The 72,089-nt window shown below is 31.3% G+C and overlaps 5 protein-coding genes across 8 annotated transcripts; 2 read left to right on the forward strand and 3 right to left on the reverse strand.

Annotated features, from left to right (window-relative positions):
* Window positions 1-1,956: 1,956 nt before the first annotated feature.
* LOC127251232 (uncharacterized) lies at window positions 1,957-12,016 on the reverse strand. Its single transcript, XM_051274843.1, has 5 exons — window positions 11,909-12,016; window positions 3,293-3,499; window positions 3,080-3,193; window positions 2,536-3,004; window positions 1,957-2,411 (listed from the first exon to the last, which is right to left on the reverse strand). Exons 1-5 carry the CDS (start codon window positions 12,014-12,016, stop codon window positions 1,957-1,959), a joined length of 1,353 nt encoding a protein of 450 aa, XP_051130800.1.
* A 20-nt stretch (window positions 12,017-12,036) lies between these two features.
* LOC127251314 (GRF1-interacting factor 1) lies at window positions 12,037-15,543 on the forward strand. The gene is made up of 4 exons (XM_051274976.1): window positions 12,037-12,795; window positions 13,626-13,702; window positions 13,851-13,935; window positions 14,943-15,543. The coding sequence occupies exons 1-4, from the start codon at window positions 12,688-12,690 to the stop codon at window positions 15,333-15,335; spliced, it is 663 nt and encodes a 220-aa protein (XP_051130933.1). The 5' UTR covers window positions 12,037-12,687; the 3' UTR covers window positions 15,336-15,543.
* A 10,166-nt stretch (window positions 15,544-25,709) lies between these two features.
* On the forward strand, window positions 25,710-29,954 carry LOC127251198 (uncharacterized). Of its 4 annotated transcripts, none has more exons than XM_051274789.1 (6): window positions 25,710-25,788; window positions 25,904-26,013; window positions 27,493-27,811; window positions 27,883-27,961; window positions 28,849-29,011; window positions 29,518-29,954. In XM_051274789.1, exons 3-6 carry the CDS (start codon window positions 27,646-27,648, stop codon window positions 29,647-29,649), a joined length of 540 nt encoding a protein of 179 aa, XP_051130746.1. In that variant the 5' UTR covers window positions 25,710-25,788; window positions 25,904-26,013; window positions 27,493-27,645; the 3' UTR covers window positions 29,650-29,954. The 4 variants fall into 4 exon arrangements, with proteins under 4 accessions (XP_051130746.1, XP_051130747.1, XP_051130745.1 ...); XM_051274790.1 differs by having other exon boundaries at window positions 25,770-25,788; window positions 25,918-26,013; XM_051274788.1 differs by lacking the exon at window positions 25,710-25,788 and having other exon boundaries at window positions 25,828-26,013.
* Window positions 29,955-35,739: 5,785 nt separating this feature from the next.
* LOC127251233 (uncharacterized) lies at window positions 35,740-36,663 on the reverse strand. Its single transcript, XM_051274844.1, has 2 exons — window positions 36,619-36,663; window positions 35,740-36,561 (listed from the first exon to the last, which is right to left on the reverse strand). Exons 1-2 carry the CDS (start codon window positions 36,661-36,663, stop codon window positions 35,740-35,742), a joined length of 867 nt encoding a protein of 288 aa, XP_051130801.1.
* Window positions 36,664-48,968: 12,305 nt separating this feature from the next.
* Window positions 48,969-58,934, reverse strand: LOC127251292 (homeobox-DDT domain protein RLT3). Its single transcript, XM_051274933.1, has 16 exons — window positions 58,490-58,934; window positions 57,120-57,179; window positions 56,729-57,030; window positions 56,539-56,598; window positions 56,239-56,452; window positions 55,975-56,075; window positions 55,160-55,246; window positions 54,893-55,024; window positions 52,973-53,113; window positions 52,662-52,784; window positions 52,089-52,535; window positions 51,562-51,969; window positions 50,858-51,475; window positions 50,274-50,378; window positions 49,955-50,175; window positions 48,969-49,330 (listed from the first exon to the last, which is right to left on the reverse strand). The coding sequence occupies exons 1-15, from the start codon at window positions 58,743-58,745 to the stop codon at window positions 49,993-49,995; spliced, it is 3,237 nt and encodes a 1,078-aa protein (XP_051130890.1). The 5' UTR covers window positions 58,746-58,934; the 3' UTR covers window positions 48,969-49,330; window positions 49,955-49,992.
* Window positions 58,935-72,089: the final 13,155 nt, after the last annotated feature.

Consider the following 72,089-nt stretch of genomic DNA (forward strand, 5'->3'; position numbering starts at 1 on the left):
CCCTCAACGTCTTCCCTTAGCCAATAGTCGCCAGTTTCTATGGCGTTGCCTCCGTCATCTAAAGCGAACCTAGTACTGAATCTATGATTGATTGTACTATACACATCATATGTGTCCCGCCGAGTCACCGGAACAACAACACTCCAGTCCTCCTGAACCGGGTCTGCAATGTACCAAACTTGATTGGCTTGGGTTGCCAGGACAAATGGCTCATCAGTGGGCAAGTTCTTCGGGTACATCAGATGATTGAAGTTCACAAGCTTGTACTTGAACTCATCTTCTTTAACACTTCTCTCAGGATCCACCCAATCACATTTTAAAAGAAGGTACTTCTGTAGATTGTCATAGTACACCTCTACAATGTTTGTAATAATCTCGTAATATGCCACGGAACCTTCTCGTGGGTTATGGCCCCTAGTGGAGGCTTAACTTACTGTATCTGCCGTAACCATAACACCTGCACATTGTGTCCTCTTTCCCGCATCCCGATCTTTAATCCGATAACGTATTCAATAAATAATGCACGAAGAGTACCGTGTTGCACTACACGATGGTCCATGAGCCAATGCACGTATCCAATCCGAGATTGGGCAGACATCGTTATGCGTTGGATCATCTACCTACATTTGACATAAAATAGTTTATGAACACTCATGGTTTCGATATTGTTTTTGGGGCATTCCCGTGTAGGGTTACTGGTAAAGGATACTCACGTATGATTGAAACCATGACGCAAAATGTTCGTTGTGTTAGCGTTGCACCTCACGTAGGTGCGCGACCTCGACTGGACCTAATACTATCCACGTGAATCCTAGACTGCAAAAACAAAATTGGAATATATTGAACATCAATAAAGAATGCATACAAGTATTGTGAAGTTAAGGTGAAATAACCTTCGTATCGGACTTATTGCATCTACATTTCCTAGGATGTAACTATGAATCTGACGCATCGTATTGTAATCAAGGTTAAACCTAGAACCAAATAATCCTTTATCGTGTTGTGTCCCTTCTTCACACCTTGAACACCCCAGTTCTCTTTGGTCTCTATGTCCCCAAGATATCTTGAGCAAAAGATCACACACTCTTCCATAAGGTATCCACGTGCAATAGAACCCTCAACTTGGGCCCGATTCCGTACGTACCTCTTCAGAGTACATGAGATACATCCACCAGTACTGCACCAAACCGTTGACCATTGCCTCCTCAGCCAAGTGGATTGGAATATGCTCCATCACATTGAAGAATGAAGGTGGGAATAGCTTTTCAAGGTGGCATAATGTCAACGAAACTCTTTCTTGTATTTGCTCCAGCTCACAAACTGTGTTGCTAGTTGAGCACACATAATTGAAGAAGTTACAAAGTTCAATCAACACGAGCACAACATTCTTGGGAAGATACCTGTAAAAAGTGATGAAGTGGCACCTTTAATTATGTTAAGAGGAAGCGTGACTTGGGTTAAGTAATATAATTGTGTTACAAGGGTATACCATCGGGCTGCAATAGGAAGAAGTCGTTGCATAAGAATGTGGCAGTCGTGGCTCTTAAGACCCTATAGTTGTTGTTGTTGTACCCTAACACGATGCGATAAGTTCGAATTGAATCCATAAGGTGGTCGTAGATCCTTTAACACAGATAGGAAGATTCATTTTTCTGGGTTACTCATAGTGTACATAGCAGCAGGCAAGTATATAGAACCCCTCGGACCGGAGACCGGATGCAAAGAATTGCGTATTTGTAGTAACTGCAAGTATTTCCTTGTGTTGAGATTATCCTTTGTTTTTCCTTTAGTCCCCAACAATGTATACAATACAATCTCACACACATTCTTTTTAATGTACATCAAGTCGAGGTTGTGACGTACTTCGTTCTCGGCCCAATAAGGGAGCTCGAACAGAATGCTCATTTTTTTCTATGTACGTTGGTTCACATCTACATCGTGGATACGCTTTTGGAATCACTGTGCAACAACCTTCTGAATAAGATCAACCTTACAGTACTCAGTTCGCACATCCTGAAACTGCTGGTGCAGTTCATTGGAAGTCAAGCGAGACGGCTTTGTCTCAAAGTCCATCATACCGTCAAATGCATGCTTATGATAACGCATTCTATGCCCACTCGGTAGGAACCTTCGATGCCCACAGTAGCTATATTTGTGGCCAACTTTTAGATACCTGGAATGAGTTTTCACACCACAAACAGGACATGCATTCGCCTCACGAGTTGGCCACCCTGACAACATACCATAACCTGGAAAATCACTGATGGTCCACAGCAACGTAGCTCGCATTTGGAAGTCCTCTTTGCTTCTCGCATCGTATGTCCGAACACCGTCATACCAAAGCTCCTTCAACTCATCCATCAAAGGTTGAAGGAAGACGTCGATCCGATCCCCCGGGCCTTGCGGACCATCTATAATTGTTAGATAGGATGAACGATGGTTGCTTCATGCATAGCCATGGTGATAGATTATATATCACAAGTACTACGGGCCAAATGCTGTAGCTGACGCTCATATTTTCAAAGGGGTTGAAACCGTCGGTGGCCAACCCAAGGCGTACGTTGTGAATATCCTCAGCAAACGTGGGGTACCGATGATCAAACCCCTTCCACGCAGGACTATCTGCTAGGTGACGCATCTTGCCATCATCGACACGCCCTTTGGCATGCCATCGTATAGAAGATGCAGTTTTGGAAGATAAGAACCATCTCTGCAATCGGGGAATCAACGGAAAGTACCTCAACTGCTTCACGGGAGATCTATCTTTACCCTGTGTGAATCTTTTCTCCCCATACACAACACAAGCATCACGGTGAACATCTTCCCCGATAAACAACATGCAATTGTTGATGCATGCATGGATAGTCTTGCATGTGAACCCCAAGTCCTTCGTGATCTTGTTAGCCTCGTAGAAGTTCTTCGGGAGGACAACATCGTCTGGAAGTGCATCCCTTAACAACTCTAACAACAAGTCAATAGATTTATTAGACCAGTGGCACAAAACCTTCAAGTGTAAAAGGCGAGTGATAAACGAGAGTCTGCTCATTTTTTTGCACCCTGGTATAAGCTATTTCTCTACATCTTCTAACATTTTTCTGTACCCCTTACTGTCATGATGTATATGCTCATCCTCCTTATCATTAAGAGGTTCGGCGTTACTGGGCCCCGGCCCGGTGTCCTCTGCTGTTGCGCACTATTGCAACAGAAGATCTAGTTCATCCTCCCAACGGATTGGAACAATGTCTTCTACAACCGCATAGTTCACCTCTCCTTCCCCATGACAAGTCCAGACCTTGTAGGATTGGTCTAATCCATAGCGAATACAATGGAGCAAGATATCCCTACGAGATTTTGTTATGCGATTTTCACATGACGTACAGGGACAATAGATGGAAGCATCAGAGTTCCTATCTTTGAACGCAAAATCTAAGAAAGCCCTGACCCCATCCAAATATTGAGTGGAGATATGGTTCGCATCGCCTATCCAACTCCTATCCATCTAAAAAGGCAATATGCATGTGATTCCATTAACATAACATGCATTCAAACTCGTAATGTTCAAGTCTTGATACGGGCGTGCACCCTCAATTTAAAAGAACAAAGTTATAGCATCGGATTTAAGAAACTGCATTCTGGTACCTATAAGTCCATGTACTGCACTTATAAGTAAAACATAACATTCATCACAACATTAAGGCTCATGGTTTAAAATCAGCCATTTTCTCCACTTAAGAACCTTTTATGGATGCAATTTAATGAGAACTGAATGATTTCTACGCTCCGCAAAAAATTCTGATCCGTTATCTCTAGATACTAGAGTAGCAAGAATTATCCATACCCTACTTGTGTCAAGAAAAATTTCTAAATATTCTAAATTTTTCCTTGCCCTTTTGTACGAATATGAAAAAATCCTCAAATCTGATGAACAAAGAATATTTCAGGTTTGTGGGAATGCACACAACACTTAACTACACCACCACCCGAGAAAACATAGACCACTTAGAAGTTTTGCACAGTGGAAATGCATTAAAAAGAAATCAGATCTTCCGTTAAAACCAAGTATGCTTATCCTGCGTTCACACTGCACGCCTTTGTCTCCACAATTTAGTATCCTATAAAAAAAACACAAGTTAAATATGCACTCATTTTCAGTAAAAATAGCACAAACTACTACAAAAGTTAAACACGCACTACGTTGCAATATCCATTATTTATTGTAGGATTGAATTGGTACATATATATATCACTTTTAGTATAACATGCTGATGAAGGGACTGAAAATGCAATATAAGCCTTTGAATTAGTTCCTTCATTAATTTATCATAAGTTACTGTTGTTTCCCCTATAAATTCTAGGATATCGACACTATGTGAAATTAAAACACATACTAAAACCATGCAGCATATTTTTTCCCCGGGTATACATTATTTCATAAGAAGAACGAGGTTATTCACATTGTTTAGAAACAAATGACATTTATGTCTATGCAAGGCACATATTGTGTATTCATAACTAACACAAAATCTTCACAATATAAAGGGAAAACCGACGTTGTATACCTCCCTAACAGGAGTAAAAAATATCAAAAACATGGCCAAATACTTTTCGGTAGTTGCAAATCTTTCTTATGAAACCAGCAAGAATGTACTATTACATAAAATGTGTGTCGGGTCTCATACCAACTGTTTATTTAAATTTGAGATCAGAATCAGCTTTGATGTATCAATTTCCACCCTGATTTTAGGTGTTTTGTATGTTTAAAATCATCATTATCATGTTCCTCATCTAAACTCTATCCTAACTAGTCGTGGCTCTATTTAAGTCTAAGATACAATGATTAAATACATTATACAATATAGTGTTAGTTTTTTCAACCATTTAGATGTTTGCAAATGAACAATGAGATACTTGAAGCCCATAATCATGCAGGATTTAGATAAGATGACCTCCAGTTTTATAAGGTATTCAGAATTTCTGCAGCTAGAAGATAAAAAAAAACTAGAGACTAGGGTAGTACACATTTAAGGAATTTAGCCAAAATTACATAACAGCAGACCTGAAAAGGAGACTATAGAAACAGTAGGTTTGAGCTGGAGAAAACTTAAAGAAAGAGAAATATGCTTTTCGTATCCTTATTTAATCGGTAAATACAGACTAAACCGCAATAAATATAACTAATTAACAAAAAAATACAGGCTTTGCACCTTAGCAATCCATTTACAACTATGCTACCTCCAACCTTTTATACATGCCGGTGTTTAAGGCCTATCCCTAATACTGAATCATAAGTTATACAATAAATTCGCAGAACAACAATATATTGTAAGATTGGAAGTGTAAACAATGCTATTTCAATCCATTCATAGAGATGAAATGGAAAACATATCCAACACTATAACATACAACATTTAAGTGGAAATCTGAACAATTATCAAGTGAGTTGTGTAAGGTATCTCCATTCCTGATCTACATTTTGGTTTAACCTATTATGCTTTATCAATCAGAATTCATTTACTAAATTCAAATCTCTTCCCCTTTTCTATTTTTCCTGTTTATTGAATCCAAATTCACAAGCACCTATTGAGCTGAACAAATTGATTCCTCAAATATACAAACTGAACATTGAACTACACCTAATGCCATCACTTGATCATTCATATCCCAAACTAACTAGGCGTACGAATCACACTAAAAACCTTACTGATTTTATGTTTTCCTCATTGAGTAGCAAATATCAAACAGTAAAACCACAACAAATCATCATCAAAACTATAATTATCCATCGTTTCCCTAACAAAAACCAAAAATGCCCATAACACATTACATCCGATATCGAAACCCAGAACGGCAAAAGTTGCACATAACCTAGGGCAGCCCGCTGTGTAGATTTCAACTACGGAATCTCGTTCTAAATTTAGTTCAACTAAATCATACCAATCCCTGGAGAAATCCTAGAGTCTTACTAGATATCATCAACAAACGATCTTTCTGCAAAAAAAATTAAAAAAATCAACCTCAAAAACTTGCTCTAGACACAGACATGAACAAAGAGAAAGCAATCATGGCATACCCAAACCCGTATGAACCTAAAGAATGACCCAAACCCGTATGAACCTAAAGAAGCCAATTTTTTGTGTTCCTCAAAATATCAGTTTGAGAATGCAACGGACGAAAAACCGTAGGTCCACACTGAATCTTATTGGACAAAACCTAAATACCTTACCTGAACGCCGGCGCCGGAGTAGCTTGTCAATCCAACCAATTTGACGATGAGGGTTGTGTCGGCGGAAGGAGGGGGGAGTACAGTGCAGTGCGAGGGAGGGAGGAGAACAACGAGAGAGAGAGAAGGTGTGCCCTAATTTCTATATTTGAGATTTTTGGGTGAAGAGTTACCAATGCGTGTTTATATATATATATATATTATTTTTTTTGAAAATTTCAAATATTAAATTTAAATGGAAAAAATAAATTAATATCATTAGTTACGAAATTTGATCGTAACTAATATTATTTCGACCAAAGTTTTCTTTCTTCTTAATTGTTACATAAAATTCTGCGTAACAACTGTGCCTGAAACGTTGACCGAACAAAAATTGTTTTGTCACGGTTTTTATTGTAACCAAAATATCTATTTGTTACGATGATATTGTTACGAACCCTCAGCCCGTGGTTAATACCCTGTTTTTTGGTAGTGCATTTTCATCCATCTTCATCCAAGTTCACTAGTATATATTATGGGGCCGATCGACGTCGGCCGAGAGCGTATAATTTTCTTTTTTTTTGTGTGTGTGTGTAAAATATCGAAATTTGGATTATGATAACCTAATAATAAAAGAATATTACATCTATATTTACATCTCCTTCATTTATGCATAGATTTATAATTGTCTTATTTATCATGTAAGCTAAATTACTTATCCACCCCTACACATAATCTTGATTGTTTATTCATTTTCAGATCCTATGACCATGATTGATTCAGGATGATCCTGAATTTATAATTCAGAACCATATGGGAACTGTCAAAAGTAATACTTATGAATCCAAATGTTGGTCAAAATATATCAAAATATGAAAATAAAATAAGATTGAGATAGTAACATATCAATATTATTGACTAAAAACCAATAATTCAATGCATCGTCTCATTTAGGACGTTGGTGCATCCTAAAATATAAACTATAATAGAAAGTCCAAAGTCAAAGCTCCCTACACATATGTGTTGATATTTCCTAGGAATTGAGTTATGCATTTTGCTTCCTCTTGATATTTCCACTTATACGGGCATGGTTGATAACCGTTTAATATTTTAATCAATTGTTGAAAATTTAATTTATAATTAAACTCATGGTTTCTCAAAATCGATTATTTGGTGAGTGACAAATATGATGGATCATGAAAAAATAACTAAATGAATTATCATTTAATTGGATTTTGTGTGAATTATCAGATGAATTAACTATAGTGAGCTAAATTGAACTTACGTAAAGTGTATAAAGTGTTTAGCAAAAATAGTCGGACACAAGTTGTGTATAGTTCAGTTAGATTAGAGTTGGACATGGCTAAAATAATTTTAAATTGTCCTTTGGCCATGGGTTCAAATGAGATTGTGGACATGATCATGAATTTGAAATTTGGATTTTGGACTTGACTTGGTGAAACCAAACATGTTCATCTCATAGCTCGGGTTAAATATGATTTTTTATCATGAAATTACGTAAAAATTCAAGTACATGATTTAATCATGAAATTAGATATAAGCCCAAATATATGAAAATCGATTTTGATTCAACGTGTTTAATATATAACACAATGTCTATTTTTGAATTTTAAAAATGACATTTATAACCATTATACCGAACATTATACCATGTGTTGACATATTGAATAGATAAAATTGTCCATAATTTTTATGTGATTTCGAAATTCAACGTAAATTTTCTTTATACTTTAAAAAATTGTATTATGTCCACTTATATCTTAAAAATTCTTGCATAAAACCCTCTTCATGCAAAAAAAAATATAGATAGAAAATCATCTTATTATCACACAAAAAATATAAAAAGAGGTTCATGCAATATTTTTTAAAAGTATAAGAAGACGTCATTCCATTTTTAAAGTACAGAATTGTACGCTGAATTTTGAAACTATATGAGAATTATTTGGTGCTTTTAATATGACATTCATGGTGTTATATGTTAAAATAAGAATGTTATGATACTTTTGTCTTTTATATGTTATATATAAATTAATTTATTTTTTATAATAATATATTTGTAAATTAAATAAATAAAAATAAAAATATTTTAATATTAATACACAATTATTTTTAATATAATAAAAAATAAATAATTTTTAAATAAGATATACAAAAATAATACTTCTCCCATCCTGTCGTAAAGTATACATATTTTTATTTTGATTGTCTCACAAAGAAATCATTTAATTAAATATCTTATTTTTTTTCACAAATATTTATATTTTTACTATCACATCATTATTTTCACACCAAAAAGTAAGAAAATAATTATTTTTATATTACTTTTAACTATCCACTATAATTAAAATACTACTCCCTCTGTCCATTTACAAAAATTACATTTACTTTTGGCTCGGTGTTTAAGAAATAATAGTCTTTTAATTATAGTGAGTAGTTAAAAGTAGTATAATGATATTTTTGCCCTTACTTTTTTGTGTAAAAGTAACGATGTGATGTAAAGTAAGGGTATTTGTGAAAAAAGTAGGGTATTTAATAAAATGTAAACTTTGTAATTGCACGTCCCAAAATAGAAACATGTAAACTTTGTAAGCGGACGGAGAGAGTATTATTTTTTTAAACTCCGCATCAAAAGTAATATATACTTATTAGTTGGAGTCCGAACTAAGGAGTACTCCCTCCGTCCCGGTAAAGATGAACCATTTGGTTATGGATACAATATTTTAGATAGTTTAAATTAGTAAATTATTAATAATAAGTTATGATATTATTTTGTTATTTTTTATATGAGTAGTGTTGTTGATATTTTAAATATTTTTGTATTATATCTCAATAAAGTCTATGCAATATGAATATCATTTTGTAGATAATAAAATTGTATATAATACAAATAAATAAAAAAAATATATTTATTTATATAAAATTAACTTAAAACTATTTTATAAAAAACAAGAAGTTTTAAATATAGATAAAAATAATTTGTTTATTAAGAAGATGAATAAAAATAAAAGAGTTTTGAATATGTCATTTTTTTTAAATAAATTTAAAATAAATAAATTTACTAAAAATATAAAAAAAATTATATTTATGGAAAAAAAAAAAAAAAAAAAAGTTATATGTAACAGTACGGAGCGAGTATAATTCAATAGTTGATTGAGTTGTGGACATTAGACTCATCAATCTCTATTGGCAACGAAATCGAGCTATCACCCATTATACACATAAACATCACAATGATTTTAGTCATCAATTACTAAGACATTTTGTACACACTAAAAATTAATTGGGCCGCACCAATACAAGTACAACCCAAGTATAAGGAGATTCGCGGTCTAACGGAAGATCTAAATCAACGAACGGATCTGCGGGGCTATCCAACCCAATGACCCAACTCGACAAAAGAGGTGGGAAGGTCAAAGAACTGGCTAGAAAAGTGATTAAATTTATTGAAAAAAAATTAGGGATAAAACTTTATTTAAACAAATTCAAAATAAACAAATAAAATTATGAACAGATTATGCAGAGATCACAAGCCAGATACCATTATTCAGCTTCTTCATTTTACTTTTCCTTTAATTTTTTGTTGGCATTTTTTATTCAAGAATACTGTATTTTTCTTTAATTTTTTTTCAAGTTTTAGCTTTCCTTTTTCAAGTTTCTTCCTTGTTTTACTAGTTTTATACTACTTTCCTGCACTTTGATTATTTGTTAATCGCGAGATAATTCGAATCATTTTTTTAAGATGTCGGGAACCCTTCGATACAAATTGATTCTGGAAGGCTTTCGATTAAGCTGCCGAAGATAATTTTTACGACAACAACTATATTTATATAAATATTTTTTAGGATTTGTTTCTTTTGCAATAAATTTCAAGTTTATATTATTTGACTCTACGTTTTTTAAAACAAAAAATATTTTTTTTTTCTTACAAAATATTTTATTATATATTATTTTAATATCAAATTCAAATCAATTTTTTCTCAAAGATATGAAAAGAAACATAAATTTATGAAAAGTATATATATATTTTTAAAAAATTATGCTTCTTTTTAATTTGATTTGAAAATATTAAATTATAATTTGACATTAAAATAATATTTAATAAAATAAGAGAAAAAAAATGGTGAATTATTTTTTTGAAAAAAAGCCCAATACATCTTTTGAACAGAATAATATTTACATGTTTCATCTTTCACTTTTTAAGTACACTTAATAAATATAAATCAATTTTTAATTTTTTATATGGCTCACTCAAAAATTTTATATTTTTATCTCTCTTATCAATAAAAAATATTTTTTTCTATATTCAAAACTTTTCATTTTTTATAAAATTAATTTTAAGTTAATTATAAATAAATAAATATATTTTTATTTATTGTATTATATAAAATTTTATTATCTACAAAATAATATTCATATTTCATATATTTTATTGAGATATAATTATAAAAATATTTAAAATACTAACGACACTGCTAATTATTAATAACTTACTAATTACACTAGATAAAATACCGCATTTTCAACCAAAGAGGTCATTCTTGTTGGGACGGGAGAGTATATTATAAATACTTATTATTTTTATATTATTTACACAATTTTATATAATTTATATAAAAAAATTCCTTTCAAATTAACACACAAAACAAACGAAGCACAATTTTTTTTTCAAAGAACATAGTCTAAATAGTAAAATTTGAGAGTTTGATGAAAGAAAACACACTTTCAATAATCTATTCTTCTAATATTATATTTCAGTTGCGATTTCAAAAAATAATAATAAACAAATTATTTTTTGTAAAATTAAAAAAAGTGAAATAAGTTTAAAATACTCATTACAAAAAGTAAAATAATTAAATATTCAAAAATAGTATATTTTATACTCTTGATACAATTATCTGTACCAATAAAAGATCGAATTATTTTAAAGTTATCAATACAATCAATTACATAAAAAATAATAAAATAATATTATAACTCACTATTATTTTTTATATCTCACTTTTTGTATTTAATTTATTATAAATATGAGAATTTAATTAAAGTATAATTAATAAGTATATTAAAATAAATAATTATTGTATAATAAAATTAATTATAAATAAAAATTAAAATAATTATACATAAAATTAATATTAAAAAATTATTATAAATTATAAAATTTAAAATATAATTAAAATAAATAATTATATTTTTAAAAAATAAATAAAATAAGGCGTACAAAAATAAAAATATTAAAAAAATAATATAAAATTATTAATTAATTAAATAACATTATTTTAAATTAAATATCGTTGCAAACAAACCATGGTGTTGGCAAAATTTGAAATGACTTTTATAGGTCTGCCTACAGAAGTGAATGTGTTAATGAGGAATTTGGGTATGGAGTTTGAAGGTAGCAGCAGGACGACAGTGTGCAGCTGCAGCTGCTGCAGTGCAGTGCAGTACGTATGCGACGACTGGTCTTCATGGGCAGGTAGAGATAGAAAGAGAAAACCCCAAAAAAACCCGGTTTGATCTCTTCTGCTTCCACACACTCGCTCTCTTCCTCCCTCTAAAAAGTTGGTCACGTGACAGATGATGACACAGACAGAAAGTAAGAGAGAGAGAGAGAGAAGCACAGTAGCAGACCAAACCCCAAAGTAAACCCCCTTTTTTTAATTAATTAATAAATAATAATAATAATGATACTGGTGCTGCAGCTGCCGCCCGCCTGCAGCTAGCAGAGCAGACTGGCCCCTCTCTGTCCTCTCCAGATTCTTTTTCTTTCTCACACATCTTCACCACTGACAGCGACATCACCGAGAAGAAGAAGAAGAACAAGACACACAACACAACCCTTGCCTTCTTATATCACACTATCTTTCTATCAAAACCCTAATTACTAACATTTACTTACTAGTATTTAAACTTCATATCATCTCCTGCAAATCAAGGCAATTAGAAAATGGTGTCTCTTTTTTATAGAGAGAGAGAGAGTGGGGCGGAACAGTAATAGTAGTAGTAGTAGTAGTGTGTTTGGAAACTCCAAGTTAAGTAGAGGAAGATAAACCCAAAACTGGGGAGGGGCCATTCCCCTTTGCTGCCTCTGCTGCAGTGCTTTTCTTGTTGACACATACCTTTCACGGTCAAACTTAGAGAGAGAGAAACCAAGCTACCTAGCTAGCTAGCTACCCTGCTACAAGTCCAAAACCGTAGGGTACATACAATATTTCAAGAGAGAGAGAGAGAGGGAGAGAGGGAGAGAGGGAGGACATAGCAATATAGCATAGGGCAAGGTAGGGTAGGGTAGTGAGGATAACATCATATTACTTACTACTACTACTACTCACAATTAGTTACAGCCGCGGTGGTGGTGGCGGTGGTGCTAGCTAAGGAATTGAATTAGGGTTTGTTGTGTTGTATTGTATCGTTTGTGTATAAATAGAGAGAGAGGAAGGGGTAGAGCGAGGGAGGGAGGGGTGGGGGGCATGCTACAGCAGCAGCACCTGATGCAGATGCAGCAGCAGCAGCAGCAACAGCAGCCCATCATGGCAGCCTACTATCCCACCAATGTCACCACTGATCACATTCAACAGGTTTCTTCCCTTCCCTTTCTCTTCCTTATCTGCTCTCCATATATATACTTTTCAATCTTGTTGTGTATATATATATATATATATGCATAGAAAGAGAGAGAGGAGAGAGAGGGAGGTGTGTTCATTCATGTTCATAGTTACTTTGTTCTTTTGGGTTCGAAGCTCTCTATGAATTTATATGTATAAATATGCATCTGTGTTCGGATGAATGATGTTATATCAATTTGGGGAAAAAAGATCTTCCTTAGCTTATTTCTGGGTTTTATTTATTTATTTATTTCTTGGATTCAAGATGCCCACTTTGGAGAGTGAATTTCTGTGTTTTATTTTTTTCAAAAAATTGCTTTTTGGTTTTAATATGAAACAGTTAATGTGGTATTCTTGAAAGCTCATTTTTCTAAAGATTCCTCCTTGCACTCTTTGCTGTTTAAAAAATGTGATCTTTAGTGGGATTTGTTTGTTGACTGCATATGAGAAATACCTCTGTAACTATAGTAGTGTGTGATGTACCTATTGTTATAGACTTGTATCTATATATCTATATTAAATACTACTCCTACTATACTATATAGCCTTGTCTGACATACAAAGGCTTCCTTTTGGTTATTCCATCCACCCCTTTACTTGATTTTCACTCATGATTTAATTCTCATGTTATTCTCTTTTTTTCTATCCCACTTTTTTCAATAATTGCAAGATCCATCTGGGATTTGGTTATAAACTGAAATTGGGGTTTCATTATTTCTCATTTTGGACAATCACCATTATTAAAACCTCTCTGCAAATCTATGTTGTTATGATGTATATACAATGAATGGGCGATTTTGTAGTATCTGGACGAGAACAAGTCTCTGATCCTCAAGATTGTGGAGAGCCAAAACTCTGGAAAGCTCAGTGAATGTGCTGAGTAAGTTTTCAGTATAATTTCCACCCTTTTCAATATTCTTACCTCTACTCACTTACAAACGTCTGTATCTATGTATGAAGAGAGAGAAAGAGAATCTATGATGATGATGACGATGATATATATATATATGTATATTATACTTTGGCAGGAACCAAGCAAGACTGCAGAGAAACCTGATGTATCTTGCTGCCATTGCTGATTCACAGCCTCAGCCGCCCAACATCCATTCTCAGGTATCCTCTCTCTCTCTCTCTATATATATATATATGTGTGTATATTCAGAATTAGTATGACATCAATTCGTACATTGTTTTTCCTTTCAAAACCCTTAAAAGAATAAAGGAAACCCTTGTTTTGACCACTTTAGATGACCAACATTAATAACCCTTGTAGATATTACACCCAATTGAATTTTTATTACAAATTATAATGCCAACTATTGCTTCTAAAATCTTCCTAATGGATATTATTGGCAGCCGTAGTTATTAGTCAATATGATGGTGACAGTACATAAAATATAATAACGTAGTATGCAAGTAAATATTATTGTCACTAAATACAATATAATTGGCTCCGTTTAGCCATGTTTTTGGAGAGCTACAAATTTGGAAAATATTTGATTTTAATATATTTGATGTAATATTTTTTTACAAATAAATAGTGTCAAATAAGTTAAAATTGTTGAGTTTATTTTGCAGCATGATATTATATTTCTTAGCATGATAAAAATGCTTAGTACAAATATTATTTTGGATAAATTGATTTTGTTCATCTAAGTAGGATTGATTACTCCTAATGAGTGTATTCAATTCCGGATTTTAATAAGCCAAAGTAAACCAGTAATTGAGTTAGATAAAACAATATAATACCTTATATAATCACCAAAGTACTTAACACATCATGCAATTGTATGTTTAGTTGAGAAATATGAGTATGAGTTTTAATAAAAATGAATAATAATAATTTCTTTTTTTATATAAAAAAAAAGGTATAATGATGTTTTACTGTAAAATATATATATTTTTATGATTAAAATATATTGAATCAACACATAGAATGTTGTAATCATTTGACCTATGTACTGAAAATTTACATTTTATGAGCTGTTATTACAATACTAATTAATTTAAATTAGCGTTCTAACCAAGTATAATTATAACTCTGGTGATCATATGATTATTTTTAAATTTGTAATTATACATGCAAAATAGTTAACAAAGCTATAATTTGGTAAAAACAGCAATATGCCGCCGGGGGGATGGTTCCTGCGGCGGCGCATTACCTGCAGCAGCAACAAGCGCAGCAGATGACGCCGCAATCCCTGGCAGCTGCCCGGTCGTCAATGCTCTACGGAGGGCAGCCATACGCGTCGCTGCAGCAGCAGCAAGCTTTGCACAGCCAGCTTGGGATGGGCGGCGGTGGCGGGAGGTCGGGGTTGATGCTGCAAGGCGAGCCTCACAGTGGACTTGGCGGAGGAGGGTTTCCTGAGTTTGTCCGGCCACTGGCGAGCGGGAGCAAGCAGCAGGAGATGGGCAGCAATACTTCCGGCGATGGCCGCAGCCGCAGTGGAAGTGACGGTGGGGGTGGAGGCGGAGAGACGCTGTACTTGAAGAGCGGAGACGATGGGAACTGATTCATCCATATCAATGGCTATATATATATATGCTCTCTTTTATATATTAGAAAGAAGACAATATAATATATATAAATATATATTATATAATGTTTGGTAGAAGTAGGACTTTAATGGTGCGTGGATTGCGATCTTGTTTTGGACGTGGATGTTGATTGGATCATCACTTGCTCTTTCTCTTATTATGTTTGCTATGCATATGTACAAATACTCAGTATGTTTTTCTTCTTTTGTTTTGTTTTGGATTTTATTTTTTATTATTATTGTTTTATGTTTATTTTGAGTTATTTAGTAATAGAAAAAAATTATTTATGTCTATATAATTAAAATTTATCAATTTTAATTTTAATATAAAAAATTATTAATTTTGATTTCAATATAATTAAAATTTATTATTTTTTGTCTCTTATATAATAAAAAATTCATCAATTTTGGTCTTACTATAAATTAATTTATAATTTTTTGTTTCAATATAATCAAAATTTATTAATTTTAGTTTGAAAACTCATTAATTTTGATTTCAATATAATCAAAATTCATATTTTTTTTTTCTCAATATAATTAAAATTTATTTTTTTTTGTTTTACCTTCAACAAATTGGCGAAAAATGCTGACGTAGACTTAACGGAGCCGAACTGGCTGATGACCCGGAATGAACACAACACTGTTAACAAATTTTGAAGTTTGATTAAAATTAATAAAAATAATCTAAACAACAGTCTTCAGATTACTTTAAGGAATAATACATACTTAAAACAAAAAATCATTATATACTAAACATAAAATACAAAAAAAAAAAAAAAAAAAAAACAAAGCTATTCGTCCTCATTTTTGCTTGGATGATCCGCAAACAAAACATCTATATCATTTGTGACATCACCGTGTCCCAGTGTAGATTCATGAAGAGGACCATCGTATGGTGAAACAAGAATGGAGAGATGCTGAAAAATACGAGAAAATGAAGATCTCATCTCCAATTCCATATTGTCCATCTGGCGATGCACCTCCATCTGCAACTCGTCCATACGGCGATGCATATCCATACGCAAGTCATCAATGGTTGACCTGTCAATGGACATAGTATCATGAACTATACGGTGCGGTTGATCACCCTCTGTGGCATCCTGATCACCGGGAAGCTGATCAACACCATCTATTGGTCCACCAACCCTATCAACCAATACATATATATCTACTATTTTCATCATCATTTTCCTAACCGTACCCATCATCTACAACGTCCGAAAACCACAAGACTGCATGACATAAATCGGATCCTCAATCTCTTCTTCTAAAAGCCCAAGGCCCTTTGCCAGTCGAGTAACATACAGACCAAGAGAGATTTTCCCAAACGGCCGTCCTCGACCTGATGTATCATAAATCGAACAAGCATAAACCCAAATTTATAGGCTGACGCTCTAGCATACTCCAAAGATAGAACAAATCAATATTCGAAACTACCCCAGTGCTCTCGCCCCAACCAGAAAGTGAGTGAGCTAGAATATAATGTATATACCGTAGTGGCGGGTACCGAAGAGTCGATGCCTTAGAAAGTGCAAAATTGTAAGCCGCTTCGGTGCTAATTTGGGACCAATACACGGCAGATTGAATAGGCATAAGAACATGCAAGGCTTGGAAGTAATCCGATTCCACAAAGTCCCATTCATGTAGACCCATTATCACTGAAAAATCGGCCAGTGAGATCGAAAACATCTAATAACTTAAACGTCAAAGTCTTAGTTTTTTCGTAATTATAGTTCACCGATCCATAATCAAGAGTTGACATAAACTCCAAAGTTAAATTTCTATAACTCGGCTCTACAATCCCCAAAAAACGAACCCACGCCCCAACCGAAACTAAAGCCTCTACCTCCCCCCCTCATTCCCAAAGTAGATAAAACATTCCAATCGATATGTTTACTCTTTAAAAATGATCTACTTCTAAATCTTTCATATCGTTCAGTGTGTTCTAATTCACCAAAACCTAAGAAATCATCTTCTGTCTCCACCCTCGCAATAGTTGCTGAAGAACTTGCATCTGTTCGAACTCTCTTGGCCTTACCATTTTCCCCGGGCATTATTATTCTACATTAAAAATAAAATGCAAAACCAAAATTTTATTTTGCTCAAAATATCCATGCAAAGCAACCAAAAAAAAAAAAATAATATATAACTTTAAGCAGAAATTATTCAAACAAAATATAGGCATAATCCAATACTTTAAATTGAACAAAAAATACAAAAATAAAAAATTATCAACTAAACTCAACACAAACAATCAACAAATAAGAAGAAAATTTATGAAAAAAATAATAATAAATATATCCACATATTACCTTAGAATCGAACAAAAAGAACAATCCCAACTTCAACTTCCCCCAAATAGATGCCGCCCGCCCTCATTCGCCAATGATCCGTCGTCGGAAAAGGTAAAAACGGGAGAAGAAATAGAAATGGGTCTCTACGTGTTCGACCAGAAAAAAAAGTTTAAAAATTTCTAATCGAATCGACCACGGCCGTGAACGTTTTTACCACGCCCATGAACCTGTCAAGAAGAATTAAAAATCACTTTACACGGTTGTGTACCAAACTGTGCACGGCCGTGTATATAAACGGGCAACCTAAACGCCTATGTGAAACCCTTATATTTCCTCGAACTACATGCATAAATACGGCCGTGTTCAATAACAACACGGTGGTGTATTTTACTGGACAACTCCGAACTACACGGCCGTGCTTAAACATAAACACGGCTATGTAACTCTTTGTAAATTGGTGTCAAATTAAACACGGCCGTGTTCTAATTCTTTACACAACCGTGTTTACTAAACACATGGTTGGGTACACCTCCGATTTTTTTCTATTCTGCACTCCCATTGCATGTCTTTACAATCTAGTATTCCAAATTTCATTTCAAAAACAAATAAAATAAAATTCAATGAAAATAATATCTAATGTTTTCAATTTTTTAATCCCATTGCAACCAATATATCATACATACTGAGCAATCTCAAAACAAGTCCAAACATTGCAATCTATCAAAACATGGCAATGTATTCTAAGAAATCTCCAAAATCAATGTGTTCTTGTCGTATTCCACGTGACGACGTTTAAATGTGATTCAAGTTTGTGTACCTCGGGTCAAAGTTCTTTTCCTCACCTATTGCATAGAAATTCATAGATTATTCATAAAGAGTTGTATATTCAAACATAATTAATGCAAAATTATACCGTTAATTTTGTTGTGGGGGCTGTACCATTTGCGGCTCCTCATGTTCACCCGATGGAAGCTCTTGTGTAGAAATATCACTTGTTTGAGATAGTAACCCTTAAGTAGCTTGCGTAATTCTCGCAGTGGAATTTGATTCATACAACTGAGCTTTTTTCTGTTGACAACTCCTAAATGTGCGACCGATAAGACCACAAAACTTATAAGTTATTCGTTTTCTTTGTTTCGGCAAACTATTGTTTTGTCTTTTTTGTCTTCTTGTGTATGCCTTCTCCATAATCTCATTAGGGTCACATTTTCTTGCTGTTTTAGGCCGGCTAGCAAAGCGTTTTACGATAGGTAGAAATGGTGGAGGCAACCCAGTTTTCGGCCACAGTTGTGCTCCATTCATAGGGCCAATAGAATATGTATAAACCCTTTTAAAGTTCTCAACACTGTATACTTCGTCAACAAAGTTCGATGGATCTAGAAATTATTATTATTATATGTGTCAGGATTTTAAACTAAGTAAAAAAATAATTTATTATGTGAATTGTATTTGTATGTATGTGTGTATATTTTTTGGTGTTCCTGTAAGCCAACAAAAAAAGAGTGGGGGTGGGGTCTGCTATATATATATATTTTCTTGATACTTCTATATTTTAAATTTTTCATCTTTTTCTTCTACTTTCACAATTCCATTATTGTGTTGTTTCTAATAATCAATGAGCATGTACGCTAGGTAACCGAATCTTTGATTTATCTTCTTCTTTATAGTCCCTATTAAGTCCTCATCTTTACGAATCTACTCTGAACATGTTGTAAAGTGCTATTACAAAGGATTGTTGAGGTAAGATGCCACCAAATATGTATTTATTATTACATTAGTTATTAAATGTGTCTTTTTGCTTCAAATTCGGTAATTAGAGTGCAAAGGACTTTTCCTTATGCAATTTACCGATCTTGCTGCTTTAGGCATAGTTGTTTGTTAGATGAAATGTGGTATTAATATTTGTATTTTTTTTTTCAGGTGTAAGTACGTGTAGTTTGATCAGATTTTGTTTATGAATTTTTGGGATCATGCATATGCATATTTGTGAGAGTGGATTGGGTCAATAGGGCAATGATAATTAAGAAAGAAAGTGGTGGTTGATTGATGCTACTAGACTGAATTGGACTGGGGTGGGATGGGATGAGATTCAATTCAAAATTTCAATGTCCCATTAAATTAGGTTTTAGAATGATCAACTTGATTTACTCTATCGTTATTTCAATTCTGGCAATGAAATGAATGAGTGAAATGTGTCAATAAATACAACAATGTGATATTAATGGAGGTATAAGGTATATGTCTGCAATGAAGTTGGTAGGGAGGGACCACACACACACAAACGTTTGTCTACAGGTTTGTTTTTCTGTTTCAATTTACGGATGCCAACTAGCTATTGAGTGTTCCGTAATAGGGGTGATCTTTTGGTCCGGTCCTTAATTGTGATGGATTACACTATTTTGTACTTGATGTTATGATCGAGTTGGTTTCCGGGCACATTCATAATTTCTCTTATTCAAATATTAAAGATCTTCTTTCTATTGTTCACGTGTGGTTTCCAAGGAGTTTGTTGTTGTCGTTGCTTCGTTTTTGTATATGGTCCCCCTTGGAACTTACATTTGGTGGATTACGTCGTCATGAATGTAAATACACAATCTTAGGTTGAGTATAATTGTTTGATTTACCAATATTATACTTTGATTTTAGGTGTTATGTCTATTTAGTATACATTACAAAAAAAAAAAAAATTGTGCTTGGGAAATTTCTTTAAGTAATTTGGAGTTTTTTATGTTGAACTTATCTGTGGTGTAGTTTGTAGGTTCCAAATAAGACATCTCTTAAATTTTGCAACATTTAAAAAGCACCTTCATCATATGAGTCATTATTGAAGTTTAAATCCATTATTATTGTTATTTGTTAATTGTTGTGTGATATTCTCTATTATTTCTCTAAACATAATATGTATTTATGATTCGTATTTATGTGATAACCCCGCAATAGTGACGGCGTTCATCACATCTGCGATGGTCACATAGACTCTTCTAATCTTTTTCACGAATGTTGGTGCACACACCCTCAGCGAGGTAGTCAATAAACTGATATAAAGTTGTACGTAATTTGTTCTTTTAATTATTTTTTGCTTAACAACTAATAAATTTATTGGGCAACGATAAAGAAAAATACAAATTCACTTTTCATTGCAATTGATTCGCTACCTCTAAGTGCCTTCCATAAAATTGTCAAAAACAACAACCATGTTTATTTTAATTCGTACTTATGTTTATTCCTATATCTTTTGGATGTTGGATAGTATGGATTGTAGATATTTTGGATGTTAGGTATTTCGGATATGTCGAGCATGGTTGTTGGGGGCAAAATAATGTATTTATATTTTTGGCGTGTCAAAAAACATTGGATCGGCATTATTATCTATAGTTTTTGTATTTGGTATAAAAAAAATAGGTCTTATACTATTTGTGAAAAAATTAATGCTGTAAGAAATACCATTATTTTTGTCATTATTGTTGGGTCCTTACGAAAAATTTTGTTACAGTCAATAGAAAATTATAACAATTTTGTTGTTGCGGAGAATTTTTGTAATAAATATTTTTTATAACGAGATTGAGGTATTTGAACATTCCTTTTGTTACAGAAATATTCGTAATAAGATGTTATTATCACAACGAAGGACAATAATATTGGTTTTTTTTTGTAACGGATAATTTCGTTACAAAAATGAATTCAACCGTTATAGATAAATTTACCACGTGTGTAATAGGGGCGTTGACCATTAATATTTTGTTACGAAAAGTTCCACTACAGAGACTTTTTGTTACTCGGTTTTTTGTAACAGTCAAAATTCGTACAAAGTCGACAAAAGAGACTTCTTGTGTCCAAAAATGAGCATTTGTATCAGTTTTTTATCCACTATTATTAATTAATTAAATATCATTATCTTAAATACCGTATCCTATGGCAGGGGAGTATTTTTTATATTACCAACTCAATTCATCATACTAAATATAAAAAATACATCCATAAAAAATATAAAGTGAACAAATCAAAATGGTCACGATATTCCAACTTTTTTATTTTTTATTATTTATCTCAACCATCACTTCAACTTTTTTTTAAGGTAAGACTTACTTATTTGTTCATCTCTTATAGATAAATTAATAAATTTACATATATATTAAAATTTTGTATTTTTTAGAAATTAATTGCTATTAATTAGATCATCTCTAAGCGGCCTTCACTGTATTATACCCCATATAAATGTAGTTGTCCGGGAAGGTGCTAAAGACGGGAGAGTGTGATTTTTATTATTCCTTTCATCCATCAAATTTAGCTCACTTTTTGTAAAAATACAAAAAATAAAGCTAAACTTTTCAGATAGAGGAAATATTTATTATTATTTTAATATTTAATAACAAAATAATTTAAATTTTATTTGTAAATTTGTGTTTTTTTTTATTTGATTTTTTCTAAATTGTCTTTTTATTATTTATAGTTTTTATTTTTCTATATTTATATTTATAGTTTTATCTAGTCAGTCACCATCGGTCAACGTGCCTCCAAAGGATTATACGGCCCGCACAACCTTAAGGAACGAACCGGAACACGGGCTAGTCGCTCCGGTTGTAGCGTCAGGTAGCAGGCATACATGTTTTACGACTATAGTTTTCCCGCATGCTGACAACCATAGCCGTATCGTATTCTTCCCGTTACAACCTATGCTTTTGCAGTGTAACAACCTCGACCTATGTGTGGAGCCGAAACTTTCCTACTCAAACAAAAAATCCTATAGTTTTCAACATTTTTTTATACAGAAATTCGACCTCTTACTTCGCATCCCACTGAAATTTACTATAAAGAGAGAGGGAAAAAAAAAAAAAATCTTATATAAGTATTGTTCAATAGTATAAATAATTTAATTTATCGGTGTAATATATAAATTATTAATATAGAATATTATTATAAAATAAGTATGTAATGTTAGAAAAAATAAATGTGAATAATAAACACAATAGAAAATTAAATCACAATTTGAGCCTTGTATTGCACGTAAACTCCTTAGGAATAGAGCGAATGGATCAAAATATCAAATTCTGCAACAAACCGAACTTAGAAAAATTGGTAATGGGGTACGACCCCGTATATCTGTAATCGTTACAATTGTCTTAAAATATTTTTTATTAGTGTCACAATATATAAATTGAAATTAATATTAATAAATAATAAATAATTATTAATAATATAGAAATTTTATAATATAATACTCTCTCGACACATTTTTCTTTTGTTTTTTTTTTTTTTGTCCTACAACAATTTAAAACTTTTTTCAGTTTAGATAGAACTTATTAAATCAAAATTTAATTAACTATTTAATATATAACATCATATATCATGTAGTACCATTCAAAACGTATTTATTGATATTTCTCTCCTAAAAAATAAATATTTTTTTTTCTGCATTTAAAATTTTCACATCTTATATAAAATTAGTTTATATTAATTATAAATAAATAAGCATAGTTTTCATTTTCTTATATTACAAAAAATGGTAATCTGATTTTTTAGTCCGGTAACTAGATTCATTTATATTTTAGTCCTATAACTGAGGTTGTCTTAAAATTGAAAATTTTTCTCAATTTAGTCCTCAATGTCTATGTGGCATTTACGTGACATGCTAATAGACACGTGTCGGCCAAATCAACGTCACGTCACTGACATGGATAATTTTTTATTTTTTTAAATATAAATATTACAAATATAAAAATAAAAATAAAAGTTAAAATTAAAAAAAAAATTAAAATTAAAATTAAAATTTAAATTAAAATTTAAATTAAATTTAAATTAAAAATTAAAAATAAGTATAATAAAAAATAAAAATTATCCATATATTCGTCAAATCAAGCCACATGACCTTTAATAATTTATATATTAGTATATTTTTTAATTATTTTTATATCTTGGTTTTTATTTTTAATATAAAAAATATAAATTATCCATGTCGCAGTCACGTGGCGCTGATCGGATTGGACATGTGGATATTTTTTTAAAAAAATTATATTTTATATTTTATATTTTTAAATTTTATTTTTTATATATTTTATATTTTAATTTTATTATTTATTTATTTTTTATTTAAAAATTAAAATTAAAAAAAATACATAAATTATCTACGTAGCCGCTACGTAGCGCTGACCTGACGGACATGTGAATAATTTTTATTTTTTATTTTAATTTTATATATTTTATATTTTAAAAAATAATAAAATTTAAAAAATAAAAATTATCAAACACTTGTCAGCCACATGGCGCTGAATAGGCCGAAACGTGTCCGACAGAATACCACATAGACATTGAGAACTAAATTAAGAAAAATTTTCACTTACAAAACTATTTTAAAACGGCATCTAGTTACGAGACTAAAATGATAAAGGGGTTTAGTTACGAGACTAAAATAATAGTTTACCATATAAAAAATTATTCTATACAAAATTATATCTATATTGAATATATTTTCTGATTTTGAGATAATTTTTAAAATATTTTAATATATATTTAAAAAAATTAATTATATATATTAAATTAATTTTAAAACTATCAATATTATTAATTGCATAAAAATAACAAAATAATATTATAACTTATTATTATTAAATAATTCAACATCGTTATCTTAAATATTGTATTACTAAGAAAAGTGGTCAATTGTTTCCGGATATATGAAGTACTGTTGTTTTTAATGTTTATATTTTAAAAATATAAATTAATCATTTTAATTAATATAATTACCTTAAATATCGTATCACTGATAAATGTTTTACTATTTAATATAATCTCATTTACTATTTCTTTTGTCTGGCTCTAAATGTTTTATTTAACTTTTGCTTCATTGTGCTTAATATTAAAAATATTTATATATTTGTATAATTTTTCATAAATGTCATTATAATATTATTATAAGACACATAGAAATATTTTTGTAATTTTCTCTTAATTTGTACTACATTTTTATATAATAATTAATATTCAAATATCAACAAGTAAAAAGTAAATGAGATTCTTAGAGCCGCACATAGGTAGTATTTTTTTAAAAGATAATATTCAAAATTTTTTGATAACGTGAGAACCTGCAGCCGATACCCGAAAGTGCGTACCGGATAAACTCTCGGTCGAACCCGATAGCCTGCAAACTAGTTCCTACAAGGCAAGTTACACTAGGCGAACATGTGTGACAAGACCTAGAGGCGTCAGATTTTAAACCTATAACCTTACTATCACGAATCTATCCTCGTACCATTATGTCATCCTTTACGGAAATCTTTTATCTAAACAAAACATGATATATTAACTCTCTCTTTTCCAACTCATATATTAAATATACAGTTTATTTTCCCGTAAGGGATAACCTGGTGATGTAGGGGTTGGACTTGTGACCGTGAGGTTATGGGTTCAAACCCTCGACGCCTCATGTCACCTGTCACACATGGTTCGCCTAGTGCGACGGGCCTGATTGCAGGGTATTAGGTTCGACCGGGGTTTACCCAGTGCGCACTTTTGGGTAGCGACTTTATTTATATCAATTTTTTCAATCTCACTCAAAATAATTTAAAGGTGTGTTATTTATCTAAATTTTTCGAATTTTACTATCTATAAAAAATTTTCCCTTCAAACATCTACTTTTCAATTTCTTTATTATAATTTTTATATTTAAAATATCACATTAATATCTATTTATATCATATCATACAATTATTTCAATTCAAAATTTTAATATTCAAATCTCAAAAAAAAAATAAAAATACAAACTTCAAAAGTTATATTTTATTTGCGTCATTTTATTTAATATTAAAAATATTTTAATTATAATTAATATGCAAAGAGAAGGGAGTTAAAGCCTATTTATTTTGTATTTTGGTTTGAAATTTCTTTTCAAAAAGGTTGATAGAAAAATAATGAATATATACAATAAATGAATTGTGTAAATTTTTTTTCAAAAGAAACAAATCTTAGAATTTAATCAATTATTTTTTTTTTTTTAATTTAATATAAATTAATGAATTTGTTTAATATATATAATAAAAATATACAATATTTTAATATGAACCCTAAATCGCCGGAGACGCCGTCCAGCCGCCTCATCAGCCATTTCTTTTCCTTTCTTCATTTTCTGCGTGATAAAGAAGGTAGCCTCCGGTGGTCATTTTGTTCTCGAGTTTTGACTGCTTTCTATGGTTTTTGAACATTATTGTATCTGCGCCTGTCTTTCATTTTTCACTAATTTCCCAAATTGTAACTCAGATCTGAGAGTGTAGGTTTCGTCATCCATGGACGAATTGAAGCTTATACAGGGGAAGGGGAAGAACAGTCATTCGGATTGAGATTGGGATTTGGTAGCATCGGCAAATTTGGTAAGCATTATTGAATCCAGAGAATTGTATAACTGTTGGATTGAACCATTTCTAGCATTTCTCATGCTTGGTATTTATTTACATTGTTGCAATTTTTTATTCTTTTTTCTTACTCGAAATTTTTTTAATTTAGGTTGGATCAGGCTGGTTATCCGATTGCTTGAAATCAACGCCAGACCTAATTTTACAATAATAATTATTGATTTTTAAATAAATTATAGGAAAAAAATTAAGTTTGATCCAATGTAATCCAATGGGAAAAAATTATTTTTAGTCCAAATATAACCAAAATTCATCAATTTTGATCCCAATATAAAAAAATTTTATCAATTTTGATCTCAATATAGCAAAACTTTATCATTTGTGGTCCTAATATAACTAAAATTTATTATTTTTTGTCCTAATATAACACAAATTCATCATTTTTTGGTCCCAATATAATCAAATTTTATTTTTTTTTGTCCAACCGTCAACAAACTGATGGAAAATATTGACGTGAAAAGAAATCAAACTTTATATTTATATTCGAAGAAATTGCACATTCTTGCAAGTCCACGTCAGCATTTTCCGTCGGTTTGTTGACAGTGAGACAAAAAAAAAAGATAGGTTTGATTATATTAAGACAAAAAATGATAAGTTCTGATTATATTGCGATTAAAATTGATAAAAATTTTATATTGAAACCAAGAATGATGAGTTTTGATTATATTGGAGAAAAAAATAATGAATTTTGGTTATATTGAGACCAAAATCGATAAAATTTTTATATTGAAAATTTTGGTTATATTGGGAACAAATATGAATTTTTCTCTAATATAAATTAATCAATTTTGATTTTAATATAAATAAATCAATTTTAGTCATAATATAACAAAATTCAATCAACTTTAGTATCAACCTTAAAAAAAACTAACGAAACTGATGTTGCATAACATGGTAGTGTACATTAGGGTGTGTTTGTTTGGGAATTGGATTGGATTTACACTGTTCATTCAATTTTTTCCCCTAAAAACATCAAATCAAATACTTATTTTTCATTTTTTATATTATACTAAAAATCAATTTTACATTCAAAATATTACATCAACATCTATTTATATCACATCATACAACTATTCAAATTCAAAATTTTTATTATTCAAATCCCAACTCAAAATTCAAACCCCCAAATAACTTAAAAATTCATTGAATTTTTTTTATATTAGGCTAAAATTGACCTGGTTTTTTTATATTAAAATTAAAATAGATTATTTTTATTTTATTGAACCAAAATTGATTTTTTTCTTAAAGTAAAATTTTGAAAGAAAAAATCTATAAACTAAAAAAAGTCTTTCTCCTGGTAATTTTGTTTCGTTAATTTATATATGTAATTTTTAATTATTCAAAATTTTGATAAAAAATATGTCTTTGTTATAAAATACAATTAATTTGATTGGGATAAAAATTTGGCAACTAAATGGGTTCTTTCTTAAAGTGTAGGCTGAATTTGAAATGGGCTTTGCAATTTAAGCTTCCATTAACCCTCGGGACTTCTTCTCTCTCTCTCTCTCTCTGGCTTGCCTCATTCTCCGGCCCCCTGCAGCGAAGCTTCAGAACCCCTTGCAAACTTCAAATGCATATATTGAGATTGAGATGGCTTCTCAAAGCTTTTTCTGGACTTTAGCTAAGCAATCTCTCACTGCAGGTCTAGTTTGCCTCACAATAACTGACCGATATGCCTGCGTTATTCCTGTTCGCGGCTCATCCATGTCTCCTACTTTGAATCCTCGTTGCAAAAACTCTTCACCATTTGTGATGGGTAAGAGATTATACGTGTCTCCTTTATAGCTCAACGCAACAGTATCTGTTTCTCATTGATTGTATTTCTAGTTGCAGACGATCGCGTGCTAGTTGAAAAATTTTGTCTTAACAAATACAAATTTTCACGGGGAGACGTTGTAGTTTTTCGGTAATGTTGTCCGCCATATCTTTCCCTTTATGATACCACTCTTTGTCAGTGCTTAATGCTCATTAATGAATTTCTTTCCTCTCAATAGGTGGATGAGTGGTCCTTGATTTTATTTATGGCTATTGCTTGTGTTTCCTTCTACAGCTGCTATGTTCTACATGCCTTCCAATGTTTATTCCAACTGTTTATGATATATTATTTATCTGAAAATTGATACATGTTAGGGCTGATCGGAGAAGAAGGTAGTTTAGCAAATTTCCAAAACCTCTACGAATTATATTAATTTGTGTGAATGTTTACATATTAGGTTGCGTTTTTATTTTGTGTGGGGCTATTTGTATGAGTTAATCTATTGCTTGTACTTCAAAACCAAACATCTTTTCATTTTCTCCTTAGGTCTATGTAGATCTTTGATGAAATCGAGCCTGAGTGTCCGTTAGAGTACAAGGAAGCATATAGTTGGGACTTGGGATGATTTGATGTGCAGTGGTATCCAAGATACATATGGTTGGTATGAAATATTAATTTATCTTAAGTGTGATACATGTTCGGGCTCATCACAAAATAGGCAGCGTAGCACATTTTTGAAACCCCTCAAAAGTATTTATATATTGTGTGAATCTTTTAAATTTAAAGAAGTTGTGTGAATCTTTACATTTAAGTTGATACATTGTTCATTGGTAAAGGAAGCAACTCATTTTAAGTGATGTTAGAACTAAGTTGGAATATGAAATTTAGATTCATTGTAGATTGTCGTTATATGGTTCTCACTCATAATGGATGAGGTTGGGTGCTTTCGGCAGCTTGCATGACATGATATTAATGTTCTATTAACTTTACTGATCCAAGGAGATATGCTGATTCAATCTAGCTAACACCCTATGCAGTTCACCAATGAATTATAAGGAGAAATACATAAAGAGGATTGCTGCTTTGCCTGGTGATTTGATCCATCTCTCTTCATGTCACACCGTGAGCGTCCCAAAAGGCCATTGTTGGGTTGTCGGAGAAGATGCATCTTGTAGCTTAGACTCAACATCATTTGGCCCTGTAAGTCGTAAATTGTTGAGGTTATAGATGCATAATTAAGAAATATTTTGCATATTGCTGAAGTTCATACTGATTTAAGCCATAGATCATTAGAGTGGGGTTCAATTAGGGACAAAACCATTGTGTGCCCCTTTTCTTTGGTAACTAATTGTTTGTTCTAGGTTTTGTGAGTTCACCTTTTCCCAAGCAATCTTGCTAGTGACTCTTGAAGATGTGCAAATGTGAAGTCAATTTTTATTATTTTGTTTCTCTCTTTACTGCATTCAATACGTTATCTAAATTGGTCTGATAAAACTGAATGTAGGAAGAGCAGGGCACTGACATCATCATTGAGTTAATGAAACTGATACATTGCTAAGCTGAGATCAGATTAACGAAACTGTTTGGTTTATATTGAAGTAGTTCAAGCTTCTTTTTTTTTTTTTTTCTCCTTTTCTGGATATAATCATATATAATAATTTGGAAACCTGGAATTGACTTGTTAAAGGGTATGAAAAAATTTGCAGATTCCTATGGGAGTGATATGCGGCCGAGTTACACATGTTGTGTGGCCACCTCAAAGAATAGGTAGAGTTGGGAATGAAGTTCCTATGTTCCCAGAAGTGGAGCAAATTGGCATTTCATCCCAAAGTGGCTGAGGCAGATGGTATCCACACCATATAAGTCGAGACTCTGATTGTTTTTTGGTTAATGTGCTCGGGCAAGAAAATTACTCAGATACGCGGGACTGGTAAATATAGGGTTGGTTCGGTTTCAATCACCGGTCTGAACATTGCTTGCCCAATGCAAGTTAGTTCTTGAATCAAGAATATGCAATTTATTTGGTTCACATCTATTTAACAAATAGCTAAGAAACATTATATATGTATAGCACAGTCCATGAGTTGCTGCACAAATATTTCTTAATGAATTTCTATTGTTGTTGAAGATATGTGATTATGGGGTGAGCATTCGGTCGGGCCTTTGAATTTTGACCGATTTTCAGTTTGTAAAAATCAAAACCGAACAAAATTTGCAAAACCAAACTGAGTCGAACCAAACTAATTTGGTTTGGTTCGATTTAAAAAATCGAACAAACCGAAGTTTTGAAATTTTTATGATGATGCTCACTTATTTGGTTAATTCATTCTTCATTATCAATATATAAAATATACAATTATTTTATTTAAAATTCAGTTTTTTCGATTTATTTGGTTTGAAAATTGAAAATCATAACCGAATCAAAATCTAAATTTATAAATCGGTTTTAGACCGAATTAATGAACCAAACAAACCAAATCGATTTGTCCGAATCGAAAAAAAATATATATATATTAAAAATATATATATATATAATTTTTCGATTTGGACCGACCAATGTTCACCCTTCTATGTGATTTACTTTCTGCCAATTAATTTTTTTCTTTTAATTTTTTTTGATTTGGTATCGGATTTTTCATATAATAAACCGAGGGCAAGGTGGACTGAAATATCAACAAGAATGAATTAGGCTGAAACATACAACCAGGCAATTGATTGGCATCGAAAAGCTATTGACTTCTTGTCTTAATTTGCTTCTAAGACCCTACTTTGTACTTGACAACATTCTCTACTTGCATTCATAAAATTCATATTTATACAATTATGCTTGAATTCTATCTATAGATTTTAGGCATTTTGGTCTAAGTTAATGCCTAAATGGTAAATTAAATATTATTAAATTAGTTTTATTTATAAATAATATTTAGAACGTTTTGTAGTGATTTTGAATTATTTTTTTTACAATAATTTATCAAATAGTTGTATATCTAGAAAGTATAAACTAATAATAAAATAATAACTTCAAAAAAGTATTAAAAATATATATATTAATAGTCAAATATATTTGATAGTAATATTCCCAACATAATTTTTTTTATATTTAATATATAAAAGATAAATATTTTTTAAAAATATAAAACTAACATCTATACTCTATAGTTTCATCGAATATACTTAATATTAATTTTATTTCATAATTATATTTTTTTATATAAAAATATATCATATATATTCAAATATTTGTTATAAAAACTTAATATTATTTATAAATAAAAAATAAATTAAATAATATATAATTTAGTATTTATATATATGTAGATTATATTTAACGTAGATAGAAAATATACATGTGACCATCTCGTTGATGCATTAATGACCATCTCGTTGATACATCAATAAACACCATAAAATATTTAAATGACCCACGTGGTGGATTCTTTCCAGAAATGATAGAGACTCAGTACCAACTTTGGTTGGTGATAGCCTAATTATCAATTTACCTTGTGAGCATGCAACATACGCAAATTCATTCGAATTCAAAATCTTTTGATCTTTCAATGAATGACCAATGGAGTTTTCGATTATTTGCTTCATTATAGAATTATCAGGATGCCCAAAACGATTGTGCCAAACCAAAAATTCGTTTAATATCGTAGACTTGAGTTCTACTTCATATGTTTCAACAACACTTATTATGATATAATACAAGCTGGGGGACAATGAAAATAATTTCAGAATTGCACACTTATTTTCCATTGGTGATTTTTGTAATCACTAAATATTAATTATTTCTCTTTCATTGTTTCAATATAATATCCGAATTTTACAAATATCAGTGAAACTCAGCAAATTTCTTCAAATTTTACTCGAGAACAGTGCATTTTGTATAGACATAGCAATCATGATGTTTACTCAATGAGGTTAAGCTTTACCATAAGTGTTATGATAAAAAAGATGGAATATTTCGTAAAGGAAAAACAATTAATCATGAGGTACAATTTTTATTGATGAAACATTATTTTGTGCTTATAACTAAATAATTAGATGAATTTTATTTAATTTTAGGGTTTATATGGTAATGATGTTCCACAATATCCGAATCAAGATTTAATTGATGCATTTGAAGGTTTCAACCAGAAATATTGTGTTCTTGGTCTTAGTTCAAGGGATAAAGTTGCAAAGGTAATTTTTTGAGGTTTATGCTCGCAACATGTTTTGAGCCATAATGCATAGAATAAGATGGAATTGAGGAACAATCGCACCGTGCTCAAGAAAAAATACATCAACAATTGCAGCAACAGTTTGAATATAAGAGACTAATAATTATTTTATATTATTTTCAATTAAAAATTATATTATTGAATATCTTCGTAAAACTATAATGTTGATGTCTCAAAGTGGAAAACATAGTTAGATACTTTCCCCACTGTGATAGATATTCCACAATTTGACAATAATTCATTTGATCCATATGTCAAATGAGGGACGCTGGTGAAGATATTGAAGAGTCTATAGTGGAGATGATGATTAAGAGAATGACAATAAAGTTTTTTCAACTGATGCAATGGTGATAAATGAATCTATTGAATGATATTATTTGTAAGAGGATGATAAGGGTAAGATTTTTCTTGTAGTTATTATCATATCTATTTAATATTTTTTAAAAGTCAATTATGTTCCACTTAATCCCTTTTTTTTCATTCAATTCATTGGCTTCATTGGCTCTGGTTCGTTTAGAAAAATTTAAACATTATTTTTTAAAACTACAGTGGCATTGAGACGACCCAAAAAGTACTTAATCTACCTAAGTCAAAGTCAAATGATTCAACGCCACTATTCTTGCACAACTTATGGGAATTCTGGATAAACTATCAAAAGAACACATAAGAGAAAAAATAAGGAGAAATTAGTCACGGATGGGCAATACGAGCTTCTAGCGACAACATGCTTAGTCCCGCTTATAGGGTCAAATCAATACGTTCTAAGAAGAAATATTTGAATATCAATCTCAACTCAATGAAGGTTGTTGCTCTTACCATTGTTCTGACTTTAATACCACTGAATGGTAACCCCAACACCACCAAAATAATAACTTCTAGCATATGCACACCGAGGTCTGATATATACCAATCATACATAACACTAGGTAAGTTCTTATGCATGAATAACTTAGCAGGTTCTTCCATGTTGAATACCATCTTCATTAAGCGGGCAACAACCTTGAAGGTATTTCCCTTCTTAGGGAATAGAGACACTTCCTCTACCTTATGTGGAAGCATATTAGGGACACATGACTGTCAGACAAGGATACATTTGGCTAGGGACACCTGATACCCTTTATTTATAAGATCCTCCCGTATTCATTGGGGACATTCTCAAATTTTACACGTGAATTGTGTATCGATTTTTTGTATTGACATGCTTTTTCTTTCCTTTTGGGTTTTTTATTTTTTATTTTTTTTAGGCAGTTGCTGCTAGCTGATTTTAAGTATTACTTTGGATTAAAGCTCCAAACTTGAAAGACAAACTTTTAATTTGTTTTGGAGATGAAGATGTTTGGAGTTGGATGGAATTTAATTTTGTTTGTCAAAACACTTTGGCTTTGTCTTTGTCTGTGCATTTGATGATGAAGTTTGTTGTTAATTACTAGTGAAATATAATTTTATCATTCTGACTTTGTCTGTGCATTTGAAGAAGAAATTTGTTGTCACACTCTAGTTAACTGTGCACTTAATATGTTAAATGCTAAAATACTTATTACCGTTAAAATAAAAAAAAATAAAATTTTGCCTAATTTTTTTTTTAAAAAAATGGATGAGACGTGTTGCTCGTGTCTATACTCTAATATTATAAATTTAATTGTTGTCTTTTTAAAATAGATGTCTTGGGGGCACTCGACACATTTGATCAATAACTTATTTTTAACATCATTTTCGGTTTTTCACTCATTTACTCTAAAGTTATTATTATTATTGTAAATATAATTATCGGAAAAAAATAGAAATTTTTAATAATCTCAACTGTTAATCACTATGTTTGAATATAATAAGTGTATAATATATATATATTAGGTATGTAAATATATATGAGATATATATATATATATGTGAGTAGGTGAAAATAGATAGTGCCGAGGGAGAAAGAATTAAGATGGGGTAGGAGATAATGAGTGAATTGAATATTATTATTATTGAATGAGTTACAATATATTTATAGGTAAAACTAAGTACAAGTTGTTGTCTATGAATGGCCACGTAGCATCTATCAACTATCGACACTATACATATGTGTTTATGATGTGGTGTACAATACTTTTTGCTTAAATACTTTATATAAAGAATGTGTTCCGTAAAAATTTTAATAGAAAAAAATCGTTTGGGAAAAAATCCTAGTGAAGGAAAAAGAGTGCATCATTCTTGTATTGATTTGCTTCCATTGATTTGGACTTTATTTGAGATCTTTAAGCCGACACATTCCAATTCATTTCACCAATTTGTTGAATGTTGTTGTTGGTAGGGTCCTGGTTAATAAATTTGCAAAATTATCAGATGAATGGATTTTTTGTACATCGATTTCACCATTTTTTTTGCAGGTCATCGGTAAAGAAAAAATTTGGTGAAATATATTTTGTCATATCTCCTTTAATATATCAACCCTTTAATTGAGCAATGCAAACTGCATTATCTTCATGTATAATTGTTGGAGGATTTTCATTTTTTGATATTAACCCACAATTCTTTTGAATATGATAGGTCATTGACCTCAACCGAATACATTCTCGACTTGCTTCATGAATAACTAATACTTCAGCACGATTTGATGATATGACAATTATTGTCTGTTTGGTGGATTTTCAAAATATCACAATATTACCACATGTAAATATATAGTCGGTTTGCGATTTTGCTCTATGCGGGTCAGATAAATACCCAGCATTGGCATAGCCTAATAAGTTGTGTCGCTCTTATTCGGATAAAATAGGCCAAGATCACTTGTTCCTTGGAGATAGCGCAAAATATACTTAATCTCATTCCAATGTCGTTTAGTAAGAGATGATATAAATCTGGCCAATAAAATTTACTTGAAAGGCAATATCTGACCTTTTTCTATTTGTTAGGTACATGAGTGCATCTATTGCATTAAAATATGGTACTTCATGACCAAATATTTTTTCATTATTTTTTTTTAGGTCTAAATGGATCCTTGTTAGGATCAAGCGACCTGACGATATTGGGGTACTCAATGAATGTGCTTTATCCATATAAAATTGTTTTAATATCTTTTGGGTATAAGCGGGTTTGTGGATGAATATTCCATTATCCATACATTCAATTTGCAAATCAAGGCAGAATTTTGTCTTTCCAAAATTTTTAATCTCAAATTGTCTTTTCAAATATTTCATGGCTGATTGGAGCTCTTCAGGAGTTTCAATAATATTAAAATCATCAACATATACTGCAACGATCACAAATTTTGACCCATTTTTCTTGAAAGGGGAAATGAAAACAAACACAATAAAAAGAGTGATGTTGACGAACTAGAGAAGGTTTATTGAAAACCACAAATGACAAAATATATATACTTATATATGTATAAATATGTAAGATAAAGAAATAAAGAGTGAAGTTAAAAGAAATGATAGTGACGTGAAGAGAGAAACAAAAGTACAAAGTGTATTATTACTACTGCGAACGCTCTCAATTGGACTCCATAACTCCAGTATTTATAGGCACTACTGGAGTCGATAACACACAATGAATACAACTGAATTAACTAAAAATAGAATACAGAAATCTTAAACTTATGCACCAAGAAATTATTCAGTCAATAAAATTAATTCAAACATGTGCAGAAAAATTAAATCAACGAGATTTAGTCTCTTGCAACTAGATTATTTTCAACAATCTCCCGCCAATCTAGATGCGACTTTAAACGAGCTCGGTGTCTACTTCAGAAAACAGCAATATAGGCTCTTGATCTTCTGTTTGAGGCAAGGTAGTTTCTTCCTCCAAGAGTGTCAAATTTGCTTCTGCCTTATCCAGCTTGCTCCTGCACTCAGATGTATACTGCCTCATTCTTCCGTACTTGTAACATTTGATGTGGCTCTTATCTCGGTCATTCCTTATGCCTGAGCCTTTCACATTGTTGTTGTTGTCGTTCCTATTGCGTCCACACCGGTCGCAATTCCTTCGACCATCTCGTTCTCTCCATTGTGCTTCGGTGAGAAGCAATTGACTCTCTCCAAGAGAAATTGGCTTCCCTATTTGTGTACATTTCTCAAATGCCTTCAGTCGCTCTACCGCTTCCTCAAATGGCATACTTCCCAAGTCGCTAAACTGCTCAATTCTTGTAATAACGGGATAATATTCACTTGGTAAAGAGTCAAATAATTTCTTTACCAAGGTTTCATCATCTAGCGTCGCCCCGAGGCTGGAATATTTCGCGGCCATCCCGCTCAACTTTCCCATGTATGCTTCTAGGGTATCTCCCCCTATATGCATTCCTTCGAACTCACTTCTTAGTGTTTGCATACGCGCCGTCTTGACACGATCTGCCCCAACGAATCTGGTTTTTAAACTCTCCCAGGCCTCTATTACAGTCTTCTTCGTTGCGACTTGCAATAATAGGTCCTCCGGGAGCATTTGGAAAATGAGCGCCATTGCCACCTTATCCTTTCTTGCATTTACCGTCTTTCCTTCTGTAGGTTCAATAGGTTCCCAGACTCCTTGGGCTTCCACGATCGCCTCAACCTTGATCGATCAAGTTGTGTAATTTTTCGATGTTAACTGGGGATAGAAAAACGTCACCCTGACGTTGTCTCTCACCCCCGCACCCCGCGGAACACTCGACATCCTTTTGAACCTAGGGTATTTGGGCATGCAATGTTTATACCAGATTACGCCAGGCTACACCAGGCTCTGGTACTATTTGTTGGCTTTGACCCAAGAAAACAAATCAACACGAACAGATCACCCAATAAGTGGGCAGGAAAAATATGTATATGTCTTTCTAAATATATATATATATATATATGAGTTATTGAAAAAGGTGAAAGATGAAATAGATATGAAAGGGAAAGTGAAAACAAACCACAAAGAACAATATTTATGTATTTATATATGTATATATGTGTAAGATAAAGAAATAAAGAGGGAAGTGAAAGGAAATGATAGTGATGTGAAGAGAGAAGCAAAAGTACAAAGTGTATTATTACTACTGTGAACGCTCTCAAATGGACTCCACAACTCCAGTATTTATAGGCACTACTGGAGTCGATAACACACGATGAATACAACTTAATTAACTAAAAATAGAAAACATAAATCCTAAACTTATGTACTAAGAAATTATTCAGTCAATAAAATTAATTCAAACATGTGCAGTAAAATTAAATCAACGAGACTTAGTCTCTCACAACTGGATTATTTCCAACAATATGAACACGGAGAATGTCTTGAATATTTTTTAACATACTATGGAGTTATTTACGATCTTTACCCGAATATGAAAATTATGTTGTTTTAGGTGTCATTGGAGGATCCAACACATGCGTGCAAAAACATCATGCTTACCATCTTGTGGATGTTAATTTTAGACATTTACTGCATACAATAGAACACTATATTATTGCACAACAAGCAAAGCAAATTTTCTATATGGATTATACAAATATAACAGGTTGAATGGTCATTTTCAAGTTGTGGCACGTACTAGACCACAAGGTATTGTAGAAGTAACATTGGGTGAAACAATTTGTCGATCAAATAATGTTTTCGGATTGCCTAGATGGTTTGATAGAAATGAAAGATTGATATTAGTAGATACATAAGCAATTTTTATATCAGATAATTCAAGATAAGATTCATTATCAAAAGATCATTTTTTTGGATTAGGAAGTAATAAATGTATTTCCAAAGTTGAATAATTAATTAATTTATCATATTTCTAGAATCACAAAGTATTAATGATCTTTTTGCTCGTTTAATTGTTGTTGGAATATTAAAAGATGATTGGAAATTCATCTTAAGAACTTTGTTGAAAATCACCGCTTGAGTTAAATATTTATTTCTTTAACCCACTTTTATTTGTTGAAAAGATTTTGCGTGCTATCTATTTTGGAAAAATTCTGCATTTTATCTGCTTTTGGCTTAAAGAAATGTGGTTTTGAATGTATTGGTAGGTTTTCAATGAGTCGTTTGTGAGTAATTCCGGTAAGATTTTGAAGCTCTTTTTTTTGGTTATTTTTCGATAGGCGTCGAGGCTTAGAGTGCCAGCCGAACCACCTTAGGACATGGTTATCATGGACTAGAATATGAATAGAGATATAGATCCGCTGCTGGATACCGGACAACCATTGTATCTTATGGTTGTGCACTGCCAGAGAAGCATTTTTTGTGTCTAGAATCGGAAGGCTAAGGAGAGTCATCGGTCAATTTCATCGGCAGGATTGAATGTCCCGGGCCGAAACCTTGGCCGAAGAGCACCGTGCGACATGCCGAATCGGAGAGGCTAGCAGAAATCTCTTAGAACATCCTGGAATCTTCCAGAAACATTGAGATCATCCTATGACCAAGTCCATATCTATCCAATAGACGTGGCTTATCTATATATGTTGTATAGTTTTATGACACCCCAGCCCGCAAGCCATGCGAAGCCGAGCATGTTGAGATCGTAGATTGGTCCCACAGGTCAACACGAGTCCTTCCAGCGAATTTATGTCCTCACACACTTAACTCTAGAGTTCTTTAAGTAGGGCTTCCGAGAAAAATGTACACATTGTTGACATGAGTAGTGTATTCAATCCACTTAACCTCTATTCAATCTCGGATGGCCTGGCACCAACTCATCCACGAGAGTTGGCCTCGCACCGGCCCAACTCCGGGGATATTACAAGTTTATCATATTCATAAATTAGTATGGATAGAGTCTATCCGAGTATGGATATACTTTGGCCTGTGTTAGGCGCAAATAGTGTCTATGTATAGGAGAGCACCCATATTTTGTAACTCGCTTCACTTTACAAACAGCAATACACACTTTAGTTTTGTCGGGTGTATCTTATGGTGTTCTTGCGTCCTTAGCGTTCTTTTGAGTGCCGATGAGTTGCTAGGCTGAAAGAAATGTATTCAAGAAGGAATCATCTAACCCATTACAAGTGGCATAAGAGCCGAGTTATGAGAGAATGACGACTAACAAGTTTGATGTTGAGTTCGAGGTTAAGAACCAAGTTCCGAGGTAGAACTGAATAAACGCTTAGGACAAGTCTGTTGATATCGTGAGAGCCTTCGAGAATGGGTCGACCAGGTGGAGCTAACTTTCAGGGATCATCACGATAAGCTTGACGAGGTGAAGCAACGTATCTGCGAACTCGAGAGCAGCAAGTTGTGCAAAAGGGTACTAGCTTCAGTCGATGCTATAAGGGATAAATCTAAAAAATGGGAATTGGCGATACAAGAGCTCGTCGAGGCACTGAAGGCCGAGGTGATTGCTCTCAAGGAGACTGTGAAACAAGAAATCTTGAGCTAATATAATGCAACATCAAGATTGCGAGGCTAGAGAAGTCTAAGATTGCAGAGCCTTCAAATGTTCATGAAGAGTTGACTACGATGAGAGTGACGTGATCGAAGATTTTTTGAAGAATTTTTTAAAATATCTTTTAAGATACAAAAAAATGATATATGTATAAAATGAAAATAGTGTCGTGCGTGTTCGTGTAGTAACTCCAAAAATTTCGTCAAAAATAAAAAATCTCTTTAACCGGTGAGCATCACTCAGGGAATATGCGAATATCCTATATTTAATTAGAAACAAAGTGCAATGAGTTAATGCAATCGAAGAACTGAAAAGATAAATTGCAGAAAATAAATCTAACTAAAAGGCAATAAAATATATGTATCTCAAAAAGGATGAAGCGAGGCGTTTGTGTCTGACTTTTGTGTTCCTTAATGGCTAGATTTCCATGGATGAAATGAGCGGGATGACGATGGCGTGATAGTGAAAAATATATGTATAATTGCGGGGCGGCTCGGAGGAATGAACGTGATCGCATTTGCTCGCTTAAGCCGATTATCGACTCGGTTGGTACTCGACCTTAGGGGATTTACAACGAGACTTAAGCGACACCCAGCGAAGAACATTATAAGCAAAAAACTCTACTGTCACTAGAAATTTCTGTGACCAAATAGACCATCGCCTATGCCCCATGAATTGTTCTTCCAACCGTTCCGCTAGTGGCTCTACCCCTCTGATACCTCTCTTTAATCAGAATCGAATTCAGAACAACAACTAAGCAGGTCGACAAGGCTCCCGCGTACTTAACTACGTTGAACTACCCGAAATCCGTTTGTGACACGACACAGGGCTGAAATAGTCGATTCTTCTATCGCCCTTCCGCAACCTTGTCGGAATACAACTTGAACAATTCAAATCGAACATGAAATTTTTGGGTGAAGGCGAGGTGGAAAAATATGATAGGAATTTTACTAGCAATAATAATATGCAGGAATTAAAAGAAAAAGGGGGAGAAAATCCGTTTGCTCGTGAAACAAAACCGAAAATTTCGTATTATTAAACTAAATAAAAATATGGGAGAAAAGAAATGGAGAAAATAGAGTGTATGGAATGTATATCATTGTGTATATATGGTGTATGTATATGTGTATATGGTACAATTAGAGGGAATATTTATAGGGGAAAAAACTTCTAGAAGCTTGGCGGTTACAACCGCCAATAAATAACTACTTCTAAAAATAACTATTAACTACTTCTAAAAATAACCATAAATAACTAACTCTAAATATAGCTACTAATATAACTACTAATAACTATCTATTTTCTAGAAGGTTCTAGAATAAAAATTACACAAAAATAGCCAAAAATTGGCTAAAAAGTAGTGCAGGAATTTAATTAAGGGAACTGGGAGAGTGTAGTAAATGAAGAGCTGAGGGTGCAGGATACATAAATGCAGTAAAATTCTATGCAGGAATTATTGTGACGGCGCAGTAAATGCACTGCTGACCAGCGGCAATTAATACAGCCGCCGCTGACCAGCGACAGTAATTACAACAGTCGCTTGCTTTCCGCGCTCATAAATGCAGCCGCCGCTCGCCTTCTGCGCTCATAAATGCAGCCGCTGTTCGCCTTCCGCGCTCGCTTACCTTCCGTGTTGCACACTCCTATGCAGCCGCCACTCACTTTCTGTGCCAGCCGCCGCTTGCCTTCCGCGTTCATAAATGCAGCCGTTGCCCCTTTTCCGCGCTCATAAATGCAGCCGCCGCTCGCCTTCTGTGCTTGCTTGCCTTCTGCGCTCTCACACTCCTATGCAGCCGCCGCTTACTTTCCGTGCCAGCTGCCACTTGCCTTTCGCGCTCGCTTGCTTTCTGTGCGACCGCCGCTTGAATTCCGCGCTCGCGCACTCCTATGGAACCGCCGCTCACTTTCCGTGCCAGCCGCCGCTTGATTCCGCGCTCGCTTGCTTTCCGCGCAGCGGTTGACTTTGACTTTCACGCGCTGACTTTCCACCGTTGACCGTTGACTTCGCGCTGGTGACTGTTTTTTCGCTTTTTAAGGCCAGTTTTGGACTCCCATATCAGTTTTCAAGCATTATTTCACCTATATAAATAATAAACACCTTATAAATATTTATTTAAATAAATAATACTTATTAAATAAAATTAATTTAGCCAAAATTAAATACTTCAATAGCACATAAATATTGCCTAAAAATATAATTTAAGAAACACATTAATTAAATTTATAAATTACACCTCAAAATTAATAAATTAATATTATACAAACAAGATGAAATGAATACAATTATTAGAATAAATTAACATAAATAATACCAAAATTCGACATGAATAAACAATTAATTAATTAAATATAAGCTATAAAATATGACAAAATCAAGAGTTATCATGACGCTAGCCAAACTCCAGGCGAAGAGGCCGGTCGAGGCAGCGTCTGTAGCCCCAAAGGGGAATATCCTATGTTCTAAGAGTTATGTAGAGGAGCAAAAGGTTCAAGTGGTGGATTACTATCTCTTTTCTATCGAGAAATACTTCAAGGATTTTGACATCATGAGAGATGAAGCCAAAATCTAAATTGCATCTCGATTCGTTAAGGGCCTAGCGCATAGTTGGTAGAGGCAGAACAAAGGGATACACGGTGATGAGAGAGCATCACCACATAAAGATTTTTCAAATGCCATTCGATGCCGAATAGGAGTCATGGTGTAGGATCCGTCGACTGGAGCATCGAGAGGGTCACTTGAGGAAGTATATCAAAATGTTTGTGGATCTACTATTGGAGGTGCTGAATATGTCCCCTAAAGAGGCATTACTGATGTTCTTTGAGGGCTTAAGGTTATGGACTAAGCTAAGGATCAAGGAGAAGATCCTTTTAAATGTATGTTAAGTGAATCCTTGAGGTCGAATGGAAATATCCGAATTAAGTCAACAAGTCGAAGAGGGCTAACCAAGATAAAAGTGGGGAAAATCAGACCTAGAAGATCCCATAAGTTGGTGATATTTAGGGTGCTCGACAGACACCTACGGCCAAGGTTGGGAGTACGAGGAAGCTTTAGCCAACATATGACGGATGTTTTATTTATAGGAGTAAGGATCACTATGCTAGGGATTTTCCTAGTCGATGAGCCCTTGCAGTGGTGGATGAACAAACCGAATCAGTCGAGGACCGAGTAGCATGTATGAAGTCAGCCTCTGCTAATACACTTGGAGGGAGGATGCTTGTGAATGTGCGGATAAATGGAGTACTTACGACGTGTTTACTTGACACGGGTGCCGATGTCAATTACATGAGTGAGAAAATGACCTGTAAGATTGGCCCACAGTGAGCACTATCTAGAGGTCTGTTTATGGGATTCAATGACTGGTGGAACCCCATATTTGGAGTAGCCAAGGACGTACCTATCCAGCTCAGTGATTGGAAAGGTATCAAACTCTGTAACATATCTCCTATGGATGACTATGTTGTATTTCTAGGGATGAGGTTCATGGACCACGTCAAACCTATAATGATATCATACGAATAAAATTTCATGATCTCTGAGGACGGGACACCATGTGATGTAATGGCATATCAAAAAAAAGAGCTCAGTCCAAAACAACTCAAGAAGGGCCTGAAGAAGAGGGAGCTGAGCTTTACTGCCATTTGAGCGATAGGAATGTCCCGAGTGACAGTGAGAAAGAAGTTGGGGATCCGTCTAAGGAATTAGAGTTAGTCCTCAAGGAGTTCGAGGATTTCATGCTAGACGATCTACCTTAGAGATTACCCCGTAGACGAGCTGTTGATCATGCTATTGATTTTTTGGAAGGGGAAAAACTGGTCTCTCGATCTGCCTATTGGATGTCCCCTGATGAGTTGATGGATTTGTGCAAGAAGTTGGGAAAACTTTTGTAGGCCAAGTTCATAACTCTATCGAAGAGCCCTTTTGTTGCGCCAATACTATTTCAGAAGAATGACATAAGCCTAAGGATGTGCAATGATTAGCAAGCAATTAACAAGCTGACGGTGAATAACATGTATCAAGTGCCCTTCAGAGTTGATTTGTTCGATCGTCTACATCCAAAAAGGGTATTGTCCAAGCTAGACCTTTGGAAAGGGTACTATCAGGTAAGGATATGGGAGGGTGATGAGCTGAAGACTGCAATTATCATGAGATATGGGTCGTATGAATTCAAGTTCATACCAACATGTGCTTGTGTTTTGTAGGATGTAGATCATGATTGTGGTTGTCTTCAAAGTATGTCACTTTGTACTTTGCATTTTCCTTGTCGAGTTGAAGCCGTATCTTGAATTACAGTCTGTTCTCTTCTCATGATTACGGTACATGGTCTTGATTTTTCCTAACTTGCTGCATTATTTTTTATGAATCTCGGGATGATTTGATTTCATATTACTGTCTTCTTTGAACCTCGGTTTGTTGCAACAATATTCTATATATTGTCTCTTATGCGGATCCTTTTTTTTATATTTTAAAAGTCCATATTGTGTGCATACTCACGATAGAAATTGTATGCATATTTCTGATTTTGTAAATTTATTGTGTGTCTATGGAGTCTGCATATATTAAATGTTGAAATATATCAAACAATATGCTAGATGTATTATTATAAAATACTTTCTCATAAATAGTAAGATGTTGAGTTATGTATTTAAGCTCATCAAATATCGTGATGTATAACATAATATAAGATATTTCGCTATGCATAGGTAAATGCTCAAGTCAACTGAACAAGATGTTAATTTATTTTATTTAATAGTAATTTTGATGTTCTAACTTAAATATGATTGCTAATAAAGTTTTACCAAATTTTTAACACACCATACAAGATTCTAATAGTTTTGTTAATATCTAAATCTTGAAAAACTATAAAAACAATTAGATTAACACAATTGTATAAATTATTATCCAAATTTGACTAAAGATGTCATAATCCAATCCAATAAACTGCATAAGATATTTACGATTTCAAATCAATTGTCGAGATGTAACTTAAGTGATTGAGCGATTATCACTGTATCCAGTATTGGTGAAGTCGCTGAAGCATCTTGAGGGATTGATTAAAGTTGGAATAATGGATAATTGATTATGCTCATCTCAGTCGATCTCATCCATTAATTCTGTTGGAAGATTTTGAATTATTTTTCTAATGAATACTACATCAAAGGATGAAGGAGATTGGGGGATTGAGGTACGTATATCAATTAGGAATTAGAAATTTACTATCAAACTCCTAAATTAATACAAGCCATTGAATTATAAATTGTAATCCAATGACTAATATTTTTATTGTTCAATTCCCATCCTATATATATTCATAAATTTTTAGTACTTCTTATATCCGATACTTCCTATAGTTTCATGCTTAATTGTTACTGGTTAGTGCTTCATATTTATTCATAATAATTTTGAATTTCTTGTGTGTTTTGGATTTTCATATCAAACTATTTTATAAATACATTTATTTTTTATAAAACTATGACATCAAAATATTATATGATTATACAAATAAAATACAAGTACAAATCAAACAACCTGGCAAATTTCTCTATGATGGGTTACTTCTTGTTAAATGGAACTGCACAATTTGTCAAGGTTTTATTTTATAAAAATGTTAATTAATAGTTCAATATTGATAATATAACTATTTCTTTATTTTTTCTAAATTTTATTTCAAATTATATTTTCTTCTAAGTTTTAACTTCACTTCACTCCAACCATTCTATTATTTTTCACTAAAAAGAATATTTCATATATATATATATATATATATTTCTTAATTTATTTAAACAATTACATAAATTTTATTTAACTTTGATTTATTTACATATTAAGCTAAAAATATAGTTTTATAAATTTTAATTATACGTAGTACAATATTGATAATTTTTTAAAAACATAAAATAATTTAATTTAAATCTAAAATAATACAAAATATAAGAAAAAAAATATCAACATATATTAAAGATAAATTTTGGGGGATAAATTTTAATTATACATAGTACAATATTGATAATTTTTTTAAAATAAATAAAATAATTTAATTTAGATCTAAAATAATACAAAATATAAAAAAATAAAATATCAACATATATTAAAGATAAAATTTGGGGGTAAAAAAAAAAAATGTTACTTCATTTATGAAGTATTTTTTCCAAATATTGAGAACATCGTCTAATAAGTAATTATGAGGAAAGATTGGTTCACTTCCAACCAATTCTTTAGTCGCCTAAGTCTATGATAAATACAAAGTGGTTGTTGTATTGAATACATATAACAAATAAATTATATGATATTACCTCCGCCCACAGCTAATCTATCCATTTACATTTGGCGTTATTGTTTTTAACATTAAAAATATCATTTTATTTGTATAATTTTTTATACAAATATTATTACATTAGTATTATAAAACACCAATAAAAATATTTTTGTCATTTTTCCTTAATTTGTACTATGTTTTGATATAATAATTAATATTCAAAGATTAACGTACAAAAAGTAAATGGATAGACTGGTGGTGAACAGATGTAGTATATTATTATTTCCTCGATTCTCTTTGTTTATACAATAATTACATACATGCATAACATACTATAACCATATTTCCCATATATTACATATAATATTTACACACTATCATTAATATACATATCATTCACCCTGGCTACACAGATATCACTAATATATATATATATATATCAATATAATTGTGTTTCAAAGTTTTTGCAAAATTTTACAAATATAATAGTTTATGATTTTTTCTTTTAATTATGACTAATCTTGTCAAACATGAATTTATCTATTTTTTGTATTTGGCCAAAATTATTCGGCATAGACTCGCTATGTAAAAATACATCTTCCTTTAATTTGCTTGAGAATTACTAATGGGATATATAAAATTATGACGAGTCAAAGATCGTGCAAATGATACGATCTTTTTATGCGATCACATCAATGATATACCAAAGAAAGTAAATAAAGTGTTATATGTTTAAATAATTGGTATGCATATTATTTTATGTTTCTTTTGATTTGTTTTTGGGTAATGCTATTCAGACTTACTCAATTAGTATGATATAGGTGTCTCGAGATCGCGCTTCAGATCAGGCGCAAATGGATATTGACGAGGCCTTTCGACTTGTCATCTAAGCGGGCAAGTAAGCGAGCACCATAATGATACACGAGCTCAACTAGATAACGATTAAGATATTTATGAAGAAATTTAAATATGACTATTTTCATTTATTATTATTAAGGTAATAAGTATATTATATTGTAGGCTCACTTGCTTTTATTTACTTTTTTTTTTTTTTTTTCTCAAACTTATAAATGTGTGATCTATATATATATATATATTGTAGGCTCACCATCACGGTATTTTATTTGATTCAGTTGTCATAAAAGTAGGAATGCCTTAACTTCCTTTGATATGACAAGAAGTTCAAGTTTTAGAGATTTGCCTTGGGATGTAGTACTATAACAAATTAGGTAAGACGATTAAGTTTGACCCGAGTATATTAAGGGATGTGTCGAGTCAGGTGGAGAAGTTTAAAAACGGATGTAATGTAATGATAGAGCTAAATATTTTTAGAATTATATTTCAATAAAATATATGCAATATAAATATTATTTCGTATATAATAAAAATTTATATAATACATAAATGAAAATATATATTTATTTATCTATAATTAACTTAAAACTAATTTTATAAAAAAAAAAATTGAAAAGTTTTAAATATAAATATAAATATTTAATTATTGAAGAGGGATATAAATGAGTTTTGAGTGAAGCCTATTCGTAAAAAGTTAAAAAATTAATTAAATTGATTTATATTTGTTAAATATGTTTAAAATGAATAAATTTATTAAAAAAAAATAAGTCTGATGCACTGAAAGAGTACTATTTATAATGCTATTTTAAATAGCTTTAATTATATAATATTTTAAATCCAAGTCAATTTTAATCCATATTCATTTAAAATTCATACAAATTCAAATACATTGGACCAAATAAAATTTGTTTTTGAGTGTTTAAATTTTGAATTAAAGAAATTTTTTGATATAATAAATACTCCCTCCGTCCGATTTATATATCTGAGTTACGGTATATACAAAAATTTAGGATAAATATAAATAATAAATAATTAAAAATATATTAGTAAAAATAATTGTCCTATAATATAAATAATTAGATATTCAGATTAAAATAATTAATCTAATTAAAATTTTTTAAAAAATTATAAATTTAAAATGAGATTAAGACCTGAAAATATTAAAAAACCAAAAAAATGACATGAAATGTGAAACTGATAACAATGGTAATATGGACAAAATAAATAGGACAGATGAAATAAATATAAATATGATATTTAAATATAAAATTAATTTTTAAAATATTATAAATAATAATAAAAAGTAATTATTTGATTGAACTTATTTTTGCAAAAAAAAAAAAAAAAAAACTTTAAGAAATAATAAAAATACTCCAAGCAAATACATCATAGAAGAAACACACATACCATTTTATAAGAATCTCAATTAAGGAATGACTTTCTCTAAGATAATAGAATATATCTAATATATATAATATTTAGGCTTGCCACGGTGTTTGGCCTATTGATTTTTTTTTTTATTTTTTTATTTTTTGGCCTATTGATTTTTATTTTTTATTTTTTTTTTAAATTTTATGAATGTAGGTTCCACAAATTAAAATGACTTTCATTTTTTTCATTGATGATAAAGGATGCTTTTTTTTAAAAAAAAAAAATAAAATTTATAAGTGTGAATCCCACAAATTAAATTTATAATTTCTTTTTATTATACGTAATAATATTTTTACAAATTCATGTGCATAGCACACGGTCACCACTAAGTATACATTGAGACTCATAGTTAAAAAATAAATTGAGCAAACAGACTGCAAATAATCAATCTATCATAATTATTTACAATAAAATGGATTGATCATTTCTAAAAAAATTTACTATTTACTTGGTGTATCAAGAACTAATTATAAAACATAATTGAACATCATATCTAAAAATATCTTCACTCCATTGTTATTATCTATATACACGCATACATAAATATTACTTCATTCGTTCCACTTATCATGTCTATTTTTCTAATTTTTTCTATTTTCATGTCTTACTTATTTTGTCTTTCTTTCTTTGAAAAAATTATAAACTTTAATTTTATTCTAAAAAAATTTTAATTTTATTTTAAAATTTAAATTATAACTGTTTTAAATTTTAATTAAGCTATTTAATTATCTCAATCTTAATCTAAAATTATTTTTATTATACGATAATTATTTTCACTAATCCATTTGACTATACCATTCCATCAAATTAAACTATAATATAAAAAATAAAATAAATTCTTTACTCAAAAAAAAAAATTGTAATTTCAAATTAAAATCACACATTATTTACTCTCCATAATTTTCAATAAAAATATAATTATTTACTCTCGTAAAATATTATTTAAACAAAAATTCAAATTAATATCTCAATTCAAATTAATTTCAAACTACAGCTAAAGACTCGAGGGCGCCTAAAATGGACAGGGAGTAATTAAAAAATAATAATAATAATAATAATAAGTAGAGAACACAGCAACAACCAAACAAAAGTTTCAGGCTTTATTTATTTACACAATTGTCTTTAATGTTTAATTCATTCCAGTGGCGATGCTATCTATGCTTGTGAAAGACAACCAAAAAAATTGACCTAAAAGGGGAAGGAATTCTCTGAATTCTGCAAACTACAATGAATCCATCAAAAGTGATTTTGTTTGTAAATAACACATAATAACAAGGGAGGATAAGATAGGCCAGTTTCCCTATGAGCTAAAAAGAATGCTTTTTGAATGAGTATTCTACCTTCGTCAAGTCAAAGCCCCTTTAAAAAGTCGATGCCCTCGTCCTGTGGGCACGCATGACTTGTTCCTTCCGGCTAAAGAACCCACCATTTTGTGTGTTTCATTGAACTACACAGGTATCAATTACAAGCCATTAGGCCCAGAAAAACAATAAGAGAACAATAATATTTTAAATTTTTCATCAAACAGCGACGAATCAATTTCTCATTGGCGCACAAGAAACCATAAAAGCTGATATAGCGATGGTAAGCTGAAAACTGAAAAAGTAAATGAATTCACTTCAAGGCTACCCTCCATCAGGAATGAAACTGTGGGGCAAATAATAACTCTAATTGCTGAGAACATATATTGCACATATGTAACTTTGGACTCTTTTTGACATATGTACTACTTTTTTCATTTTACAACTAAATAGGCAAACAAAAAAGCATTGGATAAATTGCTCAAACTAGATCAGCGTTAACTAATGCAGAGATACACTTGTCCAGATAATAAACACTTATCTTCAAGCTATGTGGGGTGGGGTTTGCGATTCCCTTAACAGAAAAGAAACTTCAGAAGACATTTAGAAATTACGTGACAAACACAATAGCTAACACTTCTAATAAAGTAATAATGATAATAGTTCTTAACACTATTTGGTGCTTAATTAAACAATAAGGTGGCATTTGCAATGGAGGGTAAACTGAACAGAGAATCGATATGGATTTCAAAATTTGGGTAAATATGTACCTTGAAGTCTGCTGGCAACTTCAGATTTGTTCTGAGAATTATTTCTTCCCACAGGAGGCAATCAATAAATCAAATTTTACCAACCAAAGTGCAGCTGCAGAATATGATTGCGGCATGGTTGACAAATTTGAAAATATTTCTTCCGTGGCAAAATATGAAGATGGAACACTATTCTGGTAAAACCATTCTTCATTGATTGCAGTAACGAAATCAGCTAGGACCTAAAATGTCAAATTGGGCAATAATGAGTTCATTTTCCGGAATTCAATAGTATACTACATGCTAGAGAAACAACAATGATAGGTACACCATTGATCACCTGTAGAAACTCTCTCAAATTGGAGGCTCGTCGTATCCTGTTGACCCATAGATTATGTGCAGATCTTTTCCAAGAGCCCACCAAAGCATCTTCAGGGACGACAGACTAAAAGTAGAAAAAAAATTAATTATAATCAAACTGGTATCAGAGTACAAGAAAGTTAGGAAAAATCCATCTATACATGGTCTCCTTAGGTCTAAAATCTTTTGTATTCTTTGAGTATGTTTCGAACAAAAAACTACCTGCAAATTTTTTTCCTGAAATTTGCTAGTAAATATTTCAGCAAACAAGAAAAGAAAATATGTTCCTTGTGCTTGTCTTCTAATCCCGATAAGAAGGAAGACTAATGAAGCAGTGAAGGGCAATCTAATATAATAACTCCCACAATCTAATGTGAGCAATTCTATTGCAAGGCCTCCAAAAAAGATAAAAGTGGCCAATTCAATTACTTATAATATTATTAATATCCCTTTGAAACTACTTAAAAATAAAATAAACATAAGCAACCAAACTGCAAGTGATATCCATGTGCATAGTATGCAACTCCAGTGTATTAGATATGAATTTAGATCGAGGGTCACTACCTCTATTGCGTAGATAGCAGCCTTTAGTGCCTGCAATTTAGAAGATAACACTCTTTTCCATTGGCGACCATTAACACCATGGCTAGCTTGGCAAACTGCAGTATGAACAGCATACTTTTCTTCCAAACCAAAATCAAGCTCAAATGTTGTATGGCAGATTCTACAGTGCTTTTCATCTCTCCAATAGAGGTCCTGACATTGGTTGCATCTTCTTAGTGAATTAAGATGGGCCTTATTTCCATTTTTTACAGCATTGAGTTCAGAGTAAAATGATTTCCATATCCATGAATCAAAAGCCTTGGAATCACGAGATTTTCCAGCCAGCTGATCCCCTTTTACACTCACTTCAACAGCTGCTGAACCAGAAGAAGAGGGAATTTCATTTTGCCTCCCATTCATGCTTAGATGGTTGTCTATATCTGAAACAGGCGACGAGCTAAATTCTATTGAAGTATTTGATTCAGATTGATCTGTATGGCAAGGCAGCCTAGTTCCGTTGTCATTTTTCATATTGGAGATCGAATGGCTCAGAATTGCTTCCCTCTGCTCTAAGGATGCAAGAAGACGAGCCTCCCGAACACCCCTGCTGTCCAGAACTGACAACAATGAATACAAAGCCTACACATAAACAGAAGGGTAAATCAATCTCTTGCATGAAGCAATGTGTACTTTATTTATAAGGAAATAAGTAATGATAGCGAAACCTCTTTAGTATCAATCATTTCCCAGTGGCCATCATCAGAAGACTCAAAGTAGATTCTCCTGTGTCCAGGATCACCTTCATCACAAGGACCCAAAAACAACCAGTATCTATTGAACCTACGATCAGAGCCTAGATAAACAGATTGCATTGGATGTAAGCACTCCTCTCCTTCCATTTGTTCTTCTATCTTTTTCATGCTGGCATACTCCTCTTCCTTGCTAATCCTTGACAGGGGAACCAAAGTATCAACTGGTTCATCTGGCATATTTCCATCAAGCCTGTTCAAAGTTTGCCCACTACTGCTCTTTAGCAAGACAAGTGGACCACTCTGTTTGCCTGTTGATCTCTTTATTTTTGCACCAGAGCCATAATAATTGTTGGGATGACATTCCAGACTTGATGTTATCCCCTGGAGATCAAGTGTGTCCAGATCAGAAAGACTAAATATTTGTATATAATGCATCTGAATAGAATGAATGAAATCTGTGAGATTCATAAGGAACAAACAACCAAAACAATCAGGATTACCTCAACTCGGAAACTGGATCCAGCAGTAAGCAGATCAATTAATGAATTTAATGCATTGAGCTTCTCTTCAATGCTTAAATTGGCATATTCACCCTCTGTCAGTGCTAACAACCATACTTCCCCTGGAAGGCTCTCGTCAATTTCATTGTATACACTCAGTATATCTGTGTTAGAATTAGCAGCATCAATTCTTGAAGGACTGGGAGCCCTGGATTCATGCTCAGAGTCATTGGTATCATCTCCACCAGTGATTTCAGATATCTCATCTATGCTCCCAAAATCTTCAGAATCAGATTCACATCTGTCAGAGTCATTTTCAGCAGCTTGGATCCGCAATCGATATCCAGATGAGGAAATCTTTTCAAACAATGTTATGTCACCGGCGAGACAAGATGCAATCAAATTCTCCAGGTCGGGGAGTGTATCCGTTAGATTCAACTGCACAATCTTTATGGGCAAACGAAGATATCATTATGTTAGAAATTAACATCCATGAATGAATATAGCTTGCATATATCAAATTGGACATTCAAGAACCATTAAGAAAAAATATATATATGTATATATACTTACTGATGAAGATCTAGCCAATTCAGAAACCTTCATCCCACTATTTCCAGCTGTTAATAAAATACTAAAAAGTTCTCCCTTCAGCGTACAGGGACTTAAGTCATACTTCTCCATGAGATTGACCTCCTGCCAAGGTGAAGAAGATTGATTACATGTGTGTGTGCACGCTAATATAATTTATGTTAATATATATAATATGTAATGTTAATATCGCTAAATTATGTTGTGTTATTATATATATGTGTTAATATATATTAACACGATGAAACAAAATTAGAGCAGAAAAAAAAGATTTATATCAGGAAATCAATCACCTTCTTGCAAGCTGCTTTCTGACCCGTACCAATCTTAGAACCAAAACCGGCTGTAACAAATATCTGACACAGTATTTCGGTCCATGTCATGAGATTCAGAGACTTGTGCCAGAACTCAAATACAGATTGACGATGCTCAAGCTGTAAAAACATGAAAATAAGCGTAAACAGATTTTCAACAAGGCAGTAAAATGCATTACTAATTCTCTAAGGGTGTGTTCGTTAAAAGGATTTGTCCAAAATCCTACTATTTATCCAATTTTTTTCTCCTAAAAAATATCAAATTAAACGCCTATTTTTTTATATATTATACTAAAAATTAATTTCATTCAAAACATCTGATCAACAACTATTTATATCACATCATACAACTATTACAATTCAAAATTTTTCCTATTCAAATTCCAACTCAAAATCTAATCCCTCAAACAAACACACCCTAAATTGTCAACAGCCATTTACATTAAAAGAGAAAATTTAGAAAAAATAAAAGAATTCCTATGGAGAAGATCAGAACTACTAGATCTTCATGCAACTAGCATGATGAAGACAAGATGTGTGAAGCAGTCATACAAGTTTTGTACTTGATCTGAAATAGCATAGTGCTGTTGGCAATGAGCTTAGCTATGCTGAAATAAATGTTTGCCAAGCTAGTTCCAAAATGCTACGAAAACAAATGGTGAAGCCACATATTCCATGATTGTTTAGAGCTTAAATACCATGGCAGTGTATAAAAAGCTATACTTTTTGAACGACTAAAATGTTATAACTACACAATCAAGAGAGATTATCGCAAATCATCTTCTCATGGCTTGCTTGAGTTCCCTCAAGCATACATGAAAATGACCTTCAGAAAAGGAAACATGTAACAATAGCAGCCATTGAATAATTCGCACTTATAAAAGGAGTAAAAAGAACCAAAAAAAAAAAAAACAATCATAAAACGACTCAAGTTACCTTCTGATTTCAAGATTAACTCTCTCTCTCCTCTCTCTCTCTCTCTCTATATATATACACACATACATATATTTATAGATCATCAGTGTAGCGTATTTCAAACTCATGCACTTCAATGATATAAATTAAACATTCTTAGAAGAGTCATATATACATAATGTTGAAATGTTTACATTAAAAATACCCATAGACTATGTTTATAGTATCTTATATAAAAGTCTTCACAACCTAGTTTAAATCTCATTTACAATTAGACCTGAACTCCACAGCACATCTGTTCATCCATTAGCAAGGGAAACAAGGATAGATTGTACACATATTTAACCCTCCTAATAAAAAAGGTATAGCAGAGATCATAAATTTAACTTTTCTATAATGCACGGAAGAAGTTAAATTCATGGCTGTCCATGGCATGGTGCAAGTCCAACATCAAAGAGCACAAATAACCACCGCTACACTGTGAAATATGGCTTCAATAAGACACTCACAGCACTCACCATGGTCAACCTTAATCCAAATGCAACCGATGTCATTGTTCTAGGTGGAATTCTTTTGTTTTATTTATTTATTTATTTTATGTCCTTCACTTCAAGAAAGTTTACTTCTCTTTGTTCTCCATAATTATATCCAGTACTAAATGATATAATAGAAGACACTGGCTTGTTAATTTTTGTTTCTTACATAAACAGAAGTAAAAAATATGAGTACAATCTACAGTGGGATACTGCTTTGTATTTTATTCTTTGTGTAAATAAATTAAATATAGGCATTTTTACCATAGTTTTCCAGAGTTCTGATATGGCACATGCTGCACACTATATACCACGATCTTAAAAAGATTTTGCATATGTACAACACAACTTATAATTGGTTTTATAATGTAACATCATGTTGAGCTACTTGTAATAAAATGAAGAAAGCAAAAGACTATCATTGGAATATCAACCATTCACTTTGACATACCGAAGAAAGCAAATGCAAAAATTTGCAGTTTTTGCTTGCGCGAGAGAGAAGACTTCTACTTAGTTCCTTGCCTATATCTGACAAAAGTAGCTTGAGAAGAGCCAAGTGCACTTGTCCAAGCAACAATGAGTCCTGGAACACAACAGGGTGGAGGAAAGCACATACTTAGAAAAGGGGAAAATTAAAAATAAATTAAATAAATTTTTAAAAAAAAGGAAAGGAAAAGAAAAGGAAGGCCAACAGGCTCAACATTATATATCAGCTTACCTTATCATGAAATGCTTGTGCAAACTCATCCAAGGTGAAAGAACGCATACTGATGGTAACAGCATATGTACACAAAAAATGGTATGCCTTCACAAGGAATAGAAAAGAATTATTAAACTTAGACAAAATATAATAGATAAAAATAATGCCATGTAAACTTTGAAAAGACAAAATATAGTTTGAACATGAGGCAATAAATGAAAAGGTAGCAGTATCCTATAATGGTATGATGAAATATAAAATATGACAGAGGTGACCAGAATAATGGTATATATATCTATATACATACACTTCTCTCAACACCTATGTAATAAAAAGGCATTTGAGTATCCTCAAAAGTAAAAGTTCTAATAAATCTATGAATGACAAAATACAAGTTCGAAAGCACATATTAATAATTATGCAGTGATACAAGGTTCATTGAAATATTGAAGCAGCATAATTCTTCATATGTAAGAATATTCTGCTTACATAATAGCTAATTATATTAATTGAGTGAAAAGTGAAATCATTATAGACAATTTTGGCACTAAACTATTAATGAAAGAGCAAAGCTATAGTAAAAAGATATTTAGGGTGTGTTCGTATGCAAGATTTTGCAAAATTATTACTATTTATCCAATTTTTTTCCCCCAAAAACATCAAATCAAACACCTATTTTTTATTTTTTATATTATACTAAAAATTAATTTTACATTCAAAACATCACATCAACCCCTATTTATATCACATCATACAACTATTCAAATTCAAAACTTTTACTATTCAAATCCCAACTCAAAATCCAAACCCCAAACAAACACACCCTTAGATACCTTAAAAAGTTTGCTGACTAGTACTGGTGAGGAAGCCCAAGGTTGTCCTGACAAAGGCATCCTCATTGTGACTGAATGCGGAGGGAACTTGGCAAGCAAATCTACCAAACACCATGAAATATTTAGAATTTGAAAATTCAGTTAAGGGAGCAACATATAGCCAGATGATAAATACATCACACAAGGGTTCATCCAGATTACTCAATCGCATGGAATCGAATATGTGTAACATACATTAAATACTCAAAACATATTTTAATCAACCTTTGCACAGGGAACATCCAGGAGAACCATTGGTTGGAAAATGAGAACAAGAAGATGTCAGATTATAATCTTCTTGTAATTCTCTGAGCTCGAGTTCCTCATCATCTACTAGAGTTGAGGGCTGTGTGTATTCCAGACATTTTGCATTGTCAAGGGCAAGCTCACATTTTCCTTTACGAGGTTGCTTCCACTTTTGAGCTTTCTGGCATTCCACCTGCAATAATATATTTTAATATTTGGTTGACTAGATCATCATCGAAAGGATCTCAATATCAATACAAAAGCAGAAATAAACTCTACTTTTTTACGTCTCAGGGAAGCATTCCTTTTAGCTTGTTGTTCTCTGTTTGCCAATTTTCTCTGTGGGACAGAAAATTTCATATAAATTTTCATGGATGAACTTTCATGTGACACAGGGAATCAGCATAGCATTTGGGTAACTAATTTAACAGTTCAAGTACAATAATAGAGAGTTGATCATCAAACAAACCGTAATGGATTCTTTAGGCGGTACTCTTTTCTTCTTCTTTTGAACAGCATTCTTGCTAACATTACCATCAAATGGAAGCTCTGTCTCATGATGATTTGCATCCGGCCAAGCCATCATCAAACCTTTCCCAACACCATGCTTTTTCCGAGTAGCACCCTCCTGAGTTATCAAACCTTTGCCCATGCCATGTTTCCTAAATGGAAAATCCTTTGAAGTCATTGGGCCTTTCCCGATTCCGTGCCTCAATGTAGGTGAACTGTTCTCACAACAAGTTTCATAATCTAAGATGGTATGCACAGAAGCCTGCCACAGGAGAAGTAAAAATATTAGAACATGGAGAATTCCAAGTGCTTTTTGCAATAACGATTTATCAAACATCAAAAGAAACTTTCCTGCACCTTTCTTCTTTTATGAGCATGTGATCCATTATCATGATGATGCTTTTGGGAACCTGGATCAGAGAGACAAATCAAGTCACTGATCTTGTGTTTGACATCAGTTATATTTACAATAATAATCATAGTGGCTAAAAATCAGTTAAAAAACTTAAGACCAGGCCTTTCACGGGTTTCAAATGCACATCTACAATAGGCAGTACTTTCGAATCCAACTCAGTTAATCAATCACCTGGTGATGCCTATCTATAATACCACTTGGTTTTGGACATGCAAACTAATATAACTAGCAACTCAATGCAACTGGTTCTACAAAATTACATTAGCTAGCATAGTTGACCAAAATATTCCAAATAAAGCAACAATTCAGACTATCATACCTAGAAAGCATAAACAATGGTCATAGTCATAGCTGTATATGGCAAATTACACATGCCTTGCATGATATTAAAGCTCAAAGTATAATTAAATTAAAACATATAAACATATATCATTCATAATTTTAACAAAACATTACAGACAAATTATATTTTACTAAATAACATATATAAAACTTCACCTTATTACTTATAAATAGAAGAAAAATAAATAGTTCATAATGGTTACTTCACAAGTGCATTTTCATAAATTCAAATTGTTAATAGTTGAATGATGGAACCAGACCAAGTACACATTATTTTTTGCCACGGCCACAGAGACACGATCTAGAGGTTTTAGAAAGCATGGACACTTGTTAATAATTAAAGTGGTATGTCTGGGTGTCGTCTCTCCTGAAGAAAAGTTAAACAGAACCATGAAAAAGAAATGTACACCATTTTGATTGAGTCTGCAACACAAATAAATAGTTTCCTTTCCCCAATTCCTGAATCATCCTTTGCTTCAGTTTCTCCATTTTTGTTCTATCGACCATAAGAGATTGTGCTTGTAAGCTAACATAACCATCAGAAAGACATAATAGTACCCCATAGATGGCTATGGTCAAACATAGGCTTTGCATCAGTTATTCATTTACAAGCCGTTAATTTATCAGTGTCGAAGATTAAGACACAAAACAAATTGCAGAAAGAATCTGCTGCAACATTCCATTTCACGTATGTCAACCTAATATCAGCATGCACCAATAGCAAGAAAATGAATTCATTTCCGTTGACACTGGAAATCACATAATGAAATATTCCCAGCAATAGCCCGACTTCACTGAAGAAAAACAATACTTGATTGTTAGGAATTAGATATTTTCCATCAAAAGCTTCCAACCAAAAAATCACAATCATTTGAATACCCGAGCAGCAAGCACAATTCATAAGTCAAACTTAGCAAACATCTCGAATAAACCAAAATGAGCAAGCGACTTCCATTCCCTTACCGCAGAGGAAAGCATTCGACGGAAGAGAATCAAACTGGTCTCCGAGAGGGGGACCGTTCTTGCGGAAAATCTTGGTGAAAATGTACTCCTGGGTGTACAAAACCTCCTGAAGCCGCATCCTGTAGTCATTTTCATTCATAAAAACCATCTGCTGCTGACCCTTGCTCTTCCTCTTCCTGCAACGAGCACTGCTCCGGGAGCCATGAATTCCGGCAGAATTAATCCCACTCTCCACCCCTTGATCAGACACTGACATGGTGCCACTTGTTGCGATACTTTCGAGAATCAATTCATCACAAATATCAGGAAGACTGATCAACAGAAGCGCCAGGGAAGGATGGGTAGAACTCAGTTCAGTTGGGTGTGTGCTTTTCAGTCTTAAGGGAAAATGAAGGGCAGAGAGATAGCAGGGGTTTGAAGAAGTAGGGTTTTGGGTTTTGTGGGGATATTTTTTCTGAATATATTTTTTTTTAACAGTTGTATCTATTACTCCTACTATTATTTTTCTTATCGTTATTTTAAATTAAGAGTCAAAACGAAAATATCTTCAATGAAGAAATTGTCCCCTTCATTACTCGGCTCGGTTTGAACCGGTCGGTCTAGAGGAAACCCGGTTGATCGCTCCAGCTTGATCCTGCCTCCGATATGCAATTTTATTATTCTTATATTTATTATTAGACAAAAAATCATTTTTATTCTTAATATAACCAAAATTTATCTCAATATAAAAATTTTATTAATTTTGTCCCAATATAATCAACAACTCATCATTTTTTGTCTCAATATAAAAATTTTATCAATTTTAGTCTCAATATAACAAAAATTCATCAGTTTTTATTCCAATATAATCAAACCTTTTTTTTTTGTCGCACCGTCAACAAACCGACGGAAAATGCTGACGTGAAAAGAAATCAAATCTTATATTTATATTTAAAGAAATTGCACAATCTTGCAAGTACACGTCAGCATTTTCCGTCGGTTTGTTGACGGTGAGACCAAGAAAGATAATGTTTGATTATATTTGAACAAAAAATGATGAGTTTTAGTTATATTTGGACTAAAATTGATAAAAATTTTATATTTGAACCAAGAATAATGAGTTTTGGTTATATTGGGACAAAAAATGATAGTTTTGATTATATTAAGACCAAAATTGATAAAATTTTTATATTATGACCAAAATTGATAAATTTTGATTATATTAGGACAAAAATAACTTTTTCCCTTATTATTAAATACAAGTCTATGATTTATTTTTTTATTATTTAAAATTTAAATTCAATAAAAAAAATAAGAAAGTGACAGAGTATTACTCCTTTCATCCCGGTAAAACTATTCAACTTAATATAAACACGTAAATTTAAAAAAATATAATTATTTAATAGTTAATAAATGTATTAATAAAAATAATTATTATATAATATAAAAAATATTATAATAAAATAATAATATTATTGTTGTTCGCTCGAAACGCTGGCTTTTGGAGCTATTCTGGAGTGTGGCGCGGAGCCGCCGTCACTGCCATGTTGCCGCTGACCACAGCCACTGTCGACAACCACCTACGCCGGTGTTGCTTTGCCTCCAGTACTTGGAGGCCGTTGCTCATCTGATTTCGTCAGCAAAAATCATTTGGGCGCCATTGTTCCCCAATTTATCTGATTAATGTCGAACACGATAAGTGACTAAATATAAGGTTGATAATGTAGTCTTCTTTCAGTAGTTTCTAGATAGGACAAGTTACAATTGGACAATAAATAGGTTGATGGGCATGGGATGGTGACGACAATAAAACTCGACATCAGGAGGGGGAGAAGCATGGTTCGTCGCGCGGACCGGCATCGCGGATCAGCCTTTATTATTCCAGATCGTCGCAGTGTATCGGTCGCGACGTATCGTTGAAATATCGGCTTATGTAATTTTTTTATATAAAAATTTATATTTTTTTAAAAAAAAATGATAATAAACAATTAAAATCCATCAAATCATATATATATATAATTAATTTTAAAAATATATATTATTGAAAAAAAATATATTATAATTTATAATAAATTAAAATTTAAAATAAATCATATTTCAACTCAATTAGCATGTGTATATATATATATGAATGTAAATACTAAATTTTATGATTTGCATATTGTCATTATACTAACAAATTTATTTTAATAACAAAATAATGTATCTTGTGTCCATCAATGTCAAAATTTCATTTTTATCATTTGTATTACATATAAATAAAAATAATTAGAAATAAAAATACCAAATAAAATTTTATAAAATGTTCAAACTATGTTTATACTAAACATTTATACTAACCATTCAATACCATGTGGAATGTCGTGGAAACTCAAATCATTTTCATTTGCCGATCGATTATAGTATGAATATCTTTGTTATGGATTCCTATTGCGTGGATAAAGGGAGATGTTCGAACCATATTGATTTTCTCTAAATGAACCTTTTCTATATACATCAAAATCTTGATATTCCATACTTTTAAAATATATTTGGAAGCAATATATTATATTTATGGTAGTTATCTTATTTAACAGATTCGTAAGATTCTGGTCTTATTTAGACGATTTGTATATCACTATAAATATGTACGTATTTTTATGATTTAAATAGAGAATTTCAGTTTCATATTCTAATATGGTATCAGAGTCAAATTCTCTCTGGGTACCTCCATGACCCGTTATATCCCTTATATATTTTTATATTTTATTAATATATTTGCTTCTATCCACGATCATGTTGTTATTTTCATGTCGTTTCTGTCTCTGCTACTCCACTAACAGAGTCTACTTTCGACTTTAACGCCGTTGAGAGTCTTGTTCTCGACTCTAACTCTATTGAGAGTGAGGGAGTCTCGTTTCCGATTCTAGCTCTGTTGTGAGCGAGCGAGTCCTGTTTCCGACTCTAGCTCTATAGAGTGAGCGAGTCCTGTTTTCGGCTTGAGTTCTGTTGTGAGCGAACGAGTCATGTTTCTAACTCTAACGGTGTTGAGAGTTCTGCTTCTGAATCTGATCCAATGGACGGCTACATCACTTTCAGTCAATCTTGACGAATTCAAATTCGTATGTGGAAGATCTCGGCTATATCCTTTTCGGTCACTTCTGACAAACTCAAGTTTTTCGATCATATCTTCAGTTTGAGGATGAGTGTTAAAATATATTTAGAAGCAATATATTATATTTATGGTAGTTATCTTATTTAACAGATTCGTAAGATTTTGGTCTTATTTAGACGATTTGTATATCACTATAAATATGTACGTATTCTTATGATTAAAATAGAGAATTTCAGTTTTATATTCTAACACATACTATTATTGCTTCTGCTTGATAAACCATTATTCTGTCTACGATCATCTATACTGCCCGAACCAGATGTAATCCCTCCATAATATGTTCCAACTGGTTGGTTAGATCCAAAGATAAAAAGATTGGTTGAATCCTGAAGATGTCTGGGTAGATTAGACAAACCATATCCTGAGTAATAGGGATGATGACATGCATTTGGTTGGTCCCACTCCGGCCTACCCAATTTATTACTTGAATTGTGAGAAGAATCTTCATAGGAATAACCTATATTCAAATCTTGCATATGTTCGTGAACTCCAGAATATCTCCTATTATCTGAAAGATTTGAAACATTGGCTTCACTTGAAAATTCTATTAAACTATTTAGAAAATCTCTTTGAACTTCTATACCAGGACGATATCCATGATCAGTGTCTTGGGTATCATAATAATTTTCATTTCCTTGAGCTCATCCCATATCACTTGAGTATCGGTTATCCCTATAGCTCCCATTAGCACCACCACCATCACCACCACTAATAATTTTCATTTTCTTTGATCATTAATCTAAAATATAATTTTCATAAAAAAATATGATTCAAGTCAATTGGATCATAAAAAACGTCTGTGTTTGTCCTTTATATAAGAATTTTTACCCGAAAACGCATGTTATAGTGAACATAGACTAGCTTATGGAGTTTCTCAATAGTTAATATATTCCAAAAAGTATGGATAAAAAACAACGTACTCCAATTCCGCTCACAACCCGATGATGTGCAAGTTTGACTCAAAACTTTTAATGCAATTTTTCTTATTAGGAGCTTCATCACCATACATATTCCACAAGTCAGTTACTAAAAATAAATAAAATAATATTAATAATGCAACATTTTATACTCACTCCGTCCGCCAAATTTATTCTTACTTTCCTTTTTAGTCCGTCTCCTAAATTTCTCATTACTAATATTGACAAAATCAACAAATCAACATTTAATTATTACTCTTCATTCATCACTTATTTACAACAAATATCACTAACTTTATTATATTTCTCTGTTTATTTACTTTAATTTCTAACCAAATTTCCAAAAAATATCATCAACTACCTATCACTTTTTCAATAAAATATTCGTTTTTCTTAGTTCTTGTGCCGAACCCAAATGGGCTAATTTTATTGGAGGGAAGAAGTAACAAGTATGTTTAAAAATATAATTAAATGATAAATTTTATAATACATACTTGGTAAAGATGTAGATACAGTTCTAATATATAAAATATGCACATATATTTATATATGTTCTTTGAATGTACAAAAAAATATTTGAAATATTATATAAAAATTTTACATATTTACCTTATTCATAGCCTTTACTTGTATATCCAAATTTGGCTCGAGTTTTTAAATAACTTATTTTACTCATTTTCGAACTTTCGATGAATCAAATTAACAAATGCTAGAGTATTGAAGATCCGGATTTAAAAACTAAGCTACATGAAAGGTATATAAAATTAAAAAATAAAATAAACAAGTAGCACAATGTGAAAAGGAAAAAAGTAACAACAATAATTACATGTTACATACAAATATTGATGCAATTGGTTATACCATTTTTTCATCGATGATATCTCAATATTGCTGAAAATCTTTCACCACGGTTTTTATTGCAATTTTTTCTTTATTCATTGCCTCATAAATGATATATCTGGTCACAACAGATCTTGTTATACCTGGTCGCAACAGATCTCGACCATTCGTATATATTTTCATCAAATTGACCACTTTATAATTGTTGTATATAAATCTTGTAATTCTTCTGGCTTCTTTTATCGTATCATTCACTGAAAATATATCTTCGATGTCTTCTAACATCAAATCAATGTAATGCGCAATGCATTGAGACAAAAAAAAAAAAAAAAAGTGATTCCTTTTCCTCATCAGTTTTTCCCAACAGCCTTCATACTAGTTTCACTATCAGTTACAATTTGTACAATATTATCAACCCCTACTAAATCCACAACCTTATCCATTAGGGTGTATACAAAGTCTGCAGTCTTTGCCTTATTTGTACAATCAACCGAACTTTGATATATCATATCTTTGTCACAGTACACCATAAAATTTATGCTTAGATATTTTGTGTTGAGTACTCCAACCATCACACATAATTGTATATCTGTATGTTTTCCATTCTGCTTTAAAGAATCAACACATTGTACAACTTCTTGCATCTCCTCGTTCAAATATTCACCCCAAATTTTCTTACCAGTAGGTCTTTTAACTCCAGGTCCAACAGATGCAATCGTGTCAATCATCGTTTGGTAGTAAGGACCACTATCGACAACGTGAAATGGTATTGCATTAAAATGAAAATTTTTTGAAATTGCTCTACCCACTTTTTTTGCATTATCTTTTGAAAACATATTTTTCAAAGACTTATTCTTCGATTGAAATATGTAAGGATCAAATTTTTTTTTATGCAAACCTTCTATATTTTTCTTAGAGCTTTCAAAAAAAATTCTTTTACTTCCTCCTTTTGTATTCGAATTGCTTCCTCCTACAAAGATAAAAAAATATGATCATATATAGTTGTTATCTAAAAAAAATATACTAATATTTAAATATATTTTATAAAATTTAATAAATATATCAGCTTTAAAATTCAAGTTCGGTAGATCTTCGGATACAAAATGTATACGTTGTTGCTCCATAAATTTCATATTTCTGCTTTCAGTCATTGCTCTTTTTAATTGTTTTCTTTCAAGAGCATATATCTCATCTTCATTTATTTCAAAAACTTCATTTTCTTCCTCATCAGAATCATTTTCCAAACGAATGGAATTGTGCAATACTTCTAAATTTTTATTATGTGTTGCTCGCATACTTTTTCCTTGGATCAAGTATTTTTTTAATAACTCTCTTATTTCTTTTGAGCTCTCGTACATGCTTCAACTTGACTTGTAACATGCGTTATATGTTGTTTCATCTTAGTAATTCCTCCGTGAACAATTTTTCCACAATAATTGCATTTTGTTTGTTTTCTATAGTTGATGATATAAGTAACATGATTTCAACCAATATTTTGTATGGTGTCATTTTATACAAACTCTACAATTTAATAATACAATTTTTAAAACATTTATAAATAGTAATTCATTAGTTAACTAGACAAATTATACATATTATTTTATTAATAAATCAAACTTTGACAAAAATTGACTAGATAACTACTCCGTTTATATAAAAAATCTAGTTAAAACTTTTACAATAAATTTACAATTGGTACAAATCTTGTCTAAAAATATTAATTTTAAATAATAAAGTTATAACTTATTATAAAATATTAATTTTAATAAAACTCAATTTATATTGATTAAATAAAAATTAAATACAATTCAAAATAATTAAACCTATCAAATAAATAAACAAATTAATCAAAATAATTCAATCCAAAATAAATAAACCTATCAATTAAATAAAAATAATAACAAAAATAATTCAACATTAATTTCAATCCAAAAAGTAAGTAAACAAATTAATTTTATACTATATTTATAAAAATTTAAATTAATTAAGATAATAGTATAATTAATTACCCAAACCTTTCTTCCTCCCCAAATCTCACGGCGACCAACTGTTCTTCCTCAGTACACCGGTCTGCCGAGTTTCTTCCAACACACAACACCGACAATCTTTCTTCGATAGGGTAAAATTTCTTCTCCAACTCTTCCTCGACACCGACGATTCCAAAACCCACCTCCCTCAACACGACAATACCCAAAACACCCTTGTTCTCCAACTGCTTTCTTCTCCGATCTCGGACAATCTGGGACAAATAGAGAATAGAAAATGAGTTAGATAGACCTATTTTGAAAAACTAAGGTTTGCGTCTTGCGTATTAACTTGTAATAAAAATATTCTAAATTTTGAGTCTGACCTATTTTTAAATTATGTAGTCTAAGAGTTTATTTAAAAGTCTATATAATGATTAATATTTATTTTTTTAAATTCAATATTAATAACAAAAATACAAATGCAATTATTATTTTATGTATATATATAATTATAGTTACAATAAATCAATCTTATATCTGGCTATTATCACTAAATTAATTTTTTTTAAAAAAATATAAATACTTAAAAATATAATAATTTTATATATTAAATCAAAAGTATATATATAAATAGGCTGACATGATAAGTTTAAAAAAAGTTTCTTTTGTAAAACCTAAGGGACTGTTTGTTTTAAAAATTTAATAGGATTTCATGGGATTTGGATTATAAAATCCCATGAAATCCATGTTTGGTTAAAAAAAAATATGGAATTTAAAATGATGGGATTTAAAAAAAAGGGTCCAAAATCCTACAAACGAGGGATTTTTAAAATAAATAAAATCCATATGGGGCAATTATGTAATTTAGAATATAAAAAATTCAAATCCTTCCGCTCATATAAAAAACAAATAAGATGTGAGAAATATAAATCCCACGTAATTTTACCAACCAAACATATGATAGGATTCCAAATTCTGAATATAATAAATCTCATCCAATATAAATCCTGCTGTAAAATCTCAATCTCACAAAAAAAATTCATGAACCAAACATCCCCTAAGTCTATTCTACTTAAATAAATAGGTCAAGTTGAGCCCGACTTTATGTAGGTCAAGCTTAGGCATCTGATAACTCGCCCGACCTATTTCCAATCCTATTGATTTTTGTTTCATATATTAAAATTTGAATCTATTAATAAAAAGAATTCAAAGTAATGCAAATAGTGAAATATTTTATAATAAAAAATAAAAATGAAATTGGTTCAGAATATTCGTTTTAACTTTGTGTCTTTATTATTTATTATAAGATATATTTATATATATAAATCTTTTCGTATATATAGTCTTGATTTTAAGAGTACGTTACGCTCGTGAAAGAATGTCCTTATCATATGTGCTTGTATTCATTCATTTATAATAATCAATACACTTTGATGCTTATTACATTTATATGTTGTTGAATGTAATATGATAAATAAATTCTATCCATATATATGTGTAAAACTTATATCCTATAAAATAAAAGAAGAAGATTAATATATAGATTTAATTTAATTTTTTTTTATATTAAATTAAAAATAATTTCAAATTAAGAATGTTAACAATAACTATATTACTACAAATAATTATTTAAAATTAAAATTATATATTCTAAAATTCAAATTTAGTTTTTAGACTTACAACTAAACAGGCTATAAAAAAAATAAATATTAATAATTTAATAAATATAATTGATTTTTTTTTTATTTTTTTATTTCTTAACTATTGCTCTGTAACAAAAATATAAATAATTTAATAAGACAATTTAAAAAGAAATATAAACCCAATCACGTGAGATGACATATATATTTGCTAAATAAAAGAACCAAATTATAACATATATGTATACCCAAGTATGATATTATTAGTTAGATTTAAAATTTAAAGAGTGTGTTTGGTTGGTTTTTCTGCTAATATTATTCTATATTCTCAATTTTTCTTTCAAAATATTATATTATATGAAATTCACTTAAAATTTCTTATTTATATTTTTTTAATAAATAAATATCTTTATATACATTCAATTTTTTTATTTATTTACAATTTAAATTATATTAATAATAAATAAATATTTTTATTTTTATTTATTTATATTATTAAAATTTTATCTTTTACAAAATGATATATATTATATATATTTTTATTAAAATATAACTATTAAAATAATTTAAAATATATTATTATTTTTTTTAATCTTATATATATTACATCATACCACACATCAAATATCACTAAAAAAAATTATTTTTGTAACAAAACTTTCTTGTCTCTAAATCTATTTTTTCCATTACTAATGACATTAGAGACGTAATTAAGAATGAAATTACGTTGGCTACGTGAACTTTAGGGACAAAATTCCATTACAAATATATTATTTTTTTGTAGTATACTACATTAATTAAATAAATAACTTATATTCTAACCTCAACTTGATAATCCAACCTTTAACTACACACACCCAAAGTTATTTTAACAGTTTAAATATTAATTCAATATATTAAATATTTATAGATATTATTTTAATTATAAATTAATGAAATATGTGTAAAGTAATATAAAAATAATTTATAAATAATGTAATATATAATTAATGATACGAGCTCCGTCCCTTAACAAGACTATCTTTTGATTTTTGCATGTAGTTTTTTTAATATTAGTATTATATTGATTTGTAGTAAAAAAAAAAATGACCTATTAGTATGGTGTAATATATAAATAATGACATTTGTATAATATATTGTAAGTTGTGAGGGTATTTATTATGTTAGGTACGTAGGTAGTACAATTATTAAATTTGGAAATGATACCCGGGACGGACAAAAATAGAAAATTATATCATTCTTATGAGACGATGGAGTATTATAGTTTTACACTTCCTTCGTCACAATTTAAAATACTTTTTCTTACTATTTTCGTCCGTTATACTCCAAATATCTCTTTTCTATTTTAGTTAAAATAATTATACATTAATATCAACATAACTTTAATTTTTACCTAAATTACCAACATACTATTAAACATATAATTATTTTATATATAAAGTCAAATGGTCAAAATATCAAAATCTCTTACATATTTACACCTCTGCCCCAACTGGTAAGAAACAAACAGTGTAGTCTCCCGTGGCCGGAAATAGACTATGGGCTATTTTACAGTCGAAACGTTGCCGGTCTTCCATCTTCGCCAGTGAGCCACTGCCCTAATTGTTCGAACTTCATCTCTCCCCAACTTCGCAAGAATTTTTCAATTAGGAATGCTTTCTCTGTTGTTTTTTTTTTCTTTGATTGATTCCTTCTCCGGCCCAAATTTTGCATTTCTGGCAACAGATTCGTTAGTATAAAAATTGTTGTAAAGCATGGACATTGTTTTGTATCTACAATCAAGCTTGAAGCAATTGTTTTTTTACTTGTCTAAACAGCAACAATACAAGTTTTGTGAGAAGTAGACACTTAAATGCCAATAATTTCTTAGTATAAGTGTGCAATTATTTTACTGCATGGATATTAGTATTTAAAAACTTTATAAAAATATATGTGCTTGATTTATATAAATCATTTCATCAAGATTAGTTACATATACAATGGAATTGTGCAACTAACAACAACATCAATCATCTAATTAAAACATATGCATGAGCAAAATTATAACACTAACAATAGCAACAACAATCGTCTAAACAACGGCAACAGAAGAAAAGCAATAGTAGAAGCAATCAACAACATAAAGAAGCAGTAGCATAAGCGTACAATAACATAAACAATCAACAATAGAAGAAAATTAGTAGCAAAAAATGTAGCAACAAAAGCAATTAACAATAGCAGCATTAAGAGAAGCAATCAACAATAGATGAAAATCAATAGCAGAAATGTGTAGCAACAGAAGCAGTAACAATAGCAGAAGCAGAAACAATTGACTATAACAGCAGTGGCAGAAACATGCAACAATAGAAATTTCCAATTCAAGTCATGTGTATCCATTCTTTAAGTCTTCTCGTACGGCTGAGAAGTTTGAGCTTTTCTTTTCGTACTATTTGAACTTTTTCCTATAAACAATAAATTGAAAATATAAATATCAATGAGATAAAAAATAATATATTTAAATCAAAATTAATAAATCTTCAAATTTAAGATTATCTTTTCCCTTTTTATTTTTGAGATCCCAATGGTTGGCCAAACGAGCATTGCTAACTCCTTTTGGCTTGACGTAAAGAGGATTATGAACATTTCCTTCGCTATTGGTATAACTACCAATATTTGAAGCTTCACCTGTATAATTTTCAAGCTGGCAACCATCTTTGTGTAGATATAATTCATTAATATTTTTAACTAAAAAATAACACCCTCAAACCTATCTCTCACTAAACTTCTAACCTTCGGGTAGGCTTTACTTTGCATACAAATATCTTGACAAGACCTCATTATGTGGTTAACATATACCGTTTCCAATTCAAAATCATTTTTAAAAGTATTTCCTCTTTCATATTGCATGTATTCTCCATCGTTTTTTTTTATATATTGTAATAATATCTCATGAACATTCATTTGTTTAAAAATTAATAACAAATGCTTGCATAATATACCAACTGCCTCATAATATGGACACAAGTACTTTATATCATTATATGTCATATGAAACTTAATCTTGTGTAGCCAATTTGTATTTTGAAATTGTATGTTGAACTCAAACAATGTATTGTAGTTAGCAGACTACCCATCAAAATCAATAGACAGTAAATTTAATAACTGTAGCTGAACTATATCATATATTTTGTGACTATAAATTGATGCAACATGTTTTAACAATCAATTATTAACAACCAGTGTAGGTGCTCCTTGGCTACATTTAAAATCATCTTTCTTTTCATCCTGTCGCCATTTATTTTGAATTTTATCAAATATTTGTATGCATTAAAAAAAAGTATATGTTTTTTTACCTTTTCTTTTAACAAAATTTGTGCCTTCACTTCTTGAATAAGTTTTTAGTGCCGCAGTAAATCTATGATTATTAAATGCAGTAGACAATTTATGTCGCAATTTATACGTGTTATTAAGTCATGAATGATCATAAAGATTATAATCAACAATCATTTTCTGCCACACTTCTTCAAATTCTTGCTCAGACTCACAAAGTTTCATGCATTTATTAAATAAATTTTTAAATTTTAGAATTCCTCCCTCCGTTCCACGTCTTACGTCTAATTTACTGTAGACACGATAATCTAAATAAAACACAAGTAGTAAATAATTAAGAAGTATATTAGTAAAAATAATTATTGTTTTATAAAATTAATTATAAATTAAGATTAAGATAACTAAATAGTATAATTAAGATTAAAAAAATTATAAATTATAAAATTTTAAATATGATTAAAGTATATAATTATATTTCCTAAAAAGAAAATGACAAATAAGGTGGGATGAACGAAAATAGAAATAGTAGACGAAAAAGGTGGGACGAAGGGAGTATTATTTAAAACACCAAAATGAAATGGAGCATTTTGATTAATATTCCATTGGCATAATCAAAGGTGTGATCACGGAAAACAAACTCAATTGCATTAATCATACCTTGACATTGATCTAAAAAGTTGTTTCAGAACAACCACTCATAGATGTAAGAACTGTACAACCAACTAAAAGAAGATTCAGTTTCATCCGACATGAAAGCTAATCCAAATATCACATTATGCATATAATGGTTTATGCCTACAAAAAGTGTACAAATTAAATTATATTTGTTTGTTCGATAAGTGGTGTCAATCGAAAGCACATCACCAAATGTCTCATAATCTATTCTATAACGACCATCTCTAAAGAAAAAATTACACATCCTACCATTGTCATCAACTTGAAAATCCCAGTAAAATAACTTATCTTCATTTGATTTTTGTTTAAATACCGAATTAACTCCGAAGCATCACCACCATTAACATGCCTATGAATTTTACTAAGACAGTTAACATAATCATATGCATCTATTTTAAGAAACCCAACATTTTTTCATTTATGTGATTCTTCTTGTAAATAAGAATAAGCATTAGGAATTGAAAATCCAGCACATACCAATGACATTATAGTATTTTCTTTAGCATCATAAATACTATGTGCCGTTATTAACATGTATCGTTGATCTGATAAAGCCAATTGATGATTGTGCTCAATTTTAAAAATAGTCACTCTCCATTCTTCATCTCTTTTACGTCAAATTCTAAGTCTCGCAGTACATCCAATTCGAATTTCTAATTTTCAGTAATTAGATTGGTTATTTTTATCAATATATTTTCTATCTTTCATCCCACTACAAGTACAAACAAATTCTTTCATATATAACTCTATGCTATTATCATGAAAAAATTGTTTTTTTCCCTTTCGGACCCTAACATCCTTACAATGTCAATATTCACAATAAATTAAGTATGCATTTTTCACGATCACTTATAATTTCTCTAACTACCAATTGTTTTACAAATTTAACAACTATAGAATCGTTACTTACCTGCGATAATGAACCAAAATGTGTAGATGTAACTTCTTGCACATTATCATTTGCTTCACTAACTTCTTAATTTCGATCTTCAGAACCTTTTTATTTTAAAAAATATTATTAAAACTACACACAAATTATATTATATCTAACTTCATATATTTTTAAACAAACCCGTGATAATAATATCATTCTCAATAGCATGTGAATCATCGTCCACT

This window comes from Andrographis paniculata, unplaced genomic scaffold, assembly GCF_009805555.1.
Source record: "Andrographis paniculata isolate CXL003 unplaced genomic scaffold, ASM980555v1 Contig43END, whole genome shotgun sequence".
Classification (NCBI taxonomy): domain Eukaryota; kingdom Viridiplantae; phylum Streptophyta; class Magnoliopsida; order Lamiales; family Acanthaceae; genus Andrographis; species Andrographis paniculata.

What these genes read in the sequence shown, in the direction of transcription:
- LOC127251232 (XM_051274843.1), bottom strand. Translation starts at nt 12,016, where the DNA reads ATGTCGCTGTCAGTGGTGAAGATGTGTGAGAAAGAAAAAGAATCTGGA. An exon ending in GATTAGACCAATCCTACAAG is followed by an intron (nt 3,194 to 3,292) that starts GTCTGGACTTGT and finishes CTGTTGCAATAG; the next exon opens with TGCGCAACAGCAGAGGACAC. An exon ending in ACAGAAAAATGTTAGAAGAT is followed by an intron (nt 3,005 to 3,079) that starts GTAGAGAAATAG and finishes TTACACTTGAAG; the next exon opens with GTTTTGTGCCACTGGTCTAA.
- LOC127251314 (XM_051274976.1), top strand. Translation starts at nt 12,688, where the DNA reads ATGCTACAGCAGCAGCACCTGATGCAGATGCAGCAGCAGCAGCAGCAA. An exon ending in CCACTGATCACATTCAACAG is followed by an intron (nt 12,796 to 13,625) that starts GTTTCTTCCCTT and finishes GCGATTTTGTAG; the next exon opens with TATCTGGACGAGAACAAGTC. An exon ending in CGCCCAACATCCATTCTCAG is followed by an intron (nt 13,936 to 14,942) that starts GTATCCTCTCTC and finishes TGGTAAAAACAG; the next exon opens with CAATATGCCGCCGGGGGGAT.
- LOC127251198 (XM_051274789.1), top strand. Translation starts at nt 27,646, where the DNA reads ATGGCTTCTCAAAGCTTTTTCTGGACTTTAGCTAAGCAATCTCTCACT. An exon ending in GGAGACGTTGTAGTTTTTCG is followed by an intron (nt 27,962 to 28,848) that starts GTAATGTTGTCC and finishes CACCCTATGCAG; the next exon opens with TTCACCAATGAATTATAAGG. An exon ending in ACTCAACATCATTTGGCCCT is followed by an intron (nt 29,012 to 29,517) that starts GTAAGTCGTAAA and finishes AAAAATTTGCAG; the next exon opens with ATTCCTATGGGAGTGATATG.
- LOC127251233 (XM_051274844.1), bottom strand. Translation starts at nt 36,663, where the DNA reads ATGTCGAGTGTTCCGCGGGGTGCGGGGGTGAGAGACAACGTCAGG. An exon ending in GGGTGAGAGACAACGTCAGG is followed by an intron (nt 36,562 to 36,618) that starts GTGACGTTTTTC and finishes TGATCGATCAAG; the next exon opens with GTTGAGGCGATCGTGGAAGC.
- LOC127251292 (XM_051274933.1), bottom strand. Translation starts at nt 58,745, where the DNA reads ATGTCAGTGTCTGATCAAGGGGTGGAGAGTGGGATTAATTCTGCCGGA. An exon ending in TAAAAGAAGAAAGGTGCAGG is followed by an intron (nt 57,031 to 57,119) that starts AAAGTTTCTTTT and finishes TCCTGTGGCAGG; the next exon opens with CTTCTGTGCATACCATCTTA. An exon ending in AAATGATTGATACTAAAGAG is followed by an intron (nt 51,476 to 51,561) that starts GTTTCGCTATCA and finishes GTTTATGTGTAG; the next exon opens with GCTTTGTATTCATTGTTGTC.